General features: G+C 43.3%; 2 protein-coding genes and 1 long non-coding RNA gene across 4 annotated transcripts in view; 2 read left to right on the top strand and 1 right to left on the bottom strand.

The window, feature by feature from the left end:
* The window catches only part of LOC149311939 (germ cell nuclear acidic protein-like), a 6,321-nt gene extending 5,561 nt beyond the window's left edge, over positions 1-760 (bottom strand). Inside the window, exon 1 of the mRNA XM_089526615.1 lies at positions 670-760. Within this exon, the coding sequence (XP_089382741.1) occupies positions 670-760 (91 nt within the window). The remainder of the gene's footprint in view (positions 1-669) is intronic.
* A 15,349-nt stretch (positions 761-16,109) lies between these two features.
* Positions 16,110-27,065, top strand: LOC149311938 (uncharacterized). The gene is made up of 3 exons (XR_016281522.1): positions 16,110-16,206; positions 21,620-22,273; positions 26,454-27,065. It is a non-coding gene; the product is annotated as an uncharacterized LOC149311938 (long non-coding RNA).
* A 9,427-nt stretch (positions 27,066-36,492) lies between these two features.
* CBX7 (chromobox 7) lies at positions 36,493-69,173 on the top strand. 2 transcript variants are annotated; one of them, XR_016281521.1, is made up of 7 exons: positions 36,493-36,600; positions 42,041-42,084; positions 49,563-49,628; positions 50,730-50,796; positions 52,339-52,681; positions 56,354-56,484; positions 57,116-57,183. XR_016281521.1 is itself a non-coding variant. In XM_089528217.1 (6 exons), the coding sequence occupies exons 1-6, from the start codon at positions 36,532-36,534 to the stop codon at positions 57,271-57,273; spliced, it is 747 nt and encodes a 248-aa protein (XP_089384343.1). In that variant the 5' UTR covers positions 36,493-36,531; the 3' UTR covers positions 57,274-69,173. The 2 variants fall into 2 exon arrangements, 1 of the variants encoding a protein (XP_089384343.1); XM_089528217.1 differs by lacking the exon at positions 56,354-56,484 and having other exon boundaries at positions 57,116-69,173.
* Positions 69,174-72,089: the final 2,916 nt, after the last annotated feature.

Here is a 72,089-nt window from a genome sequence, read left to right as displayed (position 1 = left end):
AAACATTACATGTGACTCAGCATCACATAGACTTTGGCCCTTAGCCTGAATCTCAGCTGAAACTGAACATGTTTTTACTCTTGATATGGGTAAAAGCAACTGGTGCTCTATGTCAGTGGAATGGTCTGCTTTGTGTTCTAATACATTTTTTACTCAAGGTGCTGAACCTATTTGGAAGCTAGTTTTAGCACCCCAGATAGCACCTTTACAGTGTGGACTAAGTCCTGGAGTAGATTCATGGTTTCACTGATGAAGGAGCTACCACCAGCTGCTGCTGAAATATGAATATGGGAAGATGGTTTATATCAAGTCAGACCATTACTTCCTCTATCCAATATTGCTAGCCTTGGCTCTGCAGGGTTACTTGTTTTTCTTCTTCGTGGTCTCTGCGAATCATACAAATGGGTTTCACTGCGCCTGCGCAGTGCTGCTCGGAACCTACTGGAATCACTGGGCAGAGTTTACTCTGCAACATATTGAAACTTTTTGGCGGTAACTCCGCCCACCCGTTATAAGGCCCCTGCCTTCCCGCTCTTTTCCACAGTTCCTTTTTTCTGCCGCGCTAGCTGCTTCAGGGAACTTTCGCTTGCTTCGCTTGCTTGGAATCACTTTCGTTTTTTGACCTCGGACTGTACTCTTGACCATTCTTTGTCTCCCGCCCCTGGTAACTTCGGACTTTCGGATTGTTGACCTCGTTCACGGATTCTCCTCTGGCTTTGACGACTTCGGAAATGCCTGCACCCTTCAAGAAGTGCGACATTTGCGGCGGCAAGGTGCCCGTCCAGGACCCGCACTCCTCCTGCCTGCTGTGCCTCGGCAAGAACCATGATACCAAGGCCTGTCTGCTCTGCAGATCCCTCTCGTCCCAGGCCCGGAAAAACCGTGAGTCCCAGCTCACTTCGGCGATTGCTCTGGGCAAGGTGCAAGAGGGAGGTTCGCGGTCATCCTCTGTCCCGCCTTCTGCGCCCCCCGCCTCATCTTCTCGGGCCAGTGTGTCCAGTGTTGCATCTGGGAGGACCGCCGTTCCCAGCGTGGTGTGTGTCCCGGCCGGGACAATCCCCTCCACCACCTCCGATGTGGCCCGTGGCTCAAAACTGCCCAGCGCCACCGACGAACCCTCCAAGCGCCCCCACAAGTCTTCGGGGACTGAGGGTACCGAGCCGGCCTCCAAACCGACGAGGAGATCGGAGGGCTCGCATTCTAAGAGGGCTACCGAGCCAGAGGTCCATCTCGCCTCGCCTTCGTCTTCCAAGGCATCCAAGGCATCTCGCCACGCTCCGAAGCCTAAGGAGCTGGCTGTGCCTTCGGAAGGGGCAAAGTCTCCAAGGCCTTCCTCGTCGGCAGCGGCTGCTGTCCTCCTAGACCTCCCGGACAACCCCTTCTTCCCAGCAGAGGAGGTTCCCAGGCCTGGGAAGAAGAGACACCACGACAAGTCGGGTCGTGATCCTGTCCCGAAGAAGTCCAAGTCTTCCAAGGATCGGCCCACCACCGACCCACCGAAGACGAAGGACAAGAAGCACTCCCCGTCCAAACAGGCCCGCGCTTCCACTTCGACAGCTCCACGCGATCCGGAGCCTACGCCAGGGGGTCGACGGACTCCGGTACCGGATACTCCACCGCCTCAACCCACCATGGACTTTGTCCACGGGACGGAAGACACCGTTCTTCCTCTCTCGCCGAAACACCGGTCACCTTCCCACTCTGCTACCGACAACGATGACGACCAGCCCCGCAGGCAGGGGATACTGGACCTGTTCTTTAATACACAATCTGGCCGGTATTATTTGTCGGTTTCGGAGGACAGAGCGATGAAGGAGTTCACCAGGCTGAACCCCCATCCTGCAGACCACGGCGCCTCGTCCAGATCGGTCCCGACCATATCTGTCTTCGAGAGATCTCCATCTCCACCTCGCAGGCGCTCACGATCCTCGACGGACCTCATCCCAACCCGCCCGAGATCCCAAGTCAGGGTGACGGACCCCCTCTCCTCTGACTTGGATTCCGACGAGTAACCTTTGCTTCCGTCTGAAGCACCTTCCGACGAGGATGTCCTCTCAGGGTCGGCCTCACCGCAGAGGATGCATAATCCCAAGCCGTCTTCCCCATCGGACGACGTCCGGTCCTTCACCGAACACGTCGTTAAGATGGCGAGGGCTCTCGACATCGAGCTCGCCTCTCCGGAAGACAACGCTGAGGACCCGGTTGAGCGTCAGGTGCACGGACGAGTGCCTACTCCACCTTGTCTGCCTCTCCTTCCGTCGCTCCAGACCATCATCAAGAGGTCCTGGGACTCCCCGGCCACCCTGTCTGCGCCCTCCCGCAAGGTAGAGTCACTTTACAGAGTCGCCCCGGCGAGCTGTCCTTGGTTGGCCGACCACCCCAGGCCGAACTCTGCGATCATGGAGGGAGCCCAACACAGCTTCGTTCCGAAGCAGGCGACCTCCCCTGTCGACCGGGAGGCGAAAAAGGTGGATGGACTGGCCAAGAAGGCCTACTCGGCAGCGGCCCTTTCGGTGAAGGCCGCCAATTACACCGCCTGCATGGGGGCCTACATCCAGACCCTCATGGAACGGATCTCCCCCCTCATCCCGGACGTCCCGGATGACATCCAGAGGCAACTGGTGGAGGTCAGAGACGAGACTCATTCCATTGGGAGTTGGCTCATCACCACTTCCAGGAATATGGCAGACTGCTCAGGGAGGGCCATGTCCGCATCCATGGCACTTAGACGCCACGCCTGGTTGAGGGCCTCGGACCTCAACCCCACGGTCAGGGCGGCCATCGAGGACATGCCGCTCGACGGGACCGGGCTGTTCCATGCCGAGACCGACGACCGCCTGAACAGGAACTTCAGGATGAAGGCGGCGGCGAAGAAGCATGGCATGTCTTCGGCACCGGCCTCTCCGTTCCGGAAGCGTCAGCGCCCGTGGCAGCCGCAAGGTCAGTCACAGGTGACCTTCTCCCGGGATCGGCAGTCCCAGCAACAGGACTCCCAAAGACACCGCTTCCCCTCGCAGTCTTCCTCCTCCTCTGGCAGTCGCAACTTCCCGCCTCGGTACCGCAAGTCCCGCCGGCAGGACACCGACCAGGGGAAGAAGAGAACCTGAAGGGACGCAGCGCGCTTCGTCTCTCCTTCACCCCTCTTCTTCTTGGACATTCTGAGGCCCTTTGTTAACACCTGGGCCTCTATAACATCGGACTCGTGGGTTCTCAACATCGTCCGCAGGGGTTATGCCCTCGAGTTCCAAGAGCTCCCGCCAACTGGAGCCTTCATGTCCACTCCCCCCTCGGACACCCTTCTCGACGAAGTGCGCACCTTGCTTGGTAAAGGGGCAATCTCCCCTTTGCCGCCCGACCAATGTCCTCGGGCCTTTTTCTCCAGGTACTTCACGGTACCGAAAGCGGATGGGGGCATCAGGCCCATCCTGGACTTGAGACAATTGAACTTGTTCCTGGACTACCGCCGCTTTCGAATGGTAACCTTGGCTTCCATTCTGCCTCTGCTTCACCAGGGCCTGTGGTTTGCGACCGTCGACCTGAAGGACGCCTACTTCCACATCGGGATCCGAGAGTCCCACCGGAGATTCCTCGCCTTCGCTGTCGGCTCCACCTCGTACCATTACAACGTTCTTCCCTTCGGCTTGGCCACGGCTCCACGAGTCTTCACAAAGTGCATGGCACCGGTGGTGGCATACCTTCATCAAAAGGGCTTCATGGTCTTTCCCTACCTGGACGACTGGCTATTTGCAGCCGAATCCCAAGGCGAGCTGCAGGAGGCAGTCTCCTTCGCCTTGCGCCTCTTGGACTCCCTCGGGCTGGTCGTCAACAGGGAAAAGTCCCACTTCACACCGACCAGGCAAGTCAAGTTCATCGGGGCCATCTTCGACTCCGAAAACTGCTTAGCCTTCCTCCCTCCGGACCGGTTTCAGGCCCTGACAACATCCCTCAGGCCGTGCATCTCCCACAGAAGGGTGAGAGCCAGAGACGTCCAAGTCGCCCTAGGCCACATGGCATCGACGACATTCGTCGCCTCTTGGGCAAGACTTCGTCTTCGGCCTCTTCAGTCCTGGTTCCTCTCGGCCTTCTCTCCGTTAGAGGACCCCCCGTCCAAGTGGCTCACGGTACCGAGACCGGTGGCCGCCTCCCTCAGATGGTGGTTCGACAGCTGCAACGTCTGCACCGGGATGCCCTTTCATCAGCCCCAGGCACAACTGACTCTGACAACCGATGCATCCCTGGAGGGATGGGGCGCTCACCTGCTCGACCTGGTCGTCAAGGACAGATGGTCCGCACAAGACAAGTTCCTCCACATCAACGCTTTGGAGATGCTCGCAGTGGAAAAGGCCTTGAGGGCGTTCGAGTTCGCTGTCACAGGAAGGGTGATCCTCCTGAGGACGGACAACACCACCGTGATGTATTACATCAACAAACAAGGTGGTACCAGATCCAGGACCCTGCTCGACCTCACGCTCCGCATCTGGGACTGGTGCATCCAGAGACGCGTCCTCCTCCAGGCGATTCACCTTCCCGGGGAGGACAACGAGCTGGCAGATCGCCTCAGCAGATCTACATCGGTGTGCCACAAGTGGAGGCTCCATCCCGAGATGGTCGGCGACCTCTTCGACCGGTGGGGAGCCCCCCGGATCGACCTCTTCGCGACCAGGTGGAACAGCCACTGTCCCCAGTTCTGCTCCAGGAAGCGAATGGACGGATCCCTCGGAGACGCATTCGCCTTCCTCTGGACAGGGGAGCTTCTCTACGCCTTCCCTCTGTTCCCTCTCATCATCAGGGTGGTGTCCAAGATGACAACGGACCACTCGCATGCGATCCTGGTCACCCCGTGGTGGCCGAGACAGCCGTGGTTCGCATCCCTTCTCCACCTCTCCAGGAGATGCTTCCTCCGTCTCGACCCTCGTCCGGACCTGCTGTCGATCCAGGACGGATGGATTCTCCACCCCGACATCGAGAGCCTGCCGCTGGTAGCCTGGAGGATACAGCCCTGACTGCTTTGCCGGAGTCAGTGAGGACGGTGATCCTGGCTGCAAGGAAACCTTCCACCCAGCGGTCCTATGCCCTGAAATGGAGGAGGTTTAGCCTCTTCCTTGACCAAAAGGGCTTGTCTCCTGCTCAGGTTTCCACTCCAGTGGTGCTGGAGTTTTTGATGGCACTTTTGGATGAGGGGCTGTCCCTCACATCCATCAAATGCTACCTGTCTGCCATTTGTGCCAAATACCAGTTCGGGGGGAGGGTTTCTTTCTTCAAAGACCCCTTGGTGAAAGGGTTCCTGAAGGGTTGTACCAACCTGTATCCTCCTGTGTCGGTACCAACGCCGGCTTGGAGCTTGGAGACGGTACTGTCCGCCCTCCAATCCAAGCCCTTTGAACCTATGGCCACAGCGGACTTGAGACTATTGACTTGGAAAACCGCTTTTCTTGTGGCCATCACCTCTGCCCGCCGTGCGGGCGAACTCTGTGCTTTACGGAGGGACCAGCCATTCCTGAGGTTCCACAAGGACAAGGTGGTCCTCCGTACGGACATTACCTTCTTGCCGAAGGTTGTGTCTGCCTTCCACATGTGCCAAGACATTGTGTTGCCCACTCTCGCATCCAACCCGACGTCGGATGCGGAGCGACGCCTACACTCTCTTGATGTCAGGAGAGCACTGGCGTTTTATTTGGACAGAACTGCTGCCTCCAGTCGGTCCGAGAGACTTTTCCAATGCTACTCGGAACCGAAGAAGGGGTTGCCCGTGTCTACGCAGAGGTTTTCCAAATGGGTGGCTGGTACCATCCACCTCTGCTACGAACTGTTGGGCAAACCTCTCCCGGGCAGGGTTCGGTCTCATTCTACAAGGTCAATGGCAGCATCCTCTGCATTCCTGTCGGGGATTCCCTTGGAGGATGTCTGCAAGGTCGCTGTCTGGTCCCAACCTCTAACTTTTATCAAACATTACAGGTTGGACACCAGGGCCATCCGAGACGCAGCTTTCGGGAGGGCTGTGTTGGTTTCATGGTTGCATTGATTGCACTACTGATGGTTGTGTTTATAACACTTGTACAGTTGACACTGTTTACATTCTGTTGAATGTTGTTTTGCACAAGTTCTATGGGATTGGTCTTGCATGACCTCTGTTCCCTCCTCAGGTTTAGCAATGTTATTGCTATGTTGATCTGTGCATGAACAAAAGACTGACTCTTTTATGGTTCAAGGTGTTTTATTGTAATAAATATACCTTTGTTTTACCATAGCTTTGGTTTCAGGACACTCCCTCCGCCGCATACCTAAGCTTGTCAGTCTAAACCCATTTGTATGATTCGCAGAGACCACGAAGAAGAAGGACAGGTTGCTTACCTGTAACAGTATTTCTTCGAGTGGTCATCTGCGAATACATACAAATCCCACCCGTCCGTTCCCTCAGTGTCCTGCTCTCATTGGCTCTTTCCATCGCCTGCTTGGCGGAAAAATTGCGGAACTGGGGAAAAGAGCGGGAAGGCAGGGGCCTTATAACGGGTGGGCGGAGTTACTGCCAAAAAGTTTCAATATGTTGCAGAGTAAACTCTGCCCAGTGATTCCAGTAGGTTCCGAGCAGCACTGCGCAGGCGCTGTGAAACCCATTTGTATGTATTCGCAGATGACCACTCGAAGAAATACTGTTACAGGTAAGCAACCTGTCCATATCAAGTCAGACCATTACTTCCTCTATCCAATATTGCTAGCCTTGACTCTGCAGGGTTACTTGGAAAGTGCTCCCTGCCCCTACCTGGAGATACTGGGATTTGTAACAAAAAGCTTTTGCAATCTGCATTCACATCATGTGCACAAAGAGCTATATTAACTTCCTGTTGTTATTGTTTGTTGTTGTGTGCATTCAGTCTTTTCTGATTTATGGCAACCCTAAGGCAAACCTATCATAGGGTACTCTTGCAAGTTTCTTCAGAAGGGGTTGTCATTGCCATCCTGAGGATGAGTGAGTGTACCGTAAGTTGCCCAAGGTGACCCAGTAAAAACTTGCTGCTTCCCATTAATCCTTATTACACTTTATCTCTGCCTTCCATCTATTTGTTATTTTTCCTGTGTTTGAATTTTAGATGTAAAGATTTTCCAGTCTTCATCTGATTTTTCTGCTTGTATCACTAGACAAAGCACCCTCTACATCAGGGATAGGGATGTTGTTGGACTGTACCTACCATTATCACAATACATTGGCTGTGATGGCTAGTATTGCTGGGAGTTGAATTCCAAAAAATATCTGGGTCCAAGCTTAGAAAAATTACTTTTTGGACCACAACTCCCAGAACCTACCTTTAAGTATACAAGTCTAGTTTTGTCTTTGAAGAATCAATAAGGTTGGATCCCAGATGTTGAATCTATGTAAATTAATAAATATGTAATATGGACTTGAGAATTTTGAAACAAGAGATGCTCATTCAGGGTTACTTAGAAGCACTTGGATATAGGATTCATGATACTTGCCGAGTCTGAAGTACTCATGAGCTAACCTTGGGCATGCGCACCATTCTTTCAGCCTTAGCTTTTCATCTGTAAAATGAGAACAGCCTCCTTCCTTAACAAATTGTTGAGCAAGAAAATTAAACTGCACACCAGTTTTTATAAATATACTGAAAGTATTTATATAAATGCTCTTAGTAACAGTATCTTCCATGCAGAACTGACAGATATGTCACACATTCAGCTAGGACGAGGTGACCCCTTTTGACTTTTTCACAAGGTATCAAATGATGAATGCAGCGAAGAACAAAAGCAGACTAGGAATGGGAAGGGCAGCTATGAAAGAACTGGGCAAGATTAGAAAATTTAAAGATATAACTCGGAACACTAAAGTTAGGATAGTCCAAGCCATTCTATTCCCCATCATCATGTACAGATGTGAGAGCTGGGCAGTGAAGAAAGCAGATAGGAAGAAAATCAACTCGTTTGTGATGTGGAGAAGAGTGCTGAGGATACTGTGGATGGTCAAGAAGAAGATATCAAACCTGAACTCTCTCTGGAAGCCAAGATGATTAAATTGAGGCTGTTGTACTTTGACCACATCATGAGGAAGAATTAATCATTAGAAAGGACAGGTGAAAGGCAGTAGAAAGAGAGGAAGACTAGATGCTAGATGATTAGACTCAAAGAGACCACAGGCCTGAGCTTGAAAAAGCTGAGCAGAGAGGTAGAGGGCTGGGAGTCTTTAAGATTTCTCTTTCACAGAGACACCATAAGTCGAAGTCAACTCGAGGGCAGTTAACAACCACCACCAAATGGAACAAAAAGAGCAGCTGCTTTTTACAAGTACTTCTAGCTAGTGCTGCAGTGTGCCAAACTGTCCCCCACAATACCATTTTGCTGTAGTTAGGTCCCTGACTGGATGCCAAGAATTCCAGGAATCTGAAGTCACTCTGTGCTTTCCCACCCCTACTATAGCTGAAGGGCAAGAACAGGATATACACCAATGGGAGGCAGGGGACAGGGTTGCAGGGGAGACACGTCTCAGTATCAGGAGGAAAAAACATACAGTCAGCGTCTGCAGTAGGTGCTGATGAATCATGTGGCAATCAGGGCTTGAGCATGAAAACCTTGGGCGCACTCCCTTTGGCATGGCTTCTGGCAAGGAATGAGCAGCTGATACTTGTTATAAAATCTGGGTATAAATACAAGAGAAATGGCATAGTGCTGTTGTACTACCATGCCTTCAACAGAATAATCATAGAAAAAGGGCTGTTGAGTAGATATCCTGCAAAAGCCCTGTTGAAATGAATGGGAGCTATACAAGGCTTGTGCTGTCAAATGTCACCATACAGTATCATCATGGTGAAATCTCACCATAGAATCCATTAGCAGATAGGTCCAGGGGATCATTTAACTCAGACCTCCACAGGGTTCTGGAGATGATGGGAGTTGTAATCTGACACATTTGGATGAAAGCTGGTCTTTTGGTATGTAAGTGAGACATTTGACTGGGTGACATGCAAACATTTTTAAATTACTCCTTTAAGTTACTCTTCTCTTACTGTTAAAGTACAGAGAATAGTGTGCAAAGGATCATTGCACATATCGTTGTGCTACATGATGACAACCATTTGCATTCACTATGTTATGTTATGTTGCTATAACTTAGTAAATGAACGCACATAACTGGCTAATGGAAGCTTGCATAATGGAAGTGGAACATAGTTATTTACACTGTATCACACAGATTTAGGATCTCAAACACTGTTTGCATATAATGTAGATTTGTGTGTGTGTGTGTGTGTGTGTGTGTGTAATAGAGAGAGAGAAACAGACAGACAGATATAAAGACATAGAATAGACACAGACACCGATACTCTTTATAGTAAAGGGAGCATGATATATCATCACATATCAAAGTCAGAATAATTGGGGCCATAATATTTCCAGTTTCTATGTATGGTTATGAAAACTGAACAGTGAAGAAAGACGATCAGGGATGGAGGGGGGGATAATCTCATTTGAAATGTAATGCTGGAGAAGAATTCCCAAACATCAGAAACTGGGGGGGGAAAGACAAATGAATGCATCCTAGAGCAAATTAGGCCTGAATTCTTACTAAAAGTCAAGATGACTAAACTGAGGCTGTCATACATTGGACATATCATGCAACACTGTGACTCACTGGAAAATAAAGTTTATGCTTGTCAAAGTGGAAGTCAGTAGGAAAAGTGGAAAACCTCACTATGGTTGGATTCAATCAAGGAAAAAGAGAGCCCTGAGTTTGCAAGAAATGAACAGGGAAGCTGATGACCATTGTTCTTGGAGGTCTCTTATTCATGTAGTTGCCATAAGCAGAAGTTGACTTGATGGCAAATAATGACAAGAAGAAAGAGAGCAGGAGAAGCAATATTTGTTTCTTTGCTGCTGTGACAGGCACTCTAGTCTTTATGCAAAGATAAATATTCTCTGGAGAGCCAGCGTGTTGCAATGGTTTGAGTGTTGGATTCTGGAGAGCAGGGTTTGATTCCCAGCTCGGCCATGAAACCCACTGGGTGAGCTTGGGCACGTCACACACTCTCATCCTCAGGGGAAGGCAATGGCAAACCTCCTCTGAACAAATCTTGGCAAGAAAACCCCATCATAGAGTTGCCTTAAGGTCGTCGTGAGTCAGAAACCACTTGAAGGTACACAACATCAATATCCTCTGGGTGAGAACTGTCCCAGGTAAAACAACAGCACCTGTATTTCCATTCCACTGACTCACAGCAACATATGGGGAGAACCCCTGTCCCTCTGAAAACATGTCCATTCCCAGGTAAACAGGATCTTGCTGGACTTGGTGACCTTGTTTACCTCCCTGGGGCCAAAAAAATAAGAGTGATTGGAATTTTTTCCTAAGAGCCAGTGAGTCACCTCTCAAAAATGTGTTGCCCTTTTGATACTGAGTCACTCCCATTATACTCCCTCTGATACCAGTTTCCATCCCCCTTTTTTTCTCCTCCCCCTTCGCTGTCCTTTCCATGAAGAAAGTCAAGGCCAAACAAGAATCTCCTGGCAGTCTGATGATGTCAGTCACTCTTCATCACAGAGACAACCCTTTCTTCTATTCCTCCAGCAATTGTCTCTGCAAAAGGAAGTGAGGCCTAGTGACCAGGCTCTCCATACGCCAAAACACAGGAAGCGTGTTGAGAAATTACTATGGGCATTGTCCTTTCTTTCAAATCCACACACATACATGCTTACAAGAACAATTACCAAAAAAGAAAAAAGAAAAACCACTGGACCAAGGCCAAGAACCTTCTGTTTTTGTTTCTCGGCACAATGCATATTAAAGAATATTTCCTTTAGAGAAGACAAGGGGATTTCATTTCCCTCCCTGCAGCCCCCCTTTTTATTGCTTAAAAGGAATCCCTCAATAACAATCTGTCCTTGGTCTCTCAACTCTAGTATCAACAAGTGCTCTTGCCTTTGGGACTTAATTTGTACGGGCTGAAGAATTAATTTGTTGCTGTTATTGACATTTGGTTGTACACAGATTAACTAGCCTTTTATGTTGTTTCAACTTGTTGCATTTAAGGTGTTTTTATCCTGTTTTAGTGATTTTATTGTATTTAATTAATTAATTTAAAATTGTTTTAAGTTGGTTATTGTTATATCTGTACACCACCCTGAATCCCACAATAAAGGACAGGATATAAACATTTTAATAATAAATAATAAATAAATGATGTACTATTCCCTTAGTATCGTAGAGTTAGAAGCAGTAATGTCACTAGGGTGGTGCAGGGGCACTGCCGAGGCCTGCACAGGTGCTCCTTGGGGACTGAGCAGTTGTTCCTCAGGCCCACGTGGGCACCTCTTGGGCCCACACAGGCACGGTTTCAGCCTGTGTGGGTACACTTCCAGCCATGTGTGTGCCTTCAGCCCACATGGGTGCACCTCTGGCCAGTGCAGCCGTTCTCATGCACCCCCACCCCCAGAAGCCCTGCCCCTAGACATCCTGGTCCCTTGCACTGGGTGACAACCGGTCCAGGATTGCCACTGATTGGAAGAGACCAAGAGTCCTTCCAGTTTAACCCCATTCTGCCATGCAGGAACTCACAATCAAAGCACCCCCAACAGAGGGCCATTTAGCTTCTGTTTAAAAACTTCCTGAGAGGGAGACTCCACCACCCTCTGAGGGAGTGTGTTCCACTGTCGGCCAGCTCTTACTGTCAGGACGTTCCTCCTAAAGTTGAGCTGGAATCTCTTTTCCTATAGCTTGCACCCATTGTTCCAGGTCCTATTCTCTAGAAAAGAACAAACAAAGCTTACTCCATCCTGAATGTGACACCCCTTCAAATTCTCAAACAGGGCTATCATATCACCTTTTAACCATCTCTTCTCCAGGCTAAACATACCCATCTCCTTAAGTCTCTCCTCATAAGACATCATTTCCAGACCCTTCACTCTAGCTGTATAGCATCCTATTGATATACCTATTAAGTTATTAATATCTTCATGAAGGTTAAATTTGAATGTTCCATCGTCATCCCTTCCAGTTGTTCCAGTTTGACAGGGACCGACCCAGTTAATCTTCTGTCATCTCACATTTTCTGCCGCTTTTAAAATGTCCCAGTTTCTCCTCCTCCCACTTTCCCTCTTTGTCCTCAACTTACTCCAGTAGCTGCAAACTAAGTTCAAGTGCAAAAGCAGTTTGTCCTCAGTTGTCAGGAAGGGGGAGAGTAGAGAAAGGGACAGAATCTTCCCAGTAGACTTAGACAAAAGCAAACCGCTGCAGTCTCTCCTAGCTGGTGTGTCCTTCCTCATTAATCCATTTTGCCCTCTTGGATACACTCTGATGTTGCTTGGCCATACATAACCTAGTTTTCACTTGTAAAATGTGGAAGGGTACGCAATGTACGTGTTTCTGCATAATGAATTTTCTCACCAACACTGTACTGCTGTGAGCTACCCCTTTTTTGCAAAGTATTCAGGGGTGGCTTAGTCCTGAATGGGGCATTAAGACCACAATCTTTATGAAAGGTCTGCTTCTGGTGTTGTTGAATACTGCTGGAACTATGTGTTCCTTTCTATCAACACTCAGTTGATAAAAGGTTTTAGATCAACAGTATTTCCTGCATTTCTTCCTGATCCTTGGGAGTGTGGCTATGGGACTATCATGATGCGTGTCTGCACTTCTCTTCATCCAAACTTTGAAAACTATAGAACAAATACAAAAAGTTTTCACACATATAACTTACATGGTGTTTTCATCAGTTCCCTGGCACTGGAGTATATAGGAAAATTATGAGAAGCTTTGCTTCACCTATTGGTGCATGTCTCTCTACGGTGCATCTTTTCTGACCCCTAGGTACAGGAGTGTGGTTGAGCAAGTTTTTGAACACTGAAGGAGAATTATGTTGTATACACACAGACACTCCTTTAACTACACGTTGGTATCTTGGTGTTCATAGATGTTATATTATGGCGGGTTACACACCGCCATTAAAGTACGCGCAGAGCGTGTACTAGGGTTAGGGAGGTGCAGTGCTTCCGCACCTCCCTAACCCTAATACGCGCTCTGCGCGTAAAAAATGACGGTGGCCGTTCCAGATGGCCGCCGCCATTTTTACATAGCGGATGCTGTGCTTCCGCAAGTGTCATGGCGGCTATGATGCCGCGAGTGCGCCAGTGGCGCTTCGTGGCGTCATAGCCGCGCCACGAGAAGGAGCTCCATTTTGGAGCTCCTTTTTTGCTCTATGAGGGAGTTGCGCGGTTTGCAAGCAGCGGCTCCCTCGCGCAGCAAAGAGCAGCGCCGGGAGACTGCCGCAAAGCGGCGGTTTGTAACCCACCAAAGATATGGTGCAGACATTAGCCTGGATTTGATTTGAAGTACAGAATTGTGGTCTGAATCAGAGCTCAAAAGAGTCACTTTTTCAAACTATAATCTCAGAAGCCCCCATCCAGTATGACTACTTTCTCTACTAATAATAATAAATAAATAAATAAAATTTTTATTTATATGCCGCCCTTCCTCCGATCAGGGCGGCTTACAACACAATAAAACATAACAATATAAAATACACTCCAAGTAAAAATACACATTACAACAAAACCAACAGTAAAAGCCCCATAGCCCAACCTCTTGGCCACGAAAGAGGAGGGAGGCCCACAGGATATCTATTCGGGGAATGCCTGTTGGAATAGGAAGGTTTTAAGGTCCTTCCTAAATTGGGCCAGGGTAATAGACGAGCGGAGCTCTGTGGGCAGCGCATTCCAAAGGGCTGGGGCAGCTATGGAGAACGTCCTCCGCGAAGTGGAGGCTAACCTAGCCCCAGGCACCTTCAGTAGCTGCTGCCCAGACGTTCTGAGGGTGCGAGGCGGAATGTACGGGGAGAGGCGGTCCTTTAGGTATCCTGGGCCCAAGCCATTTAGGGCTTTATAGGTAATTACCAACACCTTATATTGAGCTCGGAAACGAATGGGCAGCCAATGGAGATCTCTTAAAACCGGTGTTATATGGCTGGTCCTGGGAGCACCAGTGACCAGCCGGGCTGCCATGTTCTGTACCATTTGCAGCTTCCGAGTTTGGTATAAGGGTTGCCCCATGTAGAGTGCATTGCAGAAATCCAGTCTCGAAGTTACCAGAGCATGTACAACAGTTTCTAGGTCCCTCTGGGCCAGGTATGGGCGCAGCTGGCGAATCAGCCGAAGCTGATAACAGGTGCTCTTGACCGTCGCGTTCACCTGAGCCGTCAGGTGAAGCGACGAGTCAAGAAGCACCCCCAGACTGCGCACGGAGTCCTTCACAGGGAGCGTGACCCCGTTCAGGACAGGTGGAACCACCGCCATTCCTGGACCAGGAGAACCTATCACTAGTACCTCCGTTTTCTCTGGATTCAGCTTGAGTCGGTTTTCCCTCATCCAGCCCATTACTGACTCTAGGCAGGCCACGAGAGGAGAGACGCCATCCCCAGTCACTGCATCAGTCGGAGACATAGAGAAAATGATTTGGGTGTCATCAGCGTACTGATAACCCCGCGCCCCATGTCTCCGGATGATCTCTCCCAGCGGTTTCATGTAAATGTTAAATAGCATGGGAGACAGAATGGCCCCTTGAGGGACCCCGGTTTTAAGGGGCCTCTCGTCGGAGCACACGTCTCCCAGCTGCACCATCTGGGATCTCCCGGAGAGGTAGGAGCGGAACCACTGGAGCGCAGTGCCCCCGATCCCCACCTCTGCCAGGTGTCCCAGAAGGATACCATGGTCTATGGTATCGAAAGCCGCTGAGATGTCCAAGAGCACCAACAGGGACACGCTTCCCCTGTCGATGCCCAGACGGAGATCATCGACCAAGGCGACCATGGCCGTCTCAACCCCGTAACCCGCCCGGAAGCCAGTTTGAAATGGGTCCAGATAATCTGTTTCATCCAAGACCGCCTGAAGCTGGATAGCAACCGCCCTCTCAATCACCTTTCCCAGAAATGGTAGCAGCGAGACAGGCCGATAATTATTATGTACCAGGGGGTCGAGGGAGGGCTTTTTTAGGATCAGTTTCACAATGGCCAATTTAAGATCCGATGGAAATAGCCCATCCCTCAAAGATGAATTAATTATCCGGCGTAACAATAATGTTACCGCCGGTCCCCCCTGGGCCGCTAACCACGAGGGACAGGGATCAAGAGAACAGGTTGTTTTCCGAACACTTCCGAGGATCTTGTCCACATCCTCGGTACTCACCAACTCAAACTGATCCAGTTTAACATAGTCCACGGAGGCTCTGGACACTTCTACCCTAGGTTCTGCTATAATGTCGGCGTTCAGACTTTCGCTTATACGAGTAGTTTTATCCGCAAAAAAGTCGTTAAACAAGTCACAGCAGGCCTTAGAAGGTTCAAGGATCTGGTTCAGGGTGGGAGGGAGCTGAGTTAGCTCCCTGACCACCCTGAACAACTCTGCCGGACGCGACTCAGCGGACGCAATACGAGCACCATAGAACGAGTTCTTTGTTGCTCGTATTGCCTCTCCGTAGTCCTTTAACAGTTGGTCTAGGAGAGTCTACTGGCTGAAGGATTCTGGGAAATGCTATCCAAAAAAGTAATATTTCCAAGCTTTGTTCTGAATACGGTATCTCTGTCTCAATTCTTCCACCATGTCATATTAGCACATACAAATGTTCTCAACTTTCAAGATAGATCACATTACAGTGTATTGTTTCTCATTTTCCTGCATTGTTTCTTCTATTTTATGTTTTGAAACATAAAATTGCTCTCTGAGTATGTTATCAAATTTCATTGTGGTCTCAGTATTCAGTGACGCTATTGTATTATGAACAAGCTGTCAAATGGAATGCCAAAATGGGTGTAATACATTTTGTTATTGTTGTGTGCCTTCTAGTCCTTTTCATCTTATGGTGGCCCCAAGGTGACCCTATCATGCAGTTTTCTGGGGCTGAGAGTGTGTGACTCACCCAAGGTCATCCAGTGAGCTACATTTGACCAAAAAAAAATTGCATTTATAACATTTGGCTTGAGTATTGTTACCAAATATTTAAGAGCATGATAAAAATGCCTTTTGGACCATGAATCTCAGAATCCTTGAGTCACTATCAATGCTACCTGGCAATTATGGGACTTTTAGTAAATAAAATAAAAAAAAATTTTTTTAAATCCTGAGCCCTACATATTTGATTGTCTTTAACTACTCGCTCCCCCCAGATGCCCTGGAAGCACTGCTGAAGGAAGAATTAGGAGAATTATCCCATACAAGGTAAGAGATCAGCGTATACAGTTAATTGCATGCTGATATCTGGAGCAACCAGTTTGATGTAGTGGTTTAAACATTGGACTACAGCTCTGGAGATCAGGGTTGATTCCCCACTCAGCCATGGAAACCCACTGGGTGACCTTAGGCAGGCCACACTCTTTCAGCCTCATAGGAAGGCAAAAGCAAATCCTCTCAGAACAAATTCTGCCAGTAAAACCCTAAGATAATTTCACCTTAGGGTTGCCATAAATCAAAAATTACTTAAAAGTACACAACAACAATGGACACTAGGCCATTAGTTTAATGTCAACTAATGGGCATAAGCCATGCCCCTGATGTTGATAATGCAAAACAAACCCCAGCTCCTCCATCTCAAACTCGAATCAGTTACACAAACTATAACACTGGCTGTTTAACAGCCCTTTAGCAGAATGATAGATTAGATATGAATTGAGTTTTAAATGTTCTATAGAAATCTTTTATTCTTCAAGATAAGGCTGTAAAAATTCTGCATATATTGTTGCCCTCAGAAACAGCACCTGCAAGAAACAGACATGCATTTATTTAAACAAATCAGCCCCGTGGTTACAGTTTTATTCAGCCCGACACGTAGGCTGTATGCTGTATTTTGCTTGGTTACGAGGTTCTTTACGTAATGTGATATAAGCAAAATGTACACATACACACATCCTTATCCTGTATATTCAGATTTTCAAATGCAGGCTTTAAATATAAAAACTGAGCTTACATCTTTCCCAGATGTTTTGCATCCATGTCTGAAATGCTGTTAAAAATGCATAACAGTTCCACAGCAGCAGTTTAGATCTTTTCATTTCATTTGATTACTGAAGAGCACATTGCAATGGCAATTTCTTGAAAAATTCATTGGATATGCACTGATACAAAATACCTTACCCAAATGCACATTGCGCACCAGTGTAAATTGATAAAAAATACATTTGAAGAACTGGCTCTAGGAATTAGCAAAACAGGGCTTAAACTGTACAAAGTTCTTGACTCAAGTCAATTTAGGCATTTTGGCCTGGAAGTCCTCAAGTTATATTACAGGCCACTCTTGTATGTGGTTACCTAGTTGTAACTTGAGTGTGTAGGATTACAACAACCAACATTGATTAAATCACTGAACACATTCTCTCCTACATTCTGCTTCTGTCCTACTGGCTTTTGCAAGCCTAGACCTCACTGTCTTCTATCCCTGACCCAACACATTCTATGCGATCGTTCCTGGAGCTGGGTGGCCTAGAAACTGTAGTACATGCGCTGGTAACCTCTTGGCTTGACTTCTGCAATGCGCTCTATATGGGGCTACCCTTGTGTCAAGTTTGGAATGAGACCCCTTGGTGGCAACCTGCCTGTAGCTTGACAAAAGTTCCCCAAAACAGCTATGTAAATACAGAATGGATTTCAGAATCTCCTGGTTTTCCAAGAATTGAGTAACTGGCCAAAACAAACAAATAATGCCCGAAGTGAAGAAATTTGTATCAGATTTCTTCTGTTCTTGGAAGCTAAGTAGGGTCAGACCTGGCTAGTCCCTGTCCGGGAGACTGGTGAAGAATATCAGGTGCTGTGGACTATATTTCAGAAGTAGGAACTACCAACGCCACCTCTGAATATTTCTTGGCTAAGAAAACCCTATGAAATTCATGGAGTCACCATAAATCAACAGGTGACTTGAAAGCGGACACACACACAGAAGGTATTTGGAAACACTGGACAGAAGAAGAAAAGCAGCATTAAATGTACAATTTGTAATATGTGGCAAGGACACAAAGGGGGGAGGGGGGAGAATGAAAACTTAAAGTCTGTGTGAAACTATGGGAAATATGAGTTCTCTTAAAGACCACCTACATGTGGAGAAAACTAGGAATGTGTGCTCCCTTCAAAGCATCTTGCAGAATTATACATGCCAGATATCAGGATGTGACCTTGGCAGCTCGTGGTTGTCCACTTCTTTACCCAGCTCCTTGTCTCTGCAACATTTGCTCAGTTGGTGCTCAGAGTTCAGTTCTAATGAAAGCTAGTAAATTTGCCAATACATTTGCAACTCCAAACTCAACCTCTCCCTGCATCCCATTCATGAGAGAAAGGCAGGATATAAATCAGATCAGTCAACCAGCTACATGACATGTGGCAGGCACAGACAACTTGGGTCTTCTACATGTTTCTGGACTGCAACATCTGCAATTCCTCTCCATTAGCTATGTTGGCTAATGAGAGCTGCAGTCCAACAACATCTGGAGGGGTACATCATTGTTATATACTGTAGGAAAGTATGTGCTAGGATTACCAACCACAGGATTTCAAACTAGAACCCCAACAGAGTTTGATGAACTGTTATCTTTAACATGTTCATTATGCTCACTGTGTTTCGCTTATTCCCAACACTGTCATTCTTCTGAGGTGTGTTTTCTGGAGGGTCAAAACAACTTCTCCAGGGTTCTTATACAGACACCAATGTTGCTGGATCTGCATCCAAGTGCATTAGGTAGAACAACTCAAAGGTTGGAAATATTTGTTGTTTGGACTACAACTTCCAGAATCTCCCACTTGACCACAGTTGGCTGAAAGAATTCTGGGAGCTGTAGTCCTAAAAGTAACTTTTATAAGCTCTGCTGTGATCCATCCAGAATATTCCTGGAAACAGCATATTCAATCCCTTGAAAACATGATGTAACACGAAGAGATCATATCCATAGATCCACTGGAGAACCAACCCCATTTTTGATCTTCTTGATGAGACTGCTTCTGTTCCTTGCATTCTCTACTCCATTTCACCCCATTCTTCCCCTTCTTCCATAGACACCTGCAATCTTGCTTCAAGGTAATGAGATGTAGTCAGGCATTCCCCTCCCCAACAAGGCATGTCAAAACATGGAAGGGAATGAAAAGAGATGGATCTGACCTGTCAAATTGTGATTAAGTATGGTGGGGGGAATAGTCTGGATTTATACATAGCACACACACACACACACACACACACATAAACCAAGAATTTGGCATTGTTTCCAGCCCAGCTGCTTCCTGGAAGAATCCAAAAGAGGATAAAAGGAGACACCCCATTCCATTAGGGAAGAAGAAACTGGATGAAGTTCTACTGGAAAACATCAGTAATCTTACTCATGTATAGTTCTGACTTTCTTTCCCATATATTAACAGGGTTGGTGGTCAAGTGACTCAGAATGGAGCTAATAGGCCAAAAGGTGATACAGTAATCAGGACCCCATGGATGCAAGATCAAGAACAATCAATGGGGAGAACTGCCAAAAAAGGAGAGATCAGAGATCTTGGTTGAAGAGTCATGTGTCTATTTATGAGGTGCTTTGCTAAGTCAGGTTTCCCGTCCACCCACCTAGACCCTTTATGTACAAACTCTTTCTAGCCCACACAGACACACACATGAGCTTGTATATTGTCCTGCATCCAATGCCACAAAACACCCAGTTTCACTGGAGGCACCCACAGTCTGACATCCACACAAGTCAACACTCATTCCATAACCTGAGTCACTGCTTGTGATCCCACCTGGTTTTAGCACTTCTTGGAAAGTTGCTCTTTAATTGCAACTCCCAGTAGGGCTATATTGGCTGGGGAATTTGGGGAAGTATATTTTATAAAACTCATGTTTCAAACAAGCTTTGCTTTGTAATGAGTCTTCTTATACCTCGTGCAGTATAGGGAAAGCTGCTTCTTGTTGTTGTTTTGTGTCCCTTCCAACTTATGGCAGCCCTAAGGCAAACCTAGCTTGGGGTTTTCTTGGCAAGGTTATTAGAGGGGGTTAGTGTTGCCATTTTATGAGGTTGAGAGAGTGTGACTTGCCCAAGATCACTCAGTGAGTTTACATGGCTGTGCTGGGGTTGAAACCCTGGTCTCCAGAGTCATAGTCCAATGCTCAACCCACTACACCACACTAGAACACACATTTCTCCAGGATATAAGAGAAACATAGCTTGGTTATGTAATGTCCATGCTTCAGTCAGCCTCACTCCTTCTGTCTCTAGTTCCACAGCTCACCTAGTGGAAAACAATGAGATGGAAGAGAAAGGGTTCCTTTAAACATGGGTGCTCTCCACACAATTTTATGTGTTCCTGATCACATGGAGAGCATCTCTAGTAATTTATGTCAAAACAACATATAAAGAGGGGAATGCATGGCGCGCGTGCACACACACACAGAGTCTCCATTCGGTTGCCCTCCTGCATGGAGAACTATGAACAGGACAAATTCCCCAATGTAGGGATGCTCTCCATGTGATCAGGAACACATAAAAATTATATTATATTACTGAAGATAAAAGCCCCCAGGAACTTTGGCTATTATAAATTTGTCAAAGATGGTCCAGACATCTTTAGGCACAGCTCAGCTCTGATGTGGGGCCACTGCCTTTTTATACACATTTGACCTCTGATGTAGACATATTGCATTTTTCAGCTGTTGTGCTGCAGTATAAATACTCATGGACATACATATCTAGGAAGATGTGATTATTTTGGTACTCTAGTATTGCCATTCTAAGTTTTTGTTATTCCAAGTACTGCATGATATATTGTATGACTATCCTCGGCATCCTCTGAGAAGCAAAGGCCAGATTCTCCTCTATTCCTGTTCTGTATTCTGGCTCTGAAAAGTTTTGCTTTTGCAGTTGAGAGGTCCTCTATTACCTAGCAGAAGCACTCCGGCACCTTTTTTTTTTTTTTTTGGGGGGGGGGGGAGGGGGGATGGCACACTTTGACAAAGCTAACGAACTCCAGGACCTCCAGGAACATTTTGTAAACATTTCCCTTATTAATTTATTTAATTACTTGAATGTTGCACATTAGCTCGTAACTCCTTTTTTCCTGCTTGGTAAAAGATCTAATATAACAGTAGACTGACTGGCCCAATGCAACAAATCTATTTGTTTCTCACTTTCATGGGACTGGATATCATCACACCATATTTTTTGAGAGGGGACATCTGCAACAATGAGCATATAGACTGGCCTGAAGTTGGACATGTGTTTGCTTAGTATCTGGATAACTCCCAAGTGCATTCAACCAAGATCAAAATCATATTGTTTCAGAAATGCAGCACTGGTCATCAGTCAAATTAATTTTGTACATTTGGTCCAAATCTTTGAATTTTGCAGATCTGCATGTACTACTAAATTATCTGCCGATCATGAAAATTAACCTCTGGCTAGCCAAAATGAATTCCTCACTTGTGATTATTAAAATATTTAAGTCTCAGTACAGGAAAGACAATTATTTGATGGACCTAACAACCTCTCAGTATTTGAAGACGGGACATATAGCTGCTAACTTTGTGTGAATGGCTATTTATACATGCAATTGCTTTTTCTCAAAGTTTATGTATAAATGGGTTTTTTGTTGCTTTCTGTCCTTTCTTTCTGTCCAGATGCAATTCCAGTTGATGGCACTTCATCACACCCACATAGCCAGTTACCCAGCGGACCTTCTCTTCTGCCGCTCCCAAGTTATGGAATGGCCTGCTATAGGAGACTCTCCATATTACCAACCTTGACAGCTTTAAAAAGGCGGTCAAGACGAATGTCTTCCAACAGGCCTTCCTGTTGCATCTCAGTCGCCCCCATTGACTACACTGTCTTGTTAGTTTTAATAATTTTAAGGGTATTGTTTTATTGTTATCGTTTATAATTATGATTTATTGGTTATGGTGGGTAGGTGGGTTTTGGGAACATTGTATTTTAATGTTTTAATGTTGTTAGCTGCCTAGATCTTAATGGAGAGATGAGGTATAAATACCGTAATAATAATAATAAGAGGGTAAATTAAGAGGGTTTTTCCATTGCTTTCCTTCCCATATGATTTTTGCATAACAAAAAAATAAATTTTAAAAAGGAGTGGCAACACTGCTCCACCAACAGACTTTACCATCACTGAAATGACAATCTTCCTTTGCTTATTTTTTGTTTTGTTTAATTAATTTTTCTCACATTTTATAACATGCAGGAAGATGGTACCTGCTCTGGAATCTTCCATTTGCAGCAACTACAACCAGCAGTTGAATACATTTCCCTTGTAATTGGAGGTAGGACATGTCACCTACTGGTAAAAAAAAAGTTCTGTTACATGGGAGCCAAAGCCATGAATTTTCAAATGAGGAAAAATCCTATGATTGCTAGTTTGTATAGCCAGCAAATAGAGTAAGACTGATTTGAGTAATTTTGTGCTGCAGTTGTCCATACACTAAAACATTCCTCCACAACCTAATACCTTCCAGTTTCACTTGGCTATAAGTTCTGCCACCCTCAGCGTTTAGCCAGTGCCGAAAAGGTTGCATCCCTCCCTGCCCCAGTAAAGGATCAAGTTCCTAATCTGAAGGTCTAATTTAGACCTATCATTGTTACTAGAAGGACATGAGGCCTCAGAACACTTTTTTATCAGCTCATGTTAATACTCCAATGACAAGCCATCTTAGGCACTGACAGCCTTCCATGTGAATGATTGCTATGTGTTATACATGGAGCTTCCTTTGAAAGTGGTCCAAAATAAGATGACCAGACTGCTAACTGCAATTGGCCAATATGAATATATTATTCCAATACTTTGATATCTATACTGGCTGCCAATATGTTTCTTGCCCTGCAAGGTGTTCATTTTAATCTTCAAAGACCTAATATGGTTTTGGGTTAAGTTGCCTGAAGAAGATCTCCTGTACCTACATACCAGTTCCCCAGGGTCATCATCTATGGTCCTTCTCCAGCTGCCTACATCAAATGAAGAGAGGTGGGTGGACATTACAGAGAAGTCCCTTTCAGCAGTGGCAACTTGTCTGAGAAATGCCTTCTCCAGAGCCTCACCTGATACTTACTTTATGGTCTTTTCAGCACCATATGAAACCCTTTTTATCCTCCCAGGCATTTTAAAAACTACTTTTTAATCTTACCATGCTTCTATTTTCCTTTGGTTTTATCTACTGTAGTACTTTTGTTTTTGCTGGTTTTGTCTTGGGTCTTTAACACACAAGCCTTAGCCTTGCTGCAGTTGTGCTTCTCTTGTCAGTGAAAACAGAGTTACACCTGTTTGTACTCATCACTGTACATCTTCACAATTGCACAACTGCCACCATCGCACCCTCTTCCTGATTCCCCCTTAATCCCACCTCTGTGCCCTATGCCCTACCCAGCATGCCTTCCAGTTTTCAAATTTAATTTAACTTTTTATTTACACTTTTTTGCACAATTCTGGAGCTCTGCTACTGCAATTTAATTTTTTTAAGAGAAGAAATAGAAATGGGGGGAGAGATAATTAGGCTTCTTGGAAATGGCAAGGGGGAGGAAGGAAGGGTAGTGGAAGGGACACTGACACCACATGACTGCCAATAATATGACTGCACCAGGAGTGACATTTCACACCTGGGGACTTGCACTCTTGAGAGCTCATTGACAGGTTTCCCCCATTATTGAAAAAGGATGCCCTAATTGTGGTTTGGAGATGCAGCAGCTACAGGTTGGAGGCAATGTCATGCAAGAAGTATCTCCAAAGCTGCTTTTTTCCAGATCTAATTACAGTTTAAAAGTTGAGTGTAGCAATCTCCATGCTGTTTCTATTAATTGTTTCTCTCTCTCTTCCTTTGTGTGTATGTGTCTGTGTGTTAGTGTATTACATACTACCTCAGAGAATACTGATTATTGGGTGTTTTGAACATAGAATAAATAAAGTGCTACAAGCCCCTGTTATGTTTGCTTCCATGTAGTTTCCTGTCCTTGTCCCTCTTGATCATTTCAGTTTGTTATGTCTCTCTGTCTTGTGACCATCCTGTTGAACCTGAGTTCTACCCAGAAGCGGTTTCTCCTGAGAAAGGAATTTCAGGAACATCAGGCCTGCCATTATCCATTAGCCATATGCTTCATTTGACCCCATACTATCTTTTCCAAAGTGACCAGCCCAGGAAGTGCAAGACCCTACGGCAGCCAGGTGTTCTATAAGCTCTCACTACAGATCACTCACAGAATTAGTGGACAGGAAAAACTTGAAACAGTCTAATCAGCCCTATCTTTTATAATAAAAAGGAAGCATGAATTCAAACAGTTATTCCAAATCATTCCGTGCAATCCAGATTTCAACGGATAATAAGCAGAAGGTAGGATGCAACCTGTAAAAAGTGCTTGTTCTTAATGAAGAATATCTTTGATAAACCTCTACTTTGGATATGTTACATTTTTGGACTACAACACCCAGAAGTTCTCAGGCAATTCAGGAACTGTAGCCCAAAGATGTAACTTTTCCAGATTCTAGATAAAACTCTTCATCCTATTTAGACTATTAACTAGGCACTCTGGGCAGGAACTCCCTTCCTCCTGTGTTCTGTACAATTAGGGTTGCCATAATTGTCCACTTTTACCAGGGACAAAATGTGGAACAAATTCAAGACCAAACTGTAGGACAACTGCAGGACAAAACTCAGCCCAAAATGTAGGACATTGAAGAAAAATGGTGGACCTTAAATGTCCTACATTTTGAGCTGAGTTTTGTCCTGCAGTTGCCCTACAGTTTGGTCTTGAATTTGTCCTACATTTTGTCCCTGGTAAAAGTGGACAATTATGGCAGCCCTATGTACAATGCCTAAGATAACTAACACTGAAAAAATAGAGTAAAATAGTAAGAATTTGAGCTGCATACTTTAATTATAATTGATCTCGGCCTTCCTATTAATCAGCTAAAATGTTGCTTGCACTATCCATTAACATTTAATCAATGTTTTGACATGAGTCAGGGACACTTTCAGCCCCTCAAATATTTCTGAAATTCCATCGTGTCTCACCTTTGACCAAGTTGGACAGGGCTGGTGGGAAGTGGACCTCAGCAGCATCTAAAGGTCCAGATTTCCCAGTTATGTTCTAAGCAGCTAGAACTTTAGCTGAATAGTTAGAGAGACCAAGCTCCATGGGCACCCAGATTTATTTCTGAAGCTGTACTGGCTCTAGTGTGTTACTTGTATGTTATGGTAAGGAATGAGAAAATAAAAAGACCTTTTTTCAAAATCAGGACTAATGGTGTCAAAAAGGAGTCCCAGTGAACAAGCCATTCTAAAAATGGATGTTAGACATCCCAGATGATCACTGTCATTAGAGTGCATTTGCAAAAAGTTTGCACATGTGCCTTCATTACATTAACTGATGTATAATGACCAGGACCAGGCTCATCAGCACAGGACTGTCTTCTACACTTGAAAATATGGACAGAGACCTTACACTGCATTGGTGAAGCATAAATATCCACCAATATGCTTACAGAGATAGGAGAGGCTGTTTCCTCTGACCAGTTGCTTCCTCTGCTGTGTAGCAAAAGCCAGGAGGCTGCCAGGCAGAGCTCCATCTCTCCAGCCATGAACTGGCTATGGGAATGCTTCTGGGCTTGTTTTGGCTGCTCTTGAGCACCAAGAGAAGAAGGAGCCCATTGGAATTGTAACCTTGTGGAAAGAGACGAGTACTCTCTTCTGCAAGGTCCAAAAAGGCACAGTTGGCCCTCCATATCCACAGATTTTATCCACTGATTGAACCATCCATGGCTTGAAAATGTTCCATATATATATATATATATATATATATATATATTCCAATAAGCAAACTTTGATTTTTGCCTTTTTATATAAGGGACACCATTTTACTATGCTATTGTGTTTAATGGGACTTGAGCATCCACGGATTTTGGTATCCATGGGGGTCCTGGAACCAAACTTCAGTGGATACCAATGGCCCACTGTATATATATGTTTGCCTCTAATGGGATTCCAATGCATTCAACTCACTGTTGGGACATGGTGGTACAGTTAGGTAATCTTGGACTCTAGAAAGACTAGTTTTACAATCTCCACCCTTCAGATGTATTGTGTATTACTTCACTGACAAATAAGTGAAGTAAAACAAATTTGCTGTGTTTTGGGACCACCCTGCTGAGTAGGGCCCTGGATTTCTGCCCCAAATCCCAATGGCACTACTATGGAGACAAATATGCACGTATTGGATGACATAGTCTTAGTCCTTTTCTGGACAAATATGTTTTAAGGGACTAAACATTTCAAGATGACGCTTGTCTTTGCAGCAGGGGAAGAACCATAGAACTTGCCACAAGATCTCTTTACAGCTCTCAAAGAATTCACATGTATATGACATGCAGGTTGTATTGATGTCTCTTGCATAAATCAACTATACAACTAGATGGGGCATGCAGAAAAGTTAAACCAGGACAACAATCTCTCTCTACAGGTATTCTTTATCAGTATCCCCAACAAACCAACTGCAGGAGTGCCTGATGATGAGATGTTATCTGATGGCATTTCCAGAGGGGACAGCCGCCCAGCACCAAAGACTGGCAATGTTCCTTGTTTGGATGACAACTCCCAGAATTCCCAGCTAGAATGGGCCATTCTGAGAAGCTGGAAAAGATGTCCAATTGGCCAGCAAGTGGATGACTAGCTCTCCTATTGAGCAGGCTATCCTAGAATCAATCTCATGTTAATTCCCCCTGTATCTGTCAATATGCCCAAACACTCCATGTACATTTAATCAGCTAAGTTGCACTGAAAAGTGCACATCTCAAGAGTGTACCAACATGAAGGGGATTTACTGATAAGAGACAATATATTTGCTAACAACAATGACTGTGAATTTTTCTAAAATATGACTGTACAAAAATGGGAACATTATAAAACTCATTAGAGTTTGACATTTTCTGGTGATCAGCTGGTGATTATACGTTTGAACTTTATTATAGGACATTTGCTGTGGCTGTAACTTACTGCCTTGAAACCAGTGTATGGAATGCACTGATTGTACTCATAACTTACAATATGTATTTGTTTGTGATTACTCAATAAATATACGGTAATTTTAAAACACCAGAATTTACTAATTCTTCCAAAGCCTGCAATGACATCAGTTCCCAGTTATAGTAAACAGTCCTACTATTACATCAGCCTTGTAATTACTTCACCACCCGGGTGACTAAATTGAAAATCCTTATGACACTCATTTCATAAACCAGGATTGGCCTTGCATTCTTTCCATGGGACAGTCTACTTACACTAAAGCTGTTGGTCTTCTATATCCACCCAGAAAGATTTGCATCTTTCTGAATCTAAATACATTCCATCTCACTCCCACAACTGTGTAAATATGCTTTGTATCTTGAGGTCTGGATATCACTTTACTGCATCTGAAGAAATGGGTTTATATCCACAAAAATGCATGCTGAAATAAAAACCAATTACCCGTATTTTCCGGCGTATAAGACGACCCCCAACTTTTCCAGTTCCAGTCCAGCTTGGAGGTTTCAGCACCTGCCCTATAAGACAACACCCGGCATATAAGACGACCCCTGACTTTTTAGAAGATTTTCCTGGGTTAAAAAGTAGTCTTATACGCCAGAAAATACAGTAGTCCTAAAGGTGCTGCTACATTTCTTTCCCTGCAGCTACAACCCTCTTTTCATACTGCAGCTAACAAAACTGCATCCACCAAGTAACTGTGGAACTGAAGAACAATTACTTAAACTGGAGGTAAATTAACACCATTGAACCATCACAGATATCCAGCATATATATTTGTACATTACAGGTAAATAAGCTTTCAGGACAAAAACAATTGCTGATATGGTATCTTTACCAATAAGCCAAAATCTGGATCTTGACTGAAGGAGGTTAGAGTAGAGAAAGACTCAAACAGTATAGCTATTTCTCCCAAGAGCACTAATGTAAAATTCCAATAACATTTCTTTAAAAGGCTTTAAATGTTATCCCCAAAGTCAATGCTGAAAAATAATACAGTAAGAGGGGAAATATGGGTCAGATAGCGACATGCCCCTATGAGACAAAGCTACCTCCCCAGCAAAATACAACAAAACCCACAAGCAGTGATATCTTTTTTGGGCCAACTCCAAAGCATAAAATATATTATTCAATCAGTTTCACTGGTTTCTTCATCAGGAAAAGATGTTAAAAATCATATAGGAGAAAAATGGTGACAATAACATCTTAAAAAGAGGCTCAAGAAAAGATATTGCTGCTTGTAGATTTTGTGTGGGTAGAATATGCAGTTGACATTAGATCAAGTGCTAGTACTGCAGTAAAAGAGGGAACATGGTTGTTCTTTTTTAATCCGAAAGACAAACCATACATAAATTCTGACTCTTTTATGTTAACAGCTGCAAAATGGAAACTGCTGGAAACCACTGGCATGCTGTAGCTCCCCAAATGAGCCACAACATACAAGAACCACTCACCACAAAAGATTCTTCACGTAGTTTCTCTTTTGGTCATAGGTTCTCATTGTTTAAATCAAAAGTCTTGTGGCACCATAAAGGCTAAGGTATAAATATAATTGTTAATCCCAACGAGAGTGGACAGGGGTACTGTACTTTGTAAGTCAACACATATGTAGCTTCCATTGATTCAACAGTTCAACGTTAGTGGGGTCTAACAAGTTTTAGTTGGCATTTCAGCCTAAGTGCCTAAGACACTTATTACACCATGTTACAGAATTGGATTTCCCTGACTTCCCTGTTTCCAGTCCCACTCTCACCCAGCCTTATAACTGGCATACCCAAAATTCTAGTTACTATGTCATGCATTTAAAACAGTCCATGAAAATCACGCAGTTAAAAAAAAAATCTGGTAATCTTGAAGACACCACAGGGCTCTTTGCTGTTTTTGATGCAAAGGACTAACGCAACTACCCTTTTAGAAAAGTTTGCATAAAGACAGACACTGACTGCCAGTGCTTTCATGATTTGAAGATGTTACTGCTATATGGGCAATAGAATGCTTGCAACAGATGACAACGTCAACTAAATAAATTTTGCATCACATGGTCAATTTGTGTTAATATTTATGCCTGCCTGCTCCATGATTATTTGTTTTTGTTATGTGTCTTCAGGTTGACTCCACTTTGGCAACCCTAAGATGAACCAATTGTGGGGATTTCTTGGCAATATTTATTCAAAGGGGGTTTGTAATTGCCTTCCTCTGAAGCTGACAGAGTATAACTGGCCTTAGGTTACCTGGTGGCTTTCCATAGCTGAGCAGGGATTTGAACTGTGGCCTCCGGGAGTTCCAGTCCAGCACTCAAACCACTACACCATGCTGGCTCTCAACTAACCCATCATTCTGGCTCCATCTCTTTTAAACATCTGGCAGGCAACCAAAATAGTTTCTTGTGACTTTTGATGTTTCAAATGTACAATATCTGTTTTAAAACTGTATTTTAGGATTATTTTTAGAATTCTTTTAAAAGTTTGTAAAGAGTATTTGAATGTGTTTTTAAAATGTTTCTCTTTGTATTGTTTTAAATGCTTGTATTTGGTCATTGCTTCAGACATCCCCTATGGGCTGGGAGGTAATAGAGAAATATTTTAAAATAAATAAATAACCTATGTATTTTTAATTTTTTTGTGTATGTTTGCAATATTTAAAAAATAAATACAGCATATCCACCTGATGAAGCAGCCTATAGCCTTTAAAAACATACCGTTAAGGTCCAAAACACACTGCAGAAATAACCCATTTTGAGACCACTTTAACTGCCTTGTCTTAGCGGTACAGATATGAATCTTAATTGCAGTTTATTGTGGCATCAGAGTTCTCTGACAGAGAAGGCTAAATGTTTCACAAAACTACAGTTCCCAGAATTCCCTAGCACTGAGCCAGGGCAGTTAAGGAGGTCTCAAACTGGATTTCTGCAGTGTATTTTGAACCAAGGCATCTCAGAATGCTTTGTTGTTGCTTTTTGCTGAAACAGACCAACATAGATGCACCTTTGGAAATTGTTAGGTAATACATAGTGGGAGAAATACTCTTAAATCAAATTTAAACTTCACACATGAAAACACTCAAACTATGCTTAACTCCACATAATATAGCAGAATAGGAACCTGCCCTGTGTGTAATGTGTGTCCTCTAGTTGCCTGTCAGTTTACAGGGACCCCATGAATTCCATAATGTTTTTTAAGGCAAAGAATAAGAGGTGAAGGAATAAGAGGTAGTTTTGCCAGTTCCTTCCTCTGAAACATAGCCTACAGCCCTTTGTATTCATTGATGGTCTCCCATCCAAGTACTAGCCAGGGCTGACTCTTCTTAGCTTCCAAGATTAAACATGATCTGGTGCATTTGGGGTTTTTCAGGTCCACTACCAGTCCTCTGCCAGGTTAGATTATTTGGGTCCATCTAGTTTTTAACCAGCAGCAGCTCTCCAGGGTCTCAGGGTTATGTCTTTCCCATTCTGTTAATGTGATCCTTAATTACAGATGAACCTAAATGATGGGAAGCATTTTTTTTTTTTTACAGCAAGTGCTTCTTGTGTGCTATGGGGGATTGCCTGGAGTCATTGCAAAAAAATATTTCTGGCTGTTTCTACCTGTGGCCATATTTGTCTTGAAGAAGTCATTAATGCAAAGTGTGCCATCTGCTGGCAAAAAATGAAGCTCCCATGGATTTGCTCAGAAGAATTGCACATACTGTACAGACCAAGGACACTGCAATTGTTGCCTGTAAATGGCTTCAGGAATTCAGTTTGGAACAGGTGCCATCACTCGTGACATCAAAGGGAAAAATAGAACTTGAAAAAATTACGGTAGCTTTTTATTTGGGGGGGGGGTTAAAACGCTATAGAACCCTCCAGTATGCAGTATGCATACTGGGGGAATTTGTAGTCCAAGATAGTAACCTTGCCAAGACTAGGAAGAGAGGAATGGCAATGCTATTTGATCAACCTGCCAGATTTTATTGTTTCAGCAAGGTCATTTTATAATTCTGTAAAAAAAAAAAAAAAAGAGGTGCTAATGCCATGGGCTTCAGGGCTGGGATTGGAGCAAGGTCTCCTTGCAAAGGGTCCTTTTTCTCCAAACCAGTTCTGTCCACTCCTTTAAGCCTCTGGGCCCAGTGTGCACAGCTGCTCAAAGACCTTGCAGAAGGGAAGTGGAGGACACTGCTCACATGTTTGGAAAGGAGATGCAGGTGACTAAACTGAAAGAAGGAGGCACAGGATTGTGTAGCTCCAGAGAGTGGCATTGGGACTGTGCAGTCCTTGGCTGGTGCCCAAAGGATGTATAAACGAAGCAGAAACTGGGAAGCATCCCATAGAATCCGTAAAAGAAAATGGAGGCAGATCTCAATAAGTTCAAAAGAAGATTTTATTCGTAGAACATCCTGATACATTTGGGCCTATGGGTACTCTTAAGGAAATGATATGTTCTGTGTAGGGTGTCCTCTGCTGGGGGCTGGAGCCCCTTCTTAGAAACATAGAGGCGTTACAAACCGCTGCTTTGCGGCGGTCTCCCGGTGCTGCTGTTTGCTCCGCGAGGGAGTTGCAGCAGCCAAACCACGCGACTCCCTCGTGGAGCAAAAAAGGAGCTCCAAAATGGAGCTCCTTCTCGCAGCGCGGCTATGACGCCGCGAAGCGCCGCTGGCGCACTTGCGACATCATAGCTGCCGTGACACGTGCGGAAGCACAACATCCGCTACATAAAAATGGCGGCGGCCATCTGGAACGGCCGCCGTCATTTTTTACACGCTCCGCGCGTATTAGGGTTAGGGAGGTGCGGAAGCACCGCACCTCCCTAACCCTAGTACACGCTCCGCGCGTACTTTAATGGCAGTGTGTAACCCGCCATAGAATCATAGAGTTGGAAGAGACCACAACGGCCATCCAGTTCCTGCTATGCAGGAACTCACACTCAAAGCATCCCCAACAGATGGCCATCCCGCCACTGTTTAAAGACCTCCAAAGGAGACTCCGCCACTCTCAGAAGGAATGTGTTCCACTGTTGAAAAGCTCTTACTGTCAGGACATTCCTCCTAATGTTGAAGTGGAATCTCTTTGCCTGGAGCTTGCATCCATTGCTCCGGGTCCTAGTCTATGGAGTAGCAGAAAACAGCTTCCTCCCCAATATGACATCCCTTCAAGTATTTAAACAGGGCTATCATATCACCTCTTAACTTTTTTCCCAGACTAAACATCCCCAGCTCCCTAAGTCGTTCTAGGGCATTGGTTTCCAGACCCTTCAACATTTTAGTCGCCCTCCTTGACAAACTCCAACTTGCCAACATTCTTTTTGAAATTGTGGTGCCCAGAACTGGACACAATATTCCAGATGGGTCCTGACCAAAGAATAGAGCAACACTATTACTTCTGATCTACACTGTACTTCTGTTGACGCAACCTAGAATTGCATTGGTCTTTTTAGCTGCCGCATCACATTGTTGACCCATGTTCAACTTGTGGTCTACTAGGACTGCTAGATCCCTTTCACATCCTTGAATCCTAACCAGCTTACCTAATAGTATCTGAGCAGGGTAGCCAGGGTGAAAACTACAGTAGTCTCTTTTAATAGTTGTGTAGATAGGGGAATCTTTGCAGGTGTTGCTTGTTATCTGTATTTGTGATAAGTGGCACCTGTTGAAATTTCCTCTTCTGTGTGTGTATGTGCCTTCCAGCTGCCTTTCGGTTTAGGGGATTGTAGGCAAGGAATACTCAAGAGGTGGTTTTGCCACTTCATTCCTCTTAAATATAGCCTACAGCACCTGGTATTCATTGGCAATTTCCCATCCAAGTACTAACCAGGGCTAACCTTGCTTAGCTTCCAAGATCAGACAGGATTTGGTGTCCAATCATTAAAGGTATAAGAGCCTTCTCTAGTTTTCAGTCTGGTAGCCCTAGTGGACAGTGGCAAGCTACTGCTATGCTTTTGATTTCCCATAATGCCTCCCCTACAAGATTGTCCTGGGACAGGAGAGGTGGTGGGATCTTTTTCTCTGGACAGCTAACTGCTGGAGATGCTCTAACTGGAGTTCCCACAATGAGCAGGGGTTGGACTGAATGACCTTTGGGACCCCTTCCAGCTCTATGATTCTATATTATGAACAACCAAGAGCTAAACATTCTAGTCAGACTAATGCTTCTAGCCAGATGACAGTCAGCCCTCCATATTCATGGATTCAACTAGCCTCGCCTTGAAAATATTTTAGGAATATGGAAATTCTAAAAAAACAAAGCTTCCTTTTGCCATTTTATATAAGGGCCAGCATTGCATAGTAGTTTGAGTGTTGAACTAGGAGACCAGGATTCAAATCCCCGCTCAGCCATGGAAACCCATTGGGTGACCTTGGGCAAGTCACACTCTTTCACCCTCAGAAGATGGCAAGGGCAAACCTCCTCTGAAGAAATTTGCCAAGAAAACCCCATCATAGGGTTGCCTGAGCGTCCCCATAAGTCAGCAACAACTTAAAAGCATAACAACAACAACAACAAAGATAAGGGAGACATTTTATTATGATAATAATAAAATAAATAATAAAAACTTTATTTTTACCCCGCCTCTCTGTCAAAGAGTCAATCGAGGTGGCTTACAATTAAAATGAAGACATACAGTACCCAATATCCTAATTGTTCCCTCCCTCCCTCCCCTAAAACATTATTAAATGCATTAATCATTAAAACACTACATTAAAATAATCAGAGACAGGTGAGTGAGGTTACAAAATACTGAGAGAGATGGTGGATTCAATTTTATTTATTATTATTATTGCTACCTGGGGCCATTGTATTTAAGGGGACTTGAGCATCTACAGATTTTGGAATTTGGAGTCCTAGAACCAAAATGCAGCAGATACCAAGGCTCCACTGTATAACCAATATGCCTGCGTACTTTCAACCAAAATAATAACAAGTCAGGTCAAAAATCTGCTACTGTCTAATGAAGCATTAGACATCTTGTTAAAAGTGACTCTAATGGAAGTCATACCTGTTAACAGTTTATTAAAAACAAAACAGGCAAATCTACATAGCCAACCAGGACAAAAAGGCCAGGGCTTCTCAAAATAAAAAGTAAAATTATTAATCAATTATTGACCCATTAGAGGAGAGGACAGAGAATAAACATAGCCAATGACCAGGCCCCAGTAGCAACGGATCAATAGGAACACAGTAAACGAGTTTCAAAATATAGTTCCTGCTTTGACAAAAACGTGTGAAGAGGGTGCTATAGAGGTTTCATTGCAAGTTGTTTTTTCCCCCGAATGAGTACTATGGCGCGTTACAGATGCGCCGAAGGGGCGTGCTAGGGTTAGGAAGGGGTATGTTAGGATTGAGAAGGGGCGTCACTTCCTGATGCCCCTCAACCCTAGTACAGACCGAGTCCGTACAAAATGGCGGCGCCCGTCCACACAGGGGCCGCCATTTTGACGTCACGGACACATAGCGTCCAGACATTGCATGGCGGAAGTGATGCCACGAGTGCGCGACTAGCGCCTCACGGCGCCACTTCCGGGCCCCAGAAAGAAGCGCCATTTCGGCGCTTCTTTCTGGCTGCGCCCAGGAACCGCATGGTTTGGCCGCTGCGGTTCCTGGATGCAACAACTGCCGCCGGCGGCAGAGCACCCTTCTTGGGCGCTCTGTAACGCACCTATGTCTCTCCTAACAGAAATGTTTATGAAGCAGTGCTAGTACTCTTGGGTGACCCTGGGCAAGTCGCACTCTCTCAGCCTCAGGGGAAGGCAATGGCAAACCTCCCCTGAACACATCTTGCCATGAAAACCCCATGATAGGGTCACTTTAGGGTTGCCATAAGTCGGAAACGACTTGAAGGTACATAACACAGAGACACTTTTGAAGATAATTGTTCAGAGACGGACTATCAAAGAGTAGGTAGTTGCTTGGAAAATATCACAAATGTGGGGAAATTGAAACATTGCTGTTGTTGTATGCCTTCAAGTCGTTCTGACTTATAGACACCCTAAGGTGAACCTATTGTGGTTTTTCATGGGTTTTTCAGGCTATGTGGCCATGTTCGCATTACTGCACTTCACTAGGGTTGCCACACTTCACTCTTATAGTGCTACTATTCCACTTTAACTGCTCTGGCTGTCTCCTGTTGCATTTGGAGCAGTTAAAGTGGAATAGTAGCACTCTAAGAGTATAGTGTGGTAATGTGAACATGGCCACATAGCCCAAAAACCCACAAAAACCCACGGATGCCAGCCATGAAAGCCTTCGACTTCAGTACCATGGTTTTCTTGGCAAGACTGGCTCAGAGGAGGTTTTGCCTGAGCAAGGATTCGAACCTTGATCTCCAGAGTCCAACACTCAGACCACTACATCACACTGGCTACTTTATGGTTTTTAAAAAAGGAGGAGAAAATGATGGAAATGTTTTCCATCTCCCTTCCCAACCTGTCCTTTCACACACCGATGCTTGGAGTCGGGGCATGGCAGGAAAAAACAAATAGGTCAAAATTAATACAATGAATGGAAACAGTGGTCCAAAACACACTGCAGAAATAATCAAGTTTGAGACCTCTTTAACTGCCTTGGTTCAATGCTGGGGAATTCTGGGAACTGTAGTTTTGTGAGACATTTAACCTTATCTATTGGAACTACACTTCCCAGGATTCCCTAGCACTGAGCCAGGGCAGTCTCAAACTGGATTGTTTCTGCAGTGCGTTTTGGACCAATGTTACTACAGTATTGGTATAGCTTCTTCTAGTTAATTTCTGATTACTATAAAATGGTGTATTTGGAGTCAATTTGTACTTTATGCCATTTTATTCCGAATCCTAAGACTTATTTTTAAATGAGGGGAAGCGCCTTAAAATGTTATCCTTTCTTTAAAACTCAAGAGTGGCAAACGCGTCTCTACTATTTGGTCCTCAAAATTAATCGTACACTTCTAACAACGTGTGAGAAGAATAGACTTTGGCCTATCATCCTTTCTGACTTTCCTTTGGTCCAAACCAAAACACACTTCAGAAATAATCCAGTTTGAGACCGTTTTAACTGCTCAGTGCTAGGGGACCCCTGAGAATTGTGGTTTGTTTTGGCACAGACAAGAGCTTGTTCTAACCAGAGGAGGCTCAATGTCTCACTAAACTACAGTTCCCAGAATTCCCTAGCACTGAGCCAGGGCGGTTAAAGCGGTCTCAAAGTGGATCATTTGTGCAGTGTGTCTTGTTGCTGGGCGCAGCCTCTGAGGGGACCAGCGCTCACTGACTGACTGGAGGCCTAGACTACAACAACCAACGTTCTTTTTCTTTCTTGCGCGCGCATGCGCTCTAGTCTCTGCCTCTTTCTCGCTTGGGGAAAATGTGGCGCAGGTTCTAAATTGGGACGTTGGGGGGAGCGCGCGTGCGCGTCAAGGAGGGAGGGAAGTGAGGGGCGCGCGCGCGAACCGTTAGAGTAAATCAGCGCGCGCTCTGTTGCAGCAGCAGCAGCAGCAGCAATAACCGCCGTTGCTGCCTGCTCTTCCTCCTCCTCCTCCTCCTCCTCCTCCTCCTCTTCCATTCCCTCCTTTTTTTGCATGGAGCTTTCGGCGATCGGGGAGCAGGTGTTTGCTGTGGAGAGCATCCGGAAGAAGCGGATCAGGAAGGTGGGTTCCCTCACTTGGGGGAGTCTTTCCCTCTCTGTATCTAGGTATCGTATTGGTGTCTATCTGTCCGCAGGGTGCTCCCTCTCAGCCGGGCTCTGCGAGGAGGAGGAAGGCGCAGGCAGGGCCAGGGCAGGGGGCGTGGCGGAGCCTAGGGGCTTTCTGCCGACAGGGGGCGCTAGGGAAGCCTCCCCCGAAGACCGTCGCTGGCTGCCGCGCCTCCCAACTATCCCAGGGCCACCGGGCGTCCTCCTTTTCCAGGGCTTGTCCTCCATTTTCGCCCCAAATGTCCTCCATTTTAAGCCACTGTGACCAGGCATCCTCCTTTTCCCATGATATGTCCTCCATTTCAGCCTCCGGCCCAAGAGGCATCCCCAAATGTCCTCCATTTTGAGCCAAACATCCTCCTTCTTTTCTCAGGACATCTCTTCCATTTTCAGCCTTTCTGCCCAGGAGGGATCCCCAAATGTCCTCCATTTTGAGCCAGGGCGACCAAACATCCTCCTCTTCTCATGGCATGATGTCCTCCATTTCAGCCTTCTCTCCAGGAGGGATTCCCAGATGTCCTCCATCTTGAGCCACCTTCCTTTTCCCATGACACTTCCTCCATTTTCAGCCTTGTTTCCAGGAGCGATCTCCAGTTGTCCTCCATGTTGAGCTAGGATGACTAAACGTCCTCCTTTTCCCATGACATGTCCTCCACTTCAGCCTTCTGTCCTGGAGGTACTTGCAATTGTCCTCCATTTTCAGCCAGGATGACCAAACATCCTATTTTTCCAAGACATGTCCTCCATTTTCAGCCTTTTGTCCAGGAGGGATCCCCACATGTCCTGTTTTGAGCCAAACAGCCTCCTTTTCCAGGACATGTCCTCCACTTCAACCTTCTGTCCAGGAGGAATTCCAAAAGGGCCTCCATTTTGTGCATGACTAAAAAGCATAGCTTTATATATTTGTATGAGTGTTTTTCGGGTTTTGTTCGGTCAAGCCCTCCAGTTTTGCTTGTAGGTCCTACATTTTGTGGTGGCTTGTCCTCCTTTGCAGTGAAGACACTGGGTTCACCCTGCTGGCTGGTGAACCAACATTGAAAAGTCTTCTGTGTAATTCTTGGGAATTCAAGAAAAGGAGCCATTGTTGAGCACCCTTTGGGTTCGGCCAGTCAACCAATGGATTTGTAACTGGCTGACCAGCCAAACCCAAAGGGTGCTCAACAATGGCTCCTTTTCATCCTGGAGGGAAGTGACCGGTGGGGTCCCACAGGGCTCTGTCCTGGGCCCAGTGCTATTCAACATCTTTATCAATGACCTGGATGACAGAATTGGGAGTATACTTATCAAATTTGCAGATGGCACCAAATTAGGAGGAATAGCTAATACTCCAGAGGACAAGATCAAGATTCAAAATGATTTGAATAGACTAGAAAGCTGGGCCAAAGCTAACAAAATGAATTTCAACACTTAGAAATGTAAGGTACTGCACTTAGGGCGGAAAAATGAAAAGCACAGATATAGGATGGGGGACACCTGGCTGAATGAAACTACATGTAAAAGGGATCTGGGAGTTCGAATAGATCATAAGTTGAACATGAGTCAACAATGTGATGCAGCAGCTAACAAGGCCAATGCGATTTTAGGCTGCATCAATAGAAGTATAGTGTCTAGATCAAGGGAAGTAATAGTGCCACTGTATTCTGCTCTGGTCGGGCTCCACCTGGAATATTGCGTTCAGTTCTGGGCACCACAATTAAAAAAGGACATTGAGAAACAGAAGGATGTCCAAAGGAGGGCTACTAAAATGGTGAAGGGTATGGAAACCATGTTCTACGAGGGACAACTTAGGGAGCTGGGGATGTTTAGCCTGGAAAAGAGACGGTTAAGAGGTGATATGATAGCCCTGTTTAAATATTTGAAGGGGTGTCATATTGAGTAGGGGACAAGCTTGTTTTCTGCTTCTCCAGAGAACAGGACCAGGAATAATGGATGCAAGCTCCAGTAAAAGAGATTCCACCTCAGCATTAGGAGGAACTTCCTGACAGTAAGGGCTGTCCGACAGTGGAACACACTCTTTCCTCGGAGTGAAGTGGAGTCTCCTTCCTTGGAGGTTTTTAAACAGAGGGTGGATGGCTATCTGTCAGGGATGCTTTGATTTAGAGTTCCTGCATGGCAGAATAGGGTTGGACTGGATGGCCCTTGTGGTCTCTTCCAATTTTATGATTCCACTGAGGCTGCATCCACAATGGAGGAATAGCCCAGTTTGGCACCACTTTAACAGCCCTGGCTCACAGCTATGGCGTTATGGGAGTTGAAGTTTGTTGTGGGCCCAGAAAGGAGCAGCGCTCAGCTCTGGGCCCCACAACAAACTCCCAACTCCCAGAACACCATAGCTGTGAGCCAGGGCAGTTAAAGTGGTGCCAAACTGGGCTATTCCTCCACTGTGGATACACCCTGAGTTTCCCCTGCCTTGGATCAAAAATGAATCAGAAGCGGGACTCTAGTCAGGACTGAGTGACCAGATGTCCTAATCACAAAGGAGCACAAGGCACCACAAAATGTAGGACATTCCAAACAAGTGGAGGACATAACCAAAGAAAAGCTGAAAACACTTACCGAAATATAAAATTCCTGCTTGTTAGTCCTGCTCAAAATAGAGGATGTGTTGACATTCCTCCTGGACAGAAGGTTGAAATGGAGGACATGTCCTGGGAAAAGGAGGATTTCTGGTCACCCTGATTTAGGAAATCAGAAGAAGAAGCTTTGCTGCAGTACTACAACAAACTCATCATTTTGAGCCATGGCAGTTACAGTGATGTCAATCCAGATTATTTCTGCAGTGTGGCAGCAGCCCTGGAATTAGGAGGGCAGCTATGAAAGAACTAGAAAAGATGCAGAGGAGTAAAGATATATAACTGAGCACCAAAGTTAGAATACTCTAAGCCATTATATTCCCCGTTTTATTCCAGCGAGAGCTGGACAGTGAAGAAAGCGGATAAGATTAGTGATATAGTGCTTGAGAAGAGTGCTGAGGGGCCTGAACAGACAGGCCAAAATAAAGCTGCTTCGGGTCACTTTGGAGGTATGCTGTTTAAATGATGCATACGTTCAAAGAATCCAAAAGCCGCTCCAAAGCCATGCTTCAGTCCTAAGGACTGGAACACAGCTTTGGCCCAGCTTCTGGCCTCTTAAGATGCGTATGTCATTTAAACAGCATATCTCCAAAGTGACCCGAAGCAGCTTTATTTTGGCCTGTCTGTTTGGGCCCGAGGACACCATGGACAGTCAAAAAGACAAACAAATGGGTCCTAGATCCTAGATCATGCCAGAAATCTCACCAGAAGCCAAGAAGACAAAACTGAGGCAGTCGTACTTGGGACACATTATGAAAAGGCATGACTCATTAGAAAAGACAATAATGCTAGGAAAGGTAGCAGGCAGTAAAAAGCGAGGAGGACCACAAGCTAGATGGATAGACTCAACCAGGGGCATCATAGGCCTGAATTTACAGGATTTAAGCAGAGCAGTGGAGGACAAGGGGGTCTTGGAGGTGTCTCATCCACAGGGTCACCATGAATTGAGATCAACTCAGGATCAGTTAGCAGCAACAACAAATCCCAAATATTACTCTTTGCACTGCAGGATTAGGACCCCTGATCAGGACTGTGTAACCACAAGCCAGGATGCTTCTGAGACTTGAGCTATGGTCCAAATGAATCAATAGACTTGCGCTGGAATGAGTGGATGTCCAAACTTCCAACGTGCCTGACCTTTAACTTGAACTGTTCATCTACTTCTGTGTCTCCGCTCCATACTCACTGTTGAAATAATGCACTTTGACACTACTTTAACTGTCATGGCTCCATCGTACAGAATCCTGGGATTTGTGGTTTGGTGAAGCACCAGCACTCTTTGGCAGAGAAGGCTCAAGACCTTGTAAAACTACAAGTCCCATGATTTCATAGGATGGTGTGACAACTCTTAAGGTGGTGTCAAACTGAATTATTTCTGCAATATAGAGATTCTACCCTGAGTTGTGCAGAGTGTCTTTTGGAAGCTTTCAAAGACATAGCTGTGTTAGTCTGGGAAAACAGTATGCCAAGGGTTCTGTCGCACGGCTGTGCAGTGACACTCACCTCTTCCAGTATGCATCTCAAGTTTCGGTAATGCCTCCAGGTCTACCAAGCTTCCAAAACAGAATGTCAAGGGTTATGCAGCATCTTTGAGACTAACTGAAAGAGAAAATTTGGTAGCATGAGCTTTTGTAGACTTGAGCCTATTTCCTCAGATTCATTTGGACCAAAAACTCAAGTCTACAAAAGCTCATGCTACCAACTTATTTGTTGGAGGCAGTTAGTTTACACATTGTAAACCACTTAGGGAGTGCTTAAGTGCACTGATAAGCTGTATAGAAATGTACTTGCTGTTGCTATTGCTAACTCTGGAGGTCCCGTACCAGAGGGGTGAAGGGGGTTTAATACCGCTGTTTGTTTTTTTACTTAAGTGCTTGGTGAGAACCTTGCCATCTTGTGAGACAACCTTTGCTTAATATTTGCAAGTTAAGCCCACTCATTGGAAAATATGTGATATCCTGTTAAAGATGCATCTACTTCCAGCTTTTGAGTTCAGTGTCTCTTCCTGGTCTCTCGCCTCTTTGCAGTCCTGCATGCAATGTTTTTGAAACCTCTACTGCAGAGTTACAGAGTGGTTGCTAACACTGCCAGTTTGGGTGGAGTTTATTCTTTTGGCCTTCCTTACTCATCCATGTATGGTGGGAAATCCATCACTTTAGGGTGGGCCCAGTGATCATGCAGCAGAGACACATGACCTCCTGTATTAAAGTGATAGGAAGGAAATGGCAGCAAGCTGGCATTCTGTACTGCAAAGGTGGGGGAGGGGAGGGAATGAATGAGGAGAAGATGAGGATCTCAAACCTCCCCAGGCAGCTATCTGCAAGACCTTAGGTAGGTCTGCCTGCTACACTGAGAGCCATCCCCATAGACCAGCCATCAGCTCCATGCCCAGTCCTTTTTATAAGACCACTCCACTTAGATGCAGAAATCTGATCAATCAGATTATGTAGAATACTGGAAGGTCATGTTTGATGCAGGAAAGGGGATCAGTACAGCAAGGTAAAACAAATACCAAACAAGCCAGGCCACATGGGAGAAATATTTGTATTTATTTTAATTTCTCATATACCGGTATGTTTTATTCATTATTCACATGGGCCTTTGGGATCTCCGTACACACTCCAGAAACATTTGGAGAAGGTCATTGCATATGTCTTACCTGACAAACCTAGAGATGTGAGAAGCGATTTATGTTTTGCGTACCAAGGAAGTGGATAAGTTCAAACTTGTGGGATGTTTATTATGATATCAAGTGACTTCATCTTTTTGTGCAGTTTGGTTCAATAGTTGACTTTGTTTCTCTTCCCTCCTCTTCTTCTCTAGGGCAAAGTGGAATATCTGGTGAAATGGAAAGGATGGCCCCCCAAGTAAGTTTCAGGGTATTTTCACAGTTTTTATAGGCATGTGTTTGTATTAAGTGTTTTTCATGTTATGCTCCAATTCCAAAAGGAGCACAGTTCTTTACTTATGCTTTCCCTTTTTTGGTTCTGCTAACTAAATTCAGCCAATAAATTCTGATTTCTTAAGTCTCTTTTAAAAAAAACAGCACCCTGATCCTTAGTGTGTCGTGGAAAGTAGCTGATTCATAAATAGGTAGAGTTCCTCAGGGAACTCTAAAGATATTTAAACACAAGTCTTTAAAAATATCACTGGTGTAACCCTGTGGAAGTTATTGTTATAGCCTTCAGGGATGAAAATAAGCTCATTGTGGTTACTCTAGGACAGAACCAGTTGAATGATAAACGGGTCTGCAAATGTTGACTTTTTCTTGTGGTCATCACCAGTCCTTTTCCCGGAGTCCTTTTACATGTGCTTGGGGCAGTTAGGATCCTTTTTTGTTTATTAGGATCCTTTTCCATTTATGTGGGATTCAGCATGGAGAGAACACCTGTAACAACTGATCAGAAACCATAGTGGAAAGGAAACCTTTTGTGATCTTGGTGGTGTTCACCAATGAGCTAGCAGTACTTGCCCCCAGCAGGCTGCTGAGTGGATTTATTGGTGCCTCACAATAAACCTTCAGTGTGGCATTGGAAGATACTTGGCTGCAGGATGCTTCCCCTGCCTTTTTGCTTGGGTTCCCATGGCTGAGCAGAGACTCAAACCCTGGCCTCCAGAGTCATAGTCGAATGCTCAAATCACTATGCCATGCTGGCTTTCATTTGTACCTATCTTGTATTCCTTAAACAGCTTTAAGACTGCTGCCTAGTCTTTGTAGCCACTGAATACCTCCCCAGAGGTAACTGCATTTCAGTAGGGGAAATTGTTCCCTGCTTTGCAGTGTGCATCAGCATGAAAGATTAATATGGCCGTAAAATCATTACAATGTATTTATTCTGTTTGTGTAGAGAGAACATGTTCTTCTTAATCCCTGCAAATTGACGTCCTTTTCTGTCCACATGGGTGAAATTGTGAATATAGTAATATCTTGAGTATTAAAATACAAGAAAGAAGAAGGGGCTAAGTCCAAGTTAATGTTGAATGCAGAAGGGGCTGTAGCAGAGCTTGGAAAAGTTGTTTATCTGGGACTTCTACTCAGAATCTCTCAGCCAGCTTGGTTTGGACTTAATGATTCTAGATTGATGCGTATTACATCAATTACTACATTGTGAAATAATGGAATCTTTCCATGTGTAGAGAGGCCTTCCTGCTCATTACTGAATGGGCTCCAGACTTCTTTCTCTGTAAATAAACTATATGTACTGGCTTCTTGCAGGTTCACCCTGTTTATGTTCATGTTGTTGTGTGCCTTGAAGATGTTTCCAACTTAAGGCAAACGTACTTCAGGATTTTCTTGGCAAAATTTGTTCAGAAAATGTTTGCCTGTGTCTTCTGTGGCTGAAGGTGTGCGACTTGCTTCCAGGGCTGCGCAGGGATTTGAATACTGTTTTCCAGAGTCATAGTCCAGTGCTCAAGCCACTACACCACACTGACTCATGGTTATGTCCATATATACATTGTACTCCTTCCTGATCCAGGAAGGGAAAAGGAGATATTTTGACTATACATTCTGTTTGTTAATATCAACAATGTGTACTGCTTACAGTTACACACTTCCTGTGAGATGGCTGCAGAATAAATTGTGTTCTGATCTTTTCATTGTACAAGACCAAACACAAACCACAAAAGGCCTCTGACTAACTTAGTCTCAAACCACAAAAACACACACAGGTGTATGATACAATCAAGCTATATGTGACTATTTATATACACTGCGCCCTTGCCTTATGTGGGGTATCCGTTCTGCCCCCCTGCGTAAGACAAATAGCGTGTATGCTCGAGTCTCATTGGATATAACGGGGCTCGTCCACAGTGCGTGCACCATGGGTGCCCGCATCATTGTTAGTCCCGTCATGCAGCTTTCAACATGAGCTGAAAGCTGCATAACAGGCACCTGTGTATGACGCGGCTGCACTGTGTATATGTGATCAAGGAATTTGAAAGATATTTTTGGCTCTATATGTATCTATATGTACAGTCACCCCTTCTTTTTCACAGGGGATCCATTCCAGACCCTCTTGCAAAAATGGAGTTTCACTTATATTGAAGCCCAATTGGCTTGAATATAGGCGCGCAGCCACAGGAGCGCACAGGCATGCGCCCCATTGTTTCCCCCTCCATTTGTCCCTTGCACAAAAGTGAGGGACGCGATTTTCAAAACCGCAAGAATGGAGGGAGGACTGTATTCTGATACATGTGGAACCAAATTTATCTTGCAAGTTTCTTGATTATACGTGTACATAAATAATCATATATAGCATAATTGTATCATACACCTCTGTGTCTGTTTTTGTGGTTTGGGCCTGATCTTTTCAATGATTGTATATTAAGGAGAGAGGACTATACTCATGCTTCTTGTCCTTTAATTCTTTTTCACTGCCTTTCCAGAAATGTAGTGGCATTTACAATTTTAATACCCAATAAAAGTAAGGGTTTTGCTTCCCCCTCTAATTTCCAGTAACAAACTATCTTTGCTCTTTAGTATCTATTTTGCTCTATGTTTTTCACTCTCTCATTTCCTACTCCCCCCCCCCCTTGTGTAAGCAAATCCTAAAATAAGGACATGACTTCTTCCTGGGACTGAAGGGAAACACAAAGCTTGTTAAGATATATCACAATAAATTCAGATTCATATTAAAGGCTGCTGTTGTTTTTCAAACAACCTTCACTCTGATGACCACAGAAATTGGACCTTTCTTACCACTATTATAATTTTTTTTCTGCCAGTGGCTTCTGGACTATCATGTGTACAAGAAAAAAAATGTATAGCATTTTCCATCTCAGAATCCTTGCATTCGCAGACATTGCTGTTCCTCTATCCTCAATCTCTGTTTCTGTTCATTATCTCAGTACATGCATATATGTGTCTTAGCTCCTTACTAAATATTCCTTCCATCCCCCCTCCACTGTATACTTTGTTTCTGCCAGTGGCTTCTGGACTATCTGCAAGCAAAACTGTGTAGCATTTTTCATCTCAGAATCCTTGCATTCTGAAATATTGCTGTTCTTCCACCCTCAATCTCTGTTTCTGTTCCTTATCTGTGTATAAGTGTATATGTGTCCTAGATTAATATTGAAATCTATTACTTGAACTGGATTATTCATATTGAAATCTATTACACTAGCACCAATCATGGTGTAGTGGTTTGAGTGCTGGACTATAACCCTGGGGGCCATGGTTTGAGTCCCCGCTCGGCCATGAAACCCACTGGGTGATTTGGGCAAGTCACACCCTCTCAGCCTCAGGGGATTGCAATGACAAACCTCCTGTGAATAAATTTTGCCAAGAAAACCCCATGCTAAAAACCCTTAGGGTCACCATAAATTGGAAATGACTTAAAGGCCCACAACAACAACACATCTTTGTAAGTGATCCTTCTCATTCCCCCCATGCACTTTTCTTCACTGTGACCTGAAGAAGAAGGAAAAAAGACAAGCCATCCTGATTCAAGAACTGCTTTTCCTCCTCGCCCCCAGTCTTTTCCCTTGCCTCCATGCCATCTATGTGCCTTCTTCCACACCAAAAAATAAACCCTCCCTGCTTGTTCCTTCTAGCTATTGGAGCTGGCAGACAGGGTTCTGGCTCTGAGTCAGCTGCAAGCTTGTTTACAACTTGGATCTGAAGTAAAGAGAGGGAGGAGGGAAAGAGGAAAGTGGCCACGTGACTTGCATTTTCCAGAATGCGTGGTCTGCAGTTCTGCTGCAGTCTTGCCTCTGTGTTTGTGTGGCAGACGGACAGCACTGTTTTTCTATATGCAGTGTTTTTTTCACTGCAGTTGAACCAGAAGCTGAACTGCAGAGGAATGGGCAACACCCATAGGGAGTCTTCATCTTTTCTGAAATGCTAACAAATTCCTGATCTTCCTTCCTCCTGTCAGTCATTCTCCCCCAGAAATCCTTAGCCTCCCTTTCATTCCCTGCTTTCAGACAGATGCTGAAATTCTCCCCATACCAGGGTGACAGCAGACATAAAGCCTCTTTTGCCCAAATGATGTTTTTCAGTTTAGCTGGCATGAAGAGACTGGATGTGGAGTAGGGATGGGGAGGAAAAGGTTGACTAATAATGGAAACTGAATAAGAAGTGATGAAAATGAAGCTGGAGATTATTTATAACTCTGCCCTTCCCCTGAGAGCAGGATGTGAAAGACATCGTCTGAAGTAAATATATTGGCTTATTTAACATAACGCTTCATTCCCTAAGCTTCAGGGCAGGTAAAAATACTTTTCTGCTTTAGCTTGTCTTCGAGGCAGGTGTATGAACCAAAATGTTGTTATTTTCCATTTCACTTAATTTCTGACCCAACTCAAGACTGAGCAATGGATTTACCTTGAAATGTTTAATATCCTGCCTTTCAAGCTGGGAAAAATCCATCCAGGAGGACACTAGTTTGCCTAAGAAGGTTTCTCAGTGAATCCATCCCTAAAGTTTCAGCCTAGACCCTTTGAGGCTGCATTCACATTGCAGAAATAATCCAGTTTGACACCACTTTAACTGCTATGGTTCCTGGGATTTGCAGTTTGTTGTGACACCAGAACGCTCTGACAGCAGGCTAAGTGTCTCATAAAAGTACAAATCCCAGATTTCCATAGCATTGGACCATGGCAGTTAAAGTGGTATCAAACTTATTTCTGCAGTGAAGATGCCACCTGAGTCCCAGTTCCCTAATACCTGATCTGCACTGTTTTATATGTGCATTTTGTAATCTACCCATTTAATATGTTATCAGAGATTATTTTTTTAAGAGTTCTAGACCAAGGCTACCAAAAGATCTTGGGTTTTTTTGAGTACTCAGGGATACCTAACTGCATATACAGTGGATCCTTGTTATACGCTGGGGTTTGGTTCCAAGATCCCCCGTGTATAACAAAATCCATGTATGCTCAAGTCCCATTAAGTATAATGACATAGCAAAATGGTGTCCCTAATAAAAAATGGAACATCAAGGTAAATTTATACTTTTTTGGAACATTTTCAAACCGTGTATGCTTAAATCCGTGTATAAAAAATCCGTGTATAAGAAGGGCCGACTGTATAAAATCCAAACTGTGCAACTCCCTCCAAATGCATATGGTATCCTTTATAACTAGGGTTGCCTGGTGTCCTTTATTATAAGGGATGCCCCCTGTTTGAGGGCTGGAAAGTTTTTCTTTTTATATACACTGAACAAGATGCTTAAAAATCCAGTATTTGGGGGTGTGGGCCCCGGTATTTTGGGGTGTGGGCCCTCCATAAAGTATCAAGTAATTTGTGAACATGGACAGTATAATATTACTTTTACAAAGAAACACATGGCTAAGGAAAATGAAACCAGTACTTTCATTTAGTATAAAAGTAGATCTGAAACTTGTTAATAGCTACTTTCTGAATGTCAACCCAGTATGCCATTAATTTCAACCATCCCTTATTGTCATTTTGAAAAAACTGGCAACACTGTCTCATGTGGATTGTTCTGTTGCTAATAGCAGGCCTCAGGGTGGGAGGGTATGCAAAAGAGGATTACTGTCTGCTTGATTAGTGCTCATTGTCTGCTGGGAAACCCCTAACCCTGGGAGATTTCTCATTTGCATCTGTTGAGTCTTCATCTTGCTATTTTTCAGGACTGGTTGCCAAACCTTGTTTACTTTAAGGGTTTCCTCTTTCCTGTTGAAATTGTCCAGGTGTTTGTGGATTTCAATGGCTTCCTTTTGCATCCTTACATGGTAGTGGTTGGCATGGTCCAGAATTTCAGTGTTTTCAAACAGTATTTTCCATTCCACTCCAACCCATAGTGAGTGCTATTGGATGCCCCACATATGACTTGACCAAGTTTCTGTCCACACAATTACAAACCCATGTAGGACAGACACCCCCCCCCCAACTACATCAAGGACTCAGCTCACTTCATAGGAAAAATCAATAACCTTGAACTAAAACCTGGAGACATATTAATCAGCTTTGATGTGGTCTCCCTGTTCACCAAAGTCCCCATAATGGATACCATGACACTCATCTGACAGATTTTTCCAGAAGCATCACAGCCCTGTTCGAACATTGCTTCACCACAAATGCCTGGACAATTTCAACAGGAAAGAGGAAACCCTTAAAGTAAACAAGGTTTGACTACCAGTCCTGAAAAATAGCAAGATGAAGACTCAGCAAATGCAAATGAGAAATCTCCCAGGGTCAGGGGTTTCCTAGCAGACAATGAGCACTAATCAAGCAGACAGTAATCCTCTTTTGCATACCCTCCCACCCTGAGGCCTGCCATTAGCAACAAACAATACACATGCAAATCACTCCTCCTTTCCCACGTCACACAGTATATACATACCCAATTCCTTTCCAGGCAAGCATTCTCTGAAGATGCCAGCCACAGATGCTGGTGAAACTTCAGGAAGAAACTTTTCTAGAACATGACCACATAGCCTGAAAAACCCACAAAAACCTATGGATGCCGGCCATGAAAGCCTTTGACTTCACAGTGCTATGACTCCATTTTTCCAATAGAAGTTGTTCCTTCTTTCTTGACCTATCTGAGGTTAGGATATATATCAAAATTAGCTTTCTGCCCCATGATTCTGCTTAGATTATTCTCAGATTCCTTTTGTACTTCTTTCTGCTATACAAAATATGGTGGGTAGTCCAATACAGCAGATTTTATCTAAAACAGGGAAAAAGTTACAAAACTCTTTGGTAAGGATGGTCCATCTTTTTGACCATCACCTGCTAAAATTGTATTTTTCTAAAGGGCTTTTAGGTTGTGAAATAATGATTCTGTTCGATGTTCCTGCTTGATTATTTTGTGGTGATGTACTGTTTGTATCTGCTGGCTGTTCTTATGTACTGGCTTTTATGTGGTTTTATTATATATTATGTGCAAGTCACTGTTGGATACATAGTGGATGTAAAGGCAGGATAAAAATACTTCTGCATACCTCATGTTCAGAGCTCACAGTTTGTGGAACTAAAAAAAGAAATCTTAATGTGTCATGCTTCACAGCTCTAAAGTTGTTAACCACGTTGACAAGAAAAACTCTAGTATCTTTAAATCTTAGCTGTCTAGTTTTTCAATCTGCCTTTAGTGCAGGAGTGGCTCTAAAGCTATTTTTCTGGCCACCAAGAATCACAATGTTGTTTCATTTAGACCTTTAATGTTTAAATTCAAAATGCCTCCATTCTTTCTAGGTTCCCACCCCCCCCCCCCCCCCGAAAATTTGAGTAAGTTTGGAAAGAACAGAAGGAATGCAGTTTTTAGTGTTCAGTTGTTTCCATCTGATGAAGGGGCAGTTGCTAAAATGTTGGCAATGCTTGCAAAAGTCTTCTTTATCAAAAGCTCTTCTGATGGTCTCTAATATTTTCTGTTAGATACAGCACATGGGAGCCAGAGGATCACATTCTTGACCCTCGCCTGGTGATGGCTTATGAAGAGAAGTAAGAATATTTCCTCTTTCTTTTGGGGAGAGCAATCCAAGCTTGTCTTGCATTTCCATAAAAAATCTGTCAGGGAGAGGCTACTAACAGCAATTTCTCCTGCCCAGATGGGACAAGGAGAATTGGTAATTATGCTACTTATGCTGCAGAAGTCCTTGCATATCAGCAGGGATGGGGAACTGGTGGCTTTCTAAATGTTAGACTCCCATTGTTCTTCATCATTGGCCTTTTTGGTTGGAGATGATGGGAGTGTCACTCCAACAATAAGTGAAAGACCACACATACTGCACCTCTTCATTATATCTTAATTACATAAGGGTTTCCCAGTGTATACATTTTTACAGTACAGGTATGGTACTTCACATAACAGAAGAAGAAATTACCCTATTTCTGGCTGCTGAGACACTAAGACCCAAGATACATTTTACTAGAGAAATGTGTGGTACTACCCTTTGCGAAGGGGCCAGTCTATGCAACTGCTGGATAGATATAAGGATACATCTAAGTCAACATTCTCCACATGTCTTCTGCTAATGGACAGAGGTTAGCTGTGAAAACTATCCAAATATTTTTGGACTCCAGCTCCCATCATATCCAGCCAACAAGGCTAGGGATTTTGGGTTTTTAATGAACTCTCCTTAGAAATCAAAAGACTGAGACTGTCTTACTTTGGACATATCATGAGAAGACATGATTCACTGGAAGAGACGGTAATGTTTGGTAAGGTAGAAAGCAGTAGGAAAAGAGAAAGACCACATTGCAGATGGATAGACTCAATGAAGGAAGCCATGAGCCTGAGTCTGCAAGACCTGAACCGGGCTGTTGATGATAGGGTGATTTGGAGATCTCTCATTCATAGGATTACCATAAATCAGCAACAAATAATCTCTGTTAAGTGTTGCTAGATTAAGTTGTCAAGAACAGAAATACCTTTAACTACCAACCTGAGTCAGGTAAAACCCTTTTCACCCTGACTCATATTCACACATGCATGAGTGTTATGAAATGTGTAAATAACACCAGTGGGGGGGGGGGGGGGAACCTTGCTGGTATTTGTCCTGTGTTAACAGATTAACTGCAAAGTCTCTTCTGTCTCCTCAGGGAAGAGAGAGAGCGTGCCTCAGGTTACAGAAAGAGGGGCCCCAAACCCAAGCGCCTGTTGCTGCAGGTAATATGCTGGATTATGCTGTCCATTACTAAGTTCCATTACTAATGTAATACAGTACTTCTTCCATATTTAGGATATCAGATATTGCAGTGCTGCAATTCCCACCAGCTATAAACAACATGGCCAATCTTAGGCTTTGCTCAGGAGTGACTGGAACTGTAGTTTATATATACTTAGAGGTCCAGGGCTGAAAAAGGCAGCTGTAGTTCATCCCCTCCCCACATAGAAAATATTAAGTACAGTGGACCCTTGTTATACGCTGGGGTTTGGTTCCAAGATCCCCCGTGTATAACAAAATCCGTGTATGCTCAAGTCCCATTAAATATAATGACATAGCAAAATGGTGTCCCTTATAAAAAATGGAAAATCAAAGTAAATTTATACTTTTTTGGAACATTTTCAAACCGTGTATGCTTGAATCCGTGTATAAGAAGGGCCGACTGTACAGTGCTCCCTTGCCTTATGCAGGGGATCCATTCCAGACCCCTCCACGTAAGGCAAATAGAGTATATGCTCGAACCCCATTGAAAATAATGGGGCTCATGCATGACATGCGTGGTGCAGGTGCCATTGCAATCCTGTTGGTGCAGTTTTCAGCGTAAGCTGAAAGCTGCATAAAAGGTGCCCATGTATGACGCGGGCACACTGTAAAAGCTAGCTTTCAGATTTGAAATTTGGATTAAAGTTTTTGTTAAAAAGATGCCTCACTCACAGCCATACATTCAGAGGAGCGATTAAATGTTGGGCTCATTTAATTGGTGCCTTACAAAGAGTTTCAAGAATTCCTATACGGTAATGTATAAAAATTCATCTTCTGTATTGAACAAAAACACACACCAAATCCTTTTAGAATGAGGGTGAGGAACATGCGATCATCCAGATGTTGAGTTACTGTTCCCATCCTGCCTCACTGTTCATCAAGCTGTCGGAGGATGGAAAGTGGAGGGCTGCAGGTTCCTCACCCCTGCTTTAGAGACGTGGTTCTTGACATTTGATCCTTCATATATGTTTTGGACTTCAAGTCACAGAAGCCCTGCTCAGCACAGCCAATGGACAGGAATTCTGAGGGCTAAATTCCCAAATAGCTGAGAGATCAAAGGCTGAGAATGAACTGCTTTAGAGGATGTTACAGTCTATCCTGTCAGTGACTTATGCATGCATAAGTCCCTTTTTTAGGATAGGACACAGAAGGTTATTCACTTGCCCTTGCCTTCTATCCTAAAACCTTCCACATCAGGCCTCAAGAGGGGGGCTCCATCTGGCTGCTCCTTCCTCTTGGGGGGAAGGAAAAAATGGGTGCACTCCCTCCCCCAAGATGAGGCCACCTGCTTCTCTTTGGTCTGAATTAACTCTCTCCTTTCCCCACCTGTATCCAAGAGTAGCAGAGGCTTTCCTTGGGCTTGGCAGCAAGCTGCTGGAAAATGAAAGGATGTGGAGCTATGTGCCCATGGGGATCTTGGCCTATGAGAGACTGCAGATGTCTTTGTAAACCCAAGCACATTACAAAGTGGTTACACTCAGAGTGCTTTTCTTTGTTTGCAGAGGCTGTATAGCATGGACCTGAGGAGCACCCACAAAGGGAAAGAGAAACTCTGCTTCTCTCTGTCACGGAGGTTTGGAGGGGGAGGAAACAATCTAGCAGGGAGTAAAGGAGGGCAGACAGAGCTGCCTGAGAAAAGTGGGGGTGCAGTCCTGCCTTTCCCACTTCGAAAGCAGAGCAAGAACCAGAAATACCTGCGACTTTCACGGAAGAAGTTCACCCGCATGTCAAGCCTGGAGAATCGGAACCGTCGGCGGGAGTTCTTCCTGAAGGAACCAGTGACATTGGAGGACAGGCAGACTCCCAGTGACTGGGATGAGGCCACTCAGCCTGCCAGCAAAGAGGGTAAGGCTGGATCACATCTTCAGCTTTTCTGCACCCATCTCTGATTGCTTCCTGGACACATTAGGTCTGCCTCCTTGACTGCTGCGTTCTCAATATGTAGTTTTGGGGCTAGCCATTTGGCTGCTGCCAGAACACCCTACCTAGATGCCTTTTGCAGGTTGACTTAAAGCAATTGCTGGAGGCTAGGGGCCCACATTACCTTCCACACACACACACACTTTGGAAAGCAACACCCCTGCCACACACTCCTATAAAAACCATTTTTGTCCAAAATGCCTGCATATACACTGGGGGCATTTTTGGCATGTTTTTGGGAGGCAGGGTTGGATCACTTAGGCCTTTTTAAAAATAAATGACCTGGAAGTCACTTCCTGTTTTGTTTTGTTTTTAAAAAGGCCTACCCTAGGCCCAGACCTAGGGGGACCCAGAAATGCAGCAAAAATGCATCCTATGTCTCTTAAACAATATTTGGGTGAAACATTGTTTTTAAAGTTTTTAATTTAATTTCTGGGCAGAACTAAGTGGCACTGAGGCCTCATGTGGCCCATGAGCTGCACTGAAAGGGTTGTTACAGATTTAGTGCTCTGTGAGAGGTGTTCACCCTGAATCTCAACACCAGCCAGCTATATTTTGTATGGGGCTGGTTGCCTGTGCCACTTGTTAAAAGACACAATGAAAAAATATCCTCCCAAACAATGATGGTAGATTTAGATTTCAGCAGTAAGAAGCATCTCTTTCCTGAAACATTTCATGTTGTACTCCTGTCCTATTCGCATTTAAGGATCCTTAAGGGCTACTTGGTATGCTTCTTACCTGGATTCCATCTGATGGGGGATTATTTGTAATGGGAGAACCACTTGTTAAAGCTGTTAGCTTTACAAGGGTGGTGAAAGTGCAGCTCTTGGGTTGCATAGGGCCAACCCACTGTGTATACTCCCCAAATCCCTGAAGCACCTGGATTGGGGAAGGGATAGACCAAACTGCTACAGAATGGTGAAAAACCTGAAAAAGTGAAAAAAATGACTGTTTTGCAGCTGAAAACTAAACTGGAAATGACTCTGTCAAATTAGTTTAAAAGTTACTCTGTCCCCCACCCCTCCAAAAGATTTAGGAATTATAGCTGAAGACACCAATGATGAGAAACTAGGGATATCTTGCAGAGAACTGTCTGCAACTGCCTTTTCCAACTCAGGAGCCTCCAGATACGTTAGAATTAAATATCTATTTTCCAGATAACAATAGATTATGGCTTTTTAGTTCAACACATGAGGTTGGAGGAGGATGATCTACATTATCCCTGAACTCCAACTATCAGACTTATTTGTCTAGACTTGTAAAAGTACCTTCTATAAACTCCATGTACACTTTGTAGTGTAGACATATGTGATGAAGTCAGTTGTTAGGTACACAAAGAGAGGGGAATCTCTCCTGCCCTCAGACACCATTTGGCCCACAAGCAGTCCAAGTCCAATCCCTGAAGGTTCCCAGGGGTGCCCTCTCCTTTCCCCAAAGCCCCATACACTGGGAATTTCCCACCCCACTTGCCCTCCCAGTGAGGAATAGAGTAAAGTTGGGGAAATATTAGAGAGCTGATCAGCTATTATGTTGAGACCCAGGGAACTGCCCTTGCAGGTCTGTGCACATACATGCTGTGTGCTTTGCAAAGGAATATTCTCCTGGTGATATGGATTGTGTGCCAAGAAGGCTACATTCTGTGTGTGTGTGTGTGTGTGTGTGTGTGTGTGTGTGTGTGTGCGCACGCGCATTGCTTCATATAAAAACTACTTCTGTTAGCCATAGAGTAGGGCAAGAAGCAGAAGCTTTTCAACTTGATGAAGTTCCACCTCTGGTGTTTGATCATCCTGCTTCAAAAACCAGATGTATATGCTCTAGCTCCTAAGCTTACTAGGCATCATCCACAGACAATAAAGCCTACCTTGGTAGTCTTTAAGACTAGATGACTTGTTTTAAAGACTAGATTACTTGATTTGATCATTTGTACGTATAGCGCTGTGTACATTTACAGCGCTATAAAAATAAACTATAATAATAATCATCATCATCATAATTTACAATTATAATAGTTTTAAATACAAATACTTTTTTAAAAAATTCTGTGGAGGTATTTGGATACAAGGCTTATGTTACAACAGAAAAATACAGTTGGTTTGTATTCTTACAATACTATGCTCTGCTTGCAATACCTAATTGTGTGCTTCAGCACAGAGATTCGGATCACATATAGACATTGGATCTTAAGCACTCCTTTGAGTAATACCACATGCAGATCTTTGAGGAGGATTGTGGGATATTGGATGGAATATTGTACCAGGCTTCCTGTAGCTCCAAAGTCCTCCATAGGTTGTATTCCTGTTCCAGCATAGATAATTCCTGCTCCTGGCCCTCTAATAAGAACTTCACAGTTAATGAATTAATATAATTGTTTAGTTTTTACTATTATTGTCATCTTATTGTTCATAGGAAGCAGATCCTGGGGAAAGAACTATTCCCTGACACCTTGGGGAGCAATTGTTAGTCAACATAGGTCCAAAAAATACTGCAGAAATGATGCACTTTGAGACTGCTTTAACTGCCCTAGCTCAATGTTGTTTATTGTGGCACCAGAGCTCTCTGACAGAGAAAGCTAAAGGGACCAGAGAAGGACCATAGACAGTAAAGATCTAACTGGATCAGTGGTTTGATCTGACAGCTTTGTGTATTTATAGAATTGCCATATAAACTCCATTTTATTTAGTTGGCTAAATGGTTTGCTGATTTTTTATTTGTTTTTTTTCAACTTTGAGTTTTAGAATTTTGGTGTCACCCTGATCAATAATCCTGCAAAAGCATAATTGCAATGCAAGCCTCATTAGTTATATAGAGTCAAAATCTGTGGAAGCTGATCCACAAGAACAAAGAGGGAGTATTTTTGGAAGAGAGTTATTCAAACTTGAATTGAATACTCCTGTACACGTGGTTTTCTTGGTTTTGCTTTGCTGTTTTTAAAACAGATCTAAAGTAGCTGACGTAGCATTTAACAACAGAGTTCACTTCAGGATCATGTGGCAGGATATCCCCTAACTTGTGGGGAAAATATAGGTTGCTCCATCTATAGGGAGAAAATGGTCTTTGTCCCACAAAGTGAATTTGCGTAGTAACACAGTATGGGAAGCAGTGGGCATCATGGTTGCATGCCAGCTGCAGAAGGAGAATGCCTAAACAGTGGCAGGTGGGTATAGCAAAAGGTGCTGCCACAGGTGGGCAAAGCAATTTAAGCTTCCTTACAAGCCATTCTGAATATCCTGATAATATACCTGTTGCAGAGCATACATTGTCTGCAATGCTGATGGAAACATTCCTAAATCTGACTGGATTTATTTAAAAATGATTTTATTTTGAGATTTCTGCTCAGATTATTTGGAAACAGCAACATGGATTTAATTTTTTCCTAGTTGCAGATACAGTGGCTTTTTCCTTCTTTTAATCTGCTAATAAAAGATGGCTGTGTTATTTTACTGGATGCCTTGAAAATTTACTGGGTGCCTTGAAAATTTGGCTGTAGGGTTGTGTAGCCCCGTGGGGTGTAGTTGGTGAGCCTAGTAGAGAAATGTAAACCTTGTGTTTTTGTTTTTTCATTCTCCCTTCTACATGTACGCACTTGGGGAATTCCAGGTAGTGTCGGGGAGAATGGAGTCTTTCTCAGGTGAGAGTAGACACATCTCGGATATGGGAGAAGCCAGGAATACCCAGTTAAAGGGCCCTCATTCCATCGCTAGGTGGGACAGGAGGAGGGTGCAGAACAGGTAAAGTAATAGAAAATGGAGGCCTCCCTCCCCAATCCATGTATCTATTTTGATATGGGGTTTAGTACTGCTATTCTTTTTTATACAAGGTATGTGTGAGAAGGCTTCACTATGAGATGGATTTGCTAGGACCATATAGGGCAATAAACTTGTTTAATTCATATAAAGGAGAGAGAAATTAACTTTCTGCATGAACTCACAAGGACACTCATTTTGAGGGCTTTGAAAAGTATAACAGTCAGTCCTTCCTCTGATGGTATTGTAGGGGGTTCCTATTTTTCTTCAATCAAGTGTTAATGGAAAGGCTTGGATAAGATTTCTTTGGTACTGAATAGCACAGCCTGGACTGGGAATAGACTAGGGGTGATGTAAGTACATTGCAATATTAGTCTGACTACTGAAACTACATGATTGTACCCAGATTGTGTGTATGTGTGTTGTGTTGTGTACTTTCTGCCTCTTTTGAACTATTTTCTCTTCTGGCTCTCCTCCACTATGTTAAGTGTGTCAGTACTGCATTTAGTTGGTCTGTTCCATGAGGAAGAAGATTTTTAATTCCTCTTTGTGTTCCGTTCACTTTTTTTCTTTCCTGTCTCACATGCTGTTATCTTCCATTCTTCCTTTTCTGCAGTGGGTTCAGAGACAACAGAAGGCAACCTTTCATGGAGCCCTGCTCTGCCCCCAAATGAAGTGACAGTGACAGACATCACAGCAAACTCCATTACCGTGACTTTCAGAGAAGCACAAATGGCAGAGGGCTTCTTCCGAGACCGAAGCATCCAGTTCTGAGTCTCCAATTTTATTCATATTTTCTTTATGTTTTCCATATTTGGGGAACTTACTCTTTTTTGTTTTCATCTCCTGCATTCCCAGGCAGATTTTTCTAGGGTGGGCAACTTATATTCATATTATTTAATAAGCAAAATCCGAAAATTTTCCTTCACAGATGTTTACAGAGGATTTTGATTTTGTTTTGACTGTTGATCTCACTTACTCTCTTTCTTTACTTCACTACTCCCCTTCCAAATACTGTACGCAAAAACAAAACATAAAAAGGCAATGTGGGGGTGCCTGTGTTTTTCCTCATTTCTTACTATAAGATATATAACTATATATATCTCAAGAGAGTGAGTGAGTGTATAGATATATTGCCTGTCTGTTGTTGCTTTGTCGATCTGGGAAACTGAAGCTCTTTTCGTTGGCAAACTTTTTGTTCTCAGTGCATTATGGAAGAGTTTTTGTGCCCTATAGCTAGCAATTATAGCCTGTCTGCAATTCATGTAGTGGCTTGGGGTGAATGTCCAGAAATAGGGAAGACACTACCTGTATTTTTCCATGTTTCAGTGTTCATTTCCCTTGCCAAAGCACATCCCTGATCCACTCCCTTCCTAGTGAAATTTGTGAAAAATAATTGTCCTTTCTCCCCTGGAATGGCTTTTTAATGCTGCCTTTCTTACCGGAGCTCTACAAGATGTGGCATATTGATACCCACAGGGCTTCAACAAACAATTTGAGAGGCTTGGCTATATGATTAGTATACTGGATTGCTTGTTGATGTCTCTCAGTGGAACACCTGCATTGGTGCCCTCCCTGATTAGGCTTTTCTAGAAATAGAAGTGCAAAAAGCAATGCTGCTGTGACCAGGCACATTGGCAAGAGAAAAGCCTGTCTTGCTTTTATTCATCCCATCATGTTAGATCAGTCATTTTGAGACTTTTTTCCTAAGCAATCTGTGGCTTATCAGCAGATCAACTTCAGTAATTGCCACTATCAACCTTTCCTGCATTTTACAGCCACAAGCATGTATCTTTGGTATCCAGAATCAACTGTAACACCCAGCAAGTCTGTAGTAGACTTGCAAAAATTCTTAGCAGGCAATTGGACATGGAAAGGATTCTTGATCATAGGAAATCTGAATTCCACCCATCCACAAATGAAAACTCGATTGTGTCCATCTGTGTTCATAAATGTGGAGGGCCCATGAGACTGAAGATGAACTGAATTGTTGGATGTGCATTGGCACACATGGAGTGCAGATTTAATCTTTGAGTAGCAGCTGGTAAATGAAAAGCCAGTATTGGACACCCAAGTGAAGCCAGTATTGGTCCCACTGGAATAATAATTGCAATGGTACAAGAATGAAGCCACTATAACTAGCAGCTAGCACACTGTAACTGTACATGCTTATCTTCTGTTGTCTTTGGAGTCATAACATCTTGACCAAGGATGGAGTTGTTAGTAATTGTAATTTTATATATGTAAATAATTGAAAACACTTTTTTTAAAAAAAAATTCTAAATATCTGCTGCAACTGGTCTTGCTTGGTGAGTAATCAATGTGGTAGTGTCGCATTGTGTACAACTACCAAGCAAGTGTTGCAAATCTCTCTTTTCTTGTATGTAAAATATTTGTTAGGTTCCAGATAATTTTAAAGAACACAACCTAAAATTATGTTCTTATTTCAGTTGATGGGATCTTAGTGCCCATTGACATGAAACTAGTGTTTTACTTGGCTTGGAGCCATGGCTCTTAGGGTTTATTAGAAGCAGGAGTGGAGGATGGAGTGGAGGGTGTTCTTACAGAGACAGAAAAATGTAGCAGTTGTCTTTTTGGCTGATGGCTTAGGCCATGAATAGACATGGACTCTAACCAATGTTGACCTGTCTAGTCAAAGTACACTATCAGAGACATTGGAGATGAGGAGGGTAGAAGGGCTTATGGTTGGAAGACATATATAGGTGGTTTGCAAAATCCTTTCACTTCTAGTTTGCTCTTACAGGGATAGATTACCCCTGATTATCTCTCCTCCTTTCCAATTCTCTGGCCCTTGTGTGTGTCTTTCTATTCTGGTAAGGATATCTCTCCATGAAGATTTCTGCCTTTGCCAGGGAGAAGCTGCTTCCAGTTCCACAGAGCCTTGTCTTGCACTTTAATGCCTTGAAACTTGTGCTGGACTTCCTTGTGGTTTTGATTTTGTTTTCAAAAGGAATTGTTGTATTCTATGGATTGTATAGCTTTAGCATATGTTTATGTGTGTATGTGTGTGTTTCTTTAAATTTATTTAAACAAATTAAAGTTCCAGAGGGGGGAAAATCTTCCTATGGAAAATGAAACTGAGAAGGTAGAAAGCAAGGCTGCAGTCCTAACCAGAATTATTTCACAGTATGTCCCATTGAGCGTAGTGCAGCTTTTAAACAGCATCCACTTTATTTATTGTCTTCATCTTTCTCCCTTACAAAAAAAACCTCCTCCCAGATGTGTGAAATTATATACTCTGGAGATTTATAGAAATTAAATTTAAAATCATGCTGAGAATCTTAAGCACAGTTTGCCCGCAACTCTTTAATATAGACTTGAAGTTAGGTTTTTGAGGAATATTACGGTACTATAGAAAATGGTCACCTACCACTTTAAAGATGGCTTCTCTCTGCTTAAGGGCAGTGCAACTTCTGTGGATTTTTTTCCTTTTTCTTTTCCAGAGTTCTTAAAGGAAGAGGTGCCATTGTGGGGTCAAAGGGTATAAATCATGATATTTTAAACTGTTCACAGTAACAAAGGAGAGTTGGCTCCTTGAGAGTGGAGTGGACTATAGTAGGATATCCTCCCTCCCATCTCTCAATCTGTTCTTTTGGCCTCTTTTGTCTTTCCATCAGGCTTCAGAATAGCACATCTGGGTAATTGGGGTGCCTCTCAATAAATGTTCCATTTTCTGGGAAGCATTAACAGAGCAAGAAGAACAGAGCTTGAAAATGTTACATGTTGTCCTTAGAATAACCTTGAGAGTAGAGGAAAACAACAAATTTTATATGCAAACGTGTACATTGGAATAATGTCCTGAAATCTCAGTTCTTTAGTTAGTTTTTAGTCTCAGATCTTACAAAAAGTTAGAGCTGCAACACTCCTTGTGCTGCACTAGAACTCTGTTTAGTCCATGCATTAAGGATAACAGTATCTTTTTCATGGTATCTTTTTTGTAACTTGGGAAGAGTTATTTTCTTGAACTACACTGAATCTTGCAGCCAGTACAGCCACTAGCCATGCTGGTTGAGGGATACTGAGACTTCAAGAAAGTAACATTTCCAAGCTCTGTTTCTTCTGTTTGTAAATACTTAAACTTTTGTGACCATTGATGATCTGTTGAACAGAGATCTATACTGGTTAGATGTTTGACAGAAATCAATAAATGGCCTCACTCTGAAAGTTCAGGTACCTGAGGTACAGTAACAAGCTGTGTTTCAGAAGCTGAATTTATGAAGTCAGTTTGCCACTGGCTGCTAACTTGTCACTACTTTGAATGGCTCTGCTTGTAATACTGGCTTCAGAGGATGGCAGGCAATAATGCTGAGAAATGCCTCACATTTTAATTTTCATTTCTGTTATTCAAGCCATACAGCTACAGAGATCATCTGAAAATCCAACTCCTTATGGATTTAGATCCAGAAATGACTGGGTTACAACATTATATAATGATACCCTGTCCTCAAGATAGATACTCATGTTTCCATTTTTCTTAGAATTTAGAAAACTCACTGTAGTCATGATATCTGAAGTACATATTCAGTTTTAAGCTGTTTTGCAAATGGAAATGCTTGTCTTCCTATATGTTTCCATGTCTGATTACATTTTAACTTAAGACCTTTTGAAAGAAAGAAAGAAAGCTTTGTTTAGTCACCTAATTTCTCTTTGAGCTAGTTTCTTCCTTTAAGGTTTTATGTACACTACAAATGTATATTGTTTTTGCCTCAGCCCTAACTTCCCACAAAGATTCTGGGAACTGTAGTCTAATATGGAGGCTGAAGATTCCCACTAGCCCATCTAGCATTCTCTAGATTACGGGAATGACTGTTAAGTAAAAGTCTATAGGCAGATAATGTTCTCCTTCTCTTTTAACCAATAGCTAAAACTCTGTTTCTCTTCTCTTTAAATACAAGTATATCTCAGTTACTGCAGTAGACATATTCCTTGTACCAGAGGTAAAAATAGCATGGTAAGAATAGGGTTAGGTTCCTATACCACAAAGAAGGAAGAGTAGTTCAATATGTTTAACCAAAGTTTTTATTCAAAACTAACAGTATAAATGTATGAAATGAAGCAACCAGATCAGGTAAGCCTTGGATAAGTAAACAAAAATTTTTTGAACCTTCTATAAACCATTTGAAAGCTTCTTCCAAAATGCATCCAGGAATTACTTTTTCTTACACCATCCTCCACTTTTTTTTAGGACTTGTGCTTTGATGGCCAGACTCATAGATCTGTGCTTTTGTAACATGCTATAGGAGTAGCTGGTGAAGCAGGCTAATTTACTTTCCCCTTTTCTTTCTGTTTTGCTGTTCACTCAGGCTTAGTAAGGAATTCTAGAGGCAGCTGCTTACAGTTTGCCTGTTGTAGGTTGGCACAGACAACTAGAGTAGGAGTATCCTATTCTTTTCCAGCTTAGGCTTTATTGCACTGTTTACTGCAGATGTGCTGCTACATGTCTCAGCAACTGTCTCCAGTCCATCACAACACTCCCAGTGCCAGTGCTTCTGTCCATAGCAGCTTGGGTGTTTTCATTTATTATTTGATTTGAAAATTTACAATGATTTCAGGCTATGCTTTTAGGAATAAAAGGAGAGATGTGGAAGGAAAAGGATGCTTCATTTTGTCTTTGACATATCTATGGCATGGTTTGCCTCTCTTGAAACTCAGGCTGTGATGCAGAACAATGCATTATTTTGTGTGGAAAATCAAAGTCTTACTAAACATATTAAGAATTACACTATCGACCTTAGAAGAAAACAAAAAGGAGTCTTATGGCACCTTAAAGACTAACAAGTTTTGTTTGGCATAAGCTTTCATGGGCTGCTGGCCCCTTCATCAGATACAAGAAGAAGCTGGCTTATGCTATTGGAGCCTATGACAACTGAAACTTGTTAGTCATTAAGAGGCCATGATACTCCTTGCTGAAAAAGACTAACAGGGCTATTCTCTTCCCCCCACCCCACCCCAAATTTCCACAATGAAAGCCTTAGAAGTTAAAATACTTCCCCCTTCCCTTTCTTCTGGGCAGTCTGAAATGGTGTTGTATTGAGAGTGGCTTTTGTAACCCAGATCTGTGTTCTTTCAATTGTGCTTATCTTAGTTAAGTGAAAAGAGGTTTTGAATAGGGCTCTTGCTCCTCCCCACCCTTTTCAAACTCATTTAGGAATATATTGAAGTTGGAGTGTCTCTAGTTACTAGGAACAAAAGGCTGTTTCTAGTGTGATAACATGCCTCCAGGGCAGTGTGTGGTTGTATTGATAGTCAGTAATTCTGTTTTATGCTGAAGTAGAGAATCTGCTTTTCTTGCCCCCATTTTGCAAAAGTTGGAAGGAGATACAAATAAAAATGTTACTTAGATGAAATCATCAAATATCTTGAAGAGGAGAAAATGGCCTATCTGAGCCTGTATGTTTTAAACTAAGCATTCATATAGGCTCCAGTTAGCAACAGCACCTAATTTTAAAGCAGTGGGTATCATGTACTGTGTTTCCCCGAAAATAAGACACTGTCTTATATTTATTTATCCTCAAGAAGACACACTATAGCTTATTTTCAGGGGATGTCTTATTTTTATTAAGTATGGTACAACAATCTACATTTATTCAAATATAGTTAAATCATCTTCTTCTGGAACATTGTCATAACTATCTAAACCCAGAATTCCATCCTGAATTTCTTACGACTTCATTTCCTTTAGAACCATTGGCCCCAATCTTTCCGCTCCCTTCCCGCCCCCTTCCATTCCATGACAGCCCTATCATTATGTTTTATTTTCAGGGTATGGTTTATATTGCGCAAATGCTTAGAAATCCTGCTACGGCTTATTTTATGAGTATGTCTTATTTTCAGGGAAACAGGGTATGTATGTCATGCAATGGCCTTGCGATTTTGAGGCTAAAGTATTGCAATGGAAGGTCAACCATGTGTAAATGGGATTCAAAAATACACTTTGTTAGGACATTATTAGGCTGCAACATTTTCTTCTTCAGTAGTACCTAATGAATCCCTCCTTCAGCCTTTTTCCTTATATTCAGTGGCTTACTGTTCAGTTCTGTACTACCCACCCTTCTTTTTTGGGGGGAGGGCATAACTTTTGAAATTATTTCCAAACAGCCCATCCATTAAATTCATAGTTTGCAGGATTAGACTAAATGATTGTTTAGGATTCCTTCCAGCTGTCCTATTCTATGATTTTGAGCAGGAAAAGAAATGCATCTGAACAAGAATAGAAGAACACATTAGAGAGACTGGTGAGCTTGACACACAATGATAAGACAGAGTTGCTAGATACTCCTGTGCATGTGCAATCTGCTAATGGCCACAGCTCGTCTACTTAACCAGTTGCACAAGTTAGTAAAACAAACCAGAAATGGAAAGCTTTATGTGATACTTGAATTTCAATGTCCTACACAGTTGTCCCTCTTGATTTGCAGGGGATCCATTCAGGACCACCACCACCCGCAAATCCAGAAGAACACTGATATTCAAGTTACCATTGATTTCAATAGTGATGCACTCTGGCGTGCACACCATTTTGTCCTTCCCTGCTTGCCATCCGCAAATGGGTGAGACCAAATGGGAGGGACGACTGTAGTTAATTAAGATTTGTAAGCTAAGAATGAAACAGGGCTTGTGGTACTGTTGATGTAAATGTGGCCGGTGTATGCATGGCCTGATTTTAACATGTTATAATTCAAGTATGCAAAGAAGGCTATTTTCAGCTTATTTTTTAAAACCGAAATCAGTGTTGGGCTGTAGCAGGAAATGTTTTGTGGCACTTTACAGAATATCATCTTCCTTAGGAAAGCACCATGTTACATGGTATAAACAAATTCCAAGTTTAAAATAATATATGTACTGTACATAGTTTGCCTTCTCTTCAACTGCAAATGGTTACCACTTTTGATATGTTAACATCAAATATGCAGAGGTTTCATTATCTTGATGAATAAATAATACATATTGGTACAATTGCTCTGGGAATATTACATGTTCAAAGAGAGGGAGGAAGGGTCAGGGAGAAGAGGTTTAATTACTTTTAAATGGTTTATTAAATAGCTCTAAATTCTTTACATATACCATCTTCCCTACACAGAAAAATGTATGTCAAGATGATGACAAGAGTGGTAGATCCATAGGGGTGATGTTTGAAACAGTTGTTGTTCTAGTATGCATGTCTATGAAAAGCAAATCAGCCAGTTGAAACCTTCTTGATCACATAAAAAGTGTCCTTAGATCATTACATGGGACAGTACATTGGTATTACTTTTTCTTGTTCTCCAGACCTATGATACATTTATACTGGTGTTTACCCATTTCTAGTAATATTCTTGCTATACTATTCAGGGTTGGGATCCATTGCTTCAGCAAACTATAGGATTGTTAGGAAAGTAACATTTCAAACTTGCAATCACTCCCAACAAATATGGCCCACTTTGTAAAATTACGCCAAAGTGATTAGTCTAAAACAAATAGTCTTTTAGATAATTGTTATGGTGGCTACTCAGCTAGCCCAAGTTGAATCCAGTAATGTATTTTTCATTGTCCAGTAATCCCCTCTATGCACTTAGTTTTTGTTGTGGAGCTGTTTGACTATTTTTGACATGTGAGCAATGTGCATGAAAAGGTATGTTAAGAAAAGGGGGCATGTTTCAATTTAACATGCTAATATGTGTATAACTGCTGCCTGTGAGCAGCCTGCTCTCATGGTCTATGTCAAAGAGAATATGGAATTTTATATTGATGTTCTCAGCATTATTGAGAAAGCAAAAATTGGCTTTGAGCTACTACGGGAATGAGTACTATTAGAGATGCCAGTGGGCATAAACAAATGTAAGCTGTAAATAGGGGGAATCTGTCTCTTTTAATTAATCAAAAACAGAAGTACAGCCTTGTTGCTGTAGTTGTATGACTTCTAAGTTAAGTCCAACTTAAGTTTGCTTTAGGGATGCCACATTACAGTGTTTTCTTGGCAAGGTTTCTTCCCGGTTGGGGGTTTACCTTTACCTTAAGAGTGTAACTTGCCTGAGGCCACTGAGCAGGTTCCCATAGTCATGTGGGGATTTGAACTCTGGTTTCCTAGAATCCTAGCCCAGCTCTCAAACCACTACTTTATGCTGGTATGACCTATAGTAATATAAATTAATATGTTGATCTCATACATTTTTAAAATAAAATTTATTGAATATATATATAGAAAATATACAAACATAAACATATACACTAACATACATTTTAACCATTGGCATACATTTTGACCTACACGCCTACTTCCTCACCCTTATATAAACATCATAGAAATGAATTGAAATCTCTGCATCTTCTTGTGGCTTGTTGATATAACTCTATCTACTCCTTCTAAGCTGCAGATTCGTAACTCTCTCTTTCTTTGTTACTTCTTTCCCTCTCTTCTTCTGCTTCCATTTCTTCCCTCTGGCTACCTAGTTATAGCTACAACTACTTACTCATCCCTTCTACGACCTGCTGAAACCTTCTATCATAATCACTCTTTCATTTCTTCTTTTATTAATAACAGCCTCCCCAGATATTCAATCCTTAAAACTCATTCAATCTTACAGTCATCCCAATACATTCCTAATACAGCCTCTATTCCCATTATCTTTGGTTGTTAATTTATCTTCAACTTTATCTTCAACTTTCACTGTGAAAGAATTTGAAAGACTGGTAATTGGTTGAAATATATTTGAAACAGAAATGGGGTCATATTGCTATAACAGGACTTAGAAATCGATAGATTGATAGTTGATGGGTAAATAATGATGATTCTAACTTAAGCAATAGAGGAACTAAAGCTAATGACATGATATTTGTAACGAATAGAGCATTATAAGTACACTATATATAGACTAAGTTGAAGACCTCATAAATTGTTGTCTAGTCATGCTGATGCTTTTTTGAGGCATCTGTGCACATTTAGTTGAGATGAGTGTTGCATCAACAAGGGTAAGATAACTAAACAGTGATTGGATCCTAGCTGTTACAAAACTTCCATATGTATATGTTTTTGGTGAGGACCAACTTGCCATTTTTGCGACAGCTGAACCCATACAGGAATAACATATAAAATTCCATTTAACATATAAATAACAAAAAACTTTAACACATATCACACCCTCCCACCCAAACACGTTAACATAAAAACTGGATGTTTTTCTTTGTTTTAGTTTGGTTTTTTCTTGCCTTTCCCCCAAAATAGCTTTTTACTCTAGGCTAATCATCATCTAAATCACTGGAACTATACTTCCGTACTGGCCTTTCTCTGCGTATTTTAAGTAAGTCATACAAGTGTTTGATTTCATTGACATGGTCCATATTTAAAGATAGTAACACTCTATTTTCTTTTGTCAATGACTTAATAGTTTTCTCCAACTTTTTTATTTTCTCTCTCATGGCTTCTCCCGAGTCCTCCTCAACTTGTCGACGTTGGCCCAAATTCCCTACATTAACCTGAGAACTTGGATAATTACTCATGGTTACATTAACATGAATTTGTGAGATAGGTGTCCGAACAACCCCAGGCCAACGTGACGTAATCTTTGTGGGATTACGACCGTACAGGTCACTGGTGTTTATAGCAGGAAAAGTGGGTGGTAATTCTGCGTTCTACGGTTCCCAGTAGCCATTCTGAGCAGACACACCCAGACAGCGCCAGGTGGGAATTATGGAGCCTTTCAGATATTGTTGGACTGCAGATCTCTGAATTCCTCACCATTGCCTGTGCATTTAGAGGGCCATATGATTCCCACCTATTGTATAAAAGGTATCATAGGCCCCATACAGACTGCCAAAATAAAGCTGCTTCAGGTCACTTTGGAGGTATGCTGTTTAAATGATGCACGCGTCCTAAGAGTCCGGAACACAAAAGTAGAACGAAGCAAGCACCATTCATGTGAAATAGAATTGGCATTCGAAATGTGAGTTTTTAGTTGAAAAAACAGATTCAAGGAGGTGGCAAGAAATGGGAAAAGGGGGGAGTTTCAGGTCTGCACAAGTGTCAGTTTGCTTGAGGGGATCCTGTCCTAGTCTGTAGCTTGCAAAGCAACAGAATTGGTGGGAGAAAGGAAGGCAAACAGATTCTGTCAGTAAGAGGAAAACATATTCCTGGAACCAAAGTTTTTATGAATCAAGATCCAGATCTTATTTTTGCCAAAGCACTGCTGAATTGTTCCGTGACACGGTTCACCATTTAAAGAGAAATTGTGGTTCAGAATAAAACCAGTGTCATGAGTGACACAGGTGCAGGTTAATGCCAGGATCACACCAATGGTTATATTTGTCTGCAGTCTAGACTTCTTTTGAATATGTCCGGTAACCAACCAGCATATTTCCACAGGGCACACTCTCTCTAAGACACCAAGGCAACAATCCTGTGTATGCTTATGTGAAAGTAAACTCCACTAAACTCAATAAAACTTCTTTTTTTGTAAATAGGGATAAGATTTACAGTAAATGTTTGTTTCTGTGATGTTTAGGAGCACCATTGGTATGATCTAGGTATGTCAGACCATAGATTCTTATATTTTCACTTCACATCTTTCGGCTAGCATGTCAGGCTTAACTTCACAACTGGGAATGCCATTCTAGGCAAGGCAACTATAATCCTTCACAAGAATTGGATACAGTTCCAAACTCTTCTTAAACTCCCAGCACTTTCCAGCAATAAGTTGTTCCTGATACATCCCCTCCATTGATCAAATGCAGCATCATGGATCACTTCCGTTTGTATGTGTTGACATTTATATAGGTGTGTGTGTATATATACAAAATTTATATTTTAATGCATCCTTTTTCATTTTTCCCTTTTCCTTGACAAATTGCACTTTAATAGCTAGCTAAGGGAGTAGGGCTCAGTCGAGCTTCTGGGAGGGCCGTAAGCAATGTGCAGAAGACTTTTCTTAATGACTTTTATTTCTTTAGCTGGTGAGCGCTTTTGGGGGAGGGGGTTGGGAAAATTGTATGAAATGGAACATTATAAAGATATCAAAATGGGGCATTATAAATGTCTAATGAAGTCTTCTTTTAGTGCCAAGTCCATATCCTGTAGAATAGGGTTTCAGCTCTGTTCTTCCTTGTTGTTTGCACTGCTTGTTCTCCAAGATGCCAGTCTGAACTGTGTTGTTGAATTCTATATTCTCCTTTTCTTTGGGACAGAGTAATCATGATGTGTGGAGGAGAGGAACAACCCTGAGGCATTGCTTTATTTTAATTTTGTTGTGTGTGCGTGTTGTGGGGTGTGTTCTTTCTCTTCCTCCTTATTGGCATGATATCTGAATTGGTATCTTCTTGACATGGTGTCCAAATTAATCTTTGCACACGAAAGCTTCCTTTGCACACAGAATGAGCTTCTTGTTTTTGTTTTGTATAGACTAACTGAATGTATTGGGTGGGGGGATGAACAAATTCAAAACAAAATTTAAAATGAATCGAAGTTTTAATGCCTTTTTGTGACTGAGTGTTTGCTGCAAACAGAGATTGTAATACAAATGAGAGGGTCTGAGCAAGTTCTAATTGACGCAATGTGCAGCTTTATTTTTGTACTGATAATGGTTAAGAGACTATACAGCATCTATTTATTTAGATGATTTATGTGGTAAATGTTGCAAATAAGATTATCAAAAAACATTAAATGAAAACTGACATTTAGCTAACATCCTGTTTCTGTGTCTTCCTTTGGCCATAATAGTTTAAAGTTGTTCATTGGTAAATTTATTCTGGGGTGAGAAACATTTTATCCTCTAGTTGTTTTATACTACAACTCTGATAATCTCTTACCATTAGCTCTGTGACTGAAATTTGGGGGGGCTGGTGTCCAAAACACCTTTCTATAAGTTTTGGTAATATAGTGTGTATAAGTAGATACTCCCCTAGGAATATCTGAGGATATTACTGGGGAATAGTGCAAAGCCAGTACTAGTGTGGCTGGAATGTTTGATTTGGAAGAAACATCCAAAGTAGTGTTAAATCCCTGGCCAGCTGGGATACTCATTGTCTCTGTTCCAAGCTCCTGAAAGAAGTTATGCAGGAAAAGTAGGTTAATATTGGTGACCATGGGGCAAAGGTGACAAGCACCATTTCTCTCCACAGTAACTGGAACTAGGTAAGGTGAAGCTGCATCAAGCTTCTTTCAACAGCTCAGGCTATATCTCCAAGAAACTGCCTCCTACCCAAACCAAATTTTGTCAGCACCTGGCTGTATGTGACCTGTCCAACTGTTTGTTTTTATTGAAGAGCACTGGAGCAAGAGGGCTTGTGCTTTCTGCAGTGGCAACCTTGCACCACCTTAGGATTCAGAACAATTCAAACATCTCGAGTGTATTTTTGGTGAAAGGGTGAGCTGGTAAGTGAAACCAAGACAAAATAGAAACCCAGTGTAAAATGGATTCATAAACACATTTAGCATTTGGTCAGATACCTCCAAAGAAGGAGACTCCACTACACTCCAAACTTAATCTCAGAGAAGTTCTTGGGGGGCATATTCTAGTGATGAATGAGGCCAAAAGCCAAAAAAGAAGAACCAAAAATGCCAAGAATATTCTACTTAAAAGCTGTTACTACAGGTAAAGGGAGGTGTGTCAACTTTTAAGAAGGAATCAGGGACCCAAAGAAAAGCTGGGGAAACATTAAATAATAGGCTCAAGAGGAAGAAGGTTTGTCCCAGAGGGTTACTTTCATTCTGGAGTTTAGGCTTCCTATGCCATCTTAGAGTAAACCATGAATGACTGAGGGCCAAAATAGATATCCTTGATAGCAGGAACAAGATCATGGGGAGGGGAGCTTTAACATTTTGCCTCCAGTCAGAATGATCTCTTGGCATGTGTGCTATTTGCAAAGACAGGAAAGCCCCTGCTACAAATAGTGAATAGCAGTTGCAGTGGGGTCAAAGAGCTAAATCCTAATTCCAACAATCAAATGTGAGGTCTTCATCATGGGTTCCACTTCAAGCCATGTAGCTCTTTTAATATACATGTTTAAGGTAGCTGAAAGTTTGATCATCTGTTAAACAATTTGCTTGCACAGGATAGATCTCTAGCATCTGAAATAGTGAGTCTGACACTGCTGGACAAAATGGTCCATAAAGGTGACAGTTCAAAGAAAATGTCTGCAATAGTTAGATTATGAGACTTGTTTTCTATGGTGTCATCCTGGTTTCTATACTTACTGGACAGAGCTTGATGGAAGAGAGATGATCAGAAAAATGTTGAGTGACTTGAATTTGTTGTTGTTAAATAAATAATAATAATAATAAAATTTTTATTTATATACCGCCCTTCTATAAACCAGGGCGGTGCACAACACTATAAAATACAAAATTACAATTACAACTTTCAATAAAAACAAATACATTAAAAACAATACAAGCCAGCTTGCCGCTGCTGACATAGGCATAGACGTGGGGGGGGGGGGGGAGACTAGTTGGGGCCTGTATCAGGGAATGCAAGTTTGAACAGAAAGGTCTTCAGCCCCTTTTTAAACTGGGCCAGGGAGGTGGCCGAGCGGAGCTCAATGGGCAGGGAATTCCAGAGGGTCGGGGCCGAGATGGTAAAAGTCCTCCTAGACATGGAGGCTAGTCTGGCCCCTGGAACCCTCAATAGCTGCTGCCCAGATGTTCTGAGTGTGCGGGGCGGATTGTATGGGGAGAGGCGGTCCTCAAGGTATCCTGGGCCCAAGCCATTTAGGGCTTTATAGGTGATAACCAACACCTTGTATTGCGCCCGGAAGCGAATTGGCAGCCAGTGCAGATCTTTAAGCACTGGTGTTATGTGACTGGCTCTGGGTATGCCAGTAACCAGTCTGGCTGCCATATTCTGCACTAATTGCAGCTTCCGGGTATGGTACAAGGGTTGCCCCATGTAGAGCGCGTTGCAGAAATCCAAGCGAGAGGTTACCAGAGCATGTACTACCATTTCAAGGTCCCTCCGGCCCAGGTAGGGACACAGCTGGCGTATCAGCCGAAGCTGATGACAGGTGCTCCTGACCGTCGCATCCACCTGTGATGTAAGGTGGAGCGACGAGTCAAGGAGCACCCCCAGACTGCATACTGAGTCCTTCACAGGAAGCGTAATCCCGTTCAGGACAGGTGGAATCACCGCCATCCCTGGGCCAGGGGAACCTATCACGAGCACCTCCGTTTTCTCTGGATTCAGACTGAGTCGGTTTTCCCTCATCCAGCCCATTACCGACTCCAGACAGGCCACAAGAGGAGAGATACCATCCCCGGTCACTGCATCAGTCGGAGACATAGAGAAGACTATTTGGGTGTCATCAGCGTACTGATAACCCCGCACCCCATGTCTCCGGATGATCTCTCCCAGCGGTTTCATATAAATGTTAAAAAGCATGGGAGACAGAATGGCTCCTTGAGGGACCCCAGATGTAAGGGCCCTCTTATCGGAGCACACGTCTCCCAGCTGCACCATCTGGAACCTCCCAGAGAGGTAGGATCGGAACCACTGGAGCGCAGTGTCCCCAATTCCCACCTCTGCTAGGCGCTCCAGAAGGATACCATGGTCTATGGTATCGAAAGCCACTGAGATGTCCAAGAGCACCAACAGGGACACGCTTCC

The sequence above is a fragment of the Sceloporus occidentalis genome, unplaced genomic scaffold (assembly GCF_023333645.1).
Source record: "Sceloporus occidentalis isolate IW3139 unplaced genomic scaffold, rSceOcc1.0.p SCAF_5, whole genome shotgun sequence".
Classification (NCBI taxonomy): Eukaryota; Metazoa; Chordata; class Lepidosauria; order Squamata; family Phrynosomatidae; genus Sceloporus; species Sceloporus occidentalis.
Note: the sequence above shows the minus strand (reverse complement) of the source record. Positions and strands in the feature narration are given on the sequence as shown.

Coding starts and splice junctions, on each gene's coding strand:
- CBX7 (XM_089528217.1), top strand. CDS start 36,532: ATGGAGCTTTCGGCGATCGGGGAGCAGGTGTTTGCTGTGGAGAGCATC. Junction 50,797..52,338: donor CCAAGCGCCTGTTGCTGCAG/GTAATATGCTGG, acceptor CTTTGTTTGCAG/AGGCTGTATAGCATGGACCT. Junction 52,682..57,115: donor TCAGCCTGCCAGCAAAGAGG/GTAAGGCTGGAT, acceptor CCTTTTCTGCAG/TGGGTTCAGAGACAACAGAA.